At 40.2% G+C, this 72,089-nt stretch overlaps 2 protein-coding genes across 4 annotated transcripts; both read left to right on the top strand.

Annotated features, from left to right (window-relative positions):
- Positions 1 to 12,963: 12,963 nt before the first annotated feature.
- zgc:110045 (uncharacterized protein LOC664755 homolog) lies at positions 12,964 to 25,750 on the top strand. The gene is made up of 13 exons (XM_034682061.1): positions 12,964 to 13,132; positions 17,692 to 17,799; positions 17,936 to 17,959; positions 18,065 to 18,097; positions 18,208 to 18,324; positions 18,528 to 18,659; positions 19,067 to 19,195; positions 20,771 to 20,860; positions 21,496 to 21,537; positions 21,949 to 22,024; positions 22,921 to 22,973; positions 24,030 to 24,199; positions 24,540 to 25,750. The coding sequence occupies exons 2-13, from the start codon at positions 17,722 to 17,724 to the stop codon at positions 24,895 to 24,897; spliced, it is 1,302 nt and encodes a 433-aa protein (XP_034537952.1). The 5' UTR covers positions 12,964 to 13,132; positions 17,692 to 17,721; the 3' UTR covers positions 24,898 to 25,750.
- A 3,242-nt stretch (positions 25,751 to 28,992) lies between these two features.
- Positions 28,993 to 56,161, top strand: vwc2 (von Willebrand factor C domain containing 2). 3 transcript variants are annotated; one of them, XM_034682158.1, is made up of 6 exons: positions 28,993 to 29,355; positions 35,193 to 35,387; positions 35,463 to 35,479; positions 36,727 to 37,459; positions 38,829 to 38,958; positions 55,369 to 56,161. In XM_034682158.1, exons 4-6 carry the CDS (start codon positions 36,806 to 36,808, stop codon positions 55,518 to 55,520), a joined length of 936 nt encoding a protein of 311 aa, XP_034538049.1. In that variant the 5' UTR covers positions 28,993 to 29,355; positions 35,193 to 35,387; positions 35,463 to 35,479; positions 36,727 to 36,805; the 3' UTR covers positions 55,521 to 56,161. The 3 variants fall into 3 exon arrangements, with proteins under 3 accessions (XP_034538049.1, XP_034538050.1, XP_034538048.1); XM_034682159.1 differs by lacking the exon at positions 35,463 to 35,479; XM_034682157.1 differs by lacking the exons at positions 35,193 to 35,387; positions 35,463 to 35,479.
- The last annotated feature ends 15,928 nt before the right edge of the window (positions 56,162 to 72,089 follow it).

The following is a 72,089-nucleotide window of genomic DNA, read 5'->3' as shown; positions in this document are numbered from 1 at the left end:
ATGTGGGCTCTGGAGCGGGAGTGGGTGAGTAACTGGGCAGCTGAGATCTGGGCATGTTGTAGTTCTCTTTCAAATCCTGCCATGCTTTGCTTATCAAAGCACTTTGCTATACAAATAAAGTTATTATAATTATTATTATCATTTAAGCAACAAAGATGCTATTGCATCAATTTACATATGCTACCGTTTCCTATTTGTTAACATCATGCATTGGGAAAATGAAAAATCCTATGCAACGTCAGTTCGTTTTGCATTAGGTTCATCTATTTGGAATAATTTTTTTAAGTACAGGCTATTTTTCACAGAGCCCACACCAAGAAATGCCCCAGTACAAACACTCATAACTAAGCTAGTAGTGGCTTATTGGATGAAATAAGCCACATTCACCAACCAGACCAGATTACATCTTGTTTTAAAATATCATGCCTATCACAAGACCTGAATTGCTTGTTGTGAGTAAAATCAACCTGCTAATAGGATAACAAAAATACTCATTCAGTTTCTTGAAACAAGAATATTGTCTCAATTCAAGAGGACTTAAATTTGTCTTATCCCATCGGTATTTTTTACTCGTTTCAAGCGTACCTGGTCTAATTTCAGGTTATGAAACAAGATATTTATCTGGACTTGTCAGGTGAATGTGGCTTATATCACTTCTATTAAGAAATAAGAAAAAAGGTACTAGCTTAATTTTAAGCCCAGTTTGAGTCTCTTATCCCGGGGACAGAGAGGAGGTCTATGGGCAAACAGCATTCTTCCCCCTCAGGAACATTTAACCCTTAATAGTGCGAAAACAACCGCTGACAACCTGAATCCTGACGCCTGATATGAATGTAACGCATCTGAATGAATGGCTTTTCCCACTGGACAATAGAGATTTTATTTGAGCAATGTGGGCTAAATGTAGAAATGTGTGCAATGTGTTATAGGCTAGCTAAAGGCTATCTAATATGTGAATGTTCTGTGCAGTACGTTAAACATAAGAATATGAATGAGACTTATTTTTGATTTTCTTCTTATTCTTAAAACCTTTATATTGACCTTTGATGCTTTTATTTACTTACCTTTCTTATTTTCTTATTGTCTTAATTTTTTTATTTGTAATGTATTTTTTTAAATTTTAATTATTCATTTATTTATTTTTACTTTTGTAATGTATTTTTTTATTTTATGTATTCTTTTTTTGCAATTGCTTTTTTTAATTTTATTTATTTATTTTTGTAATGATTTTTTTATTATTATTATTTTTAATGAATTTAAAAAACCCTTTTACAATGATTTATTAGTCTACTGTCTCACCACTTTATTCAGTTTAATTTACATTGATTCTTTTTGCATTGTTAGAATTACACTCCTCTCTGTCTGTCAAAGTTTTATTCTGGCTGTTTTCGAAACCTCCTACTATACTAGCAGTACGTACTGATTTTGCCAAAATTCAGTATGTAGTAAGTAGTACATCAACAAGAGCAAAATCTGCAGTATTCCAAAACTACCCGGATGACCCTGATTTTACTGATTCAGGAAAATTCCACAGTATGCATCGGACCAGCCTTGCGTACTGTTTCCCACAATGCACAGCGCTTGTCCCACCTTTTCTTTTCTCTTATTTTTTGACGAGGGGAACTCAGTTTTTAGGTGCTGTGAAAATTTTACTTTTCTACTACCTACATTACTGGGTAGTATGCAGCCTGCTACATACTACCTATAATGTATTGTAGTAGGCAGTAGGTACTGCCTACTACATGCTGCGTTTGAGTTTAGTATATAGTATGACTGTTCTGTTCGATCTGTGTTGTAGTATGCTGGGCCAGACGTCACTGGATTTCCGGTTTCGGAAAGCGAAAGTAAACAATGGACAAGCTGATAGATAAACTGCTTCTTTAGCATCACTTATGATTTAAAAGGTTAAGAAGTGGTTTATATGGAATTTCATAATTTTCACAGCACCTAAAAACTGAGTGCCCCCATCAAAAAATGAGAACAAAGAAACAGCGGAACGAGCGCTGTGCATTGTGGGAAACATTACGCAAGGCAGACTGGTCTGATGCATACTGTGGAATTTACCCGAATCAGTAGACATCCGGGGAGTTTTGGCATACTGCAGATTTTGCTCTTGTTCACATACTACTTACTGAATTTCGTCCAAATCAGTACATACTGCTAGTATGGTAGGCGATTTCGAAAACAGCCTTTGTCTCCACCATAGACTGTATAAAATATGGACGTAGTATCCGTGACGTTTGTCACCGACACTGTTTTGAAGCAAATCGTCGGTGGCAGCCATATTGGAAATGTGGAACTCAACCAGGCATAGTGTGACGTGAAGAGGCGGAGTTCGAGCCTCCTAGCCAAGAGCTATGTGTTCCCGACCGGGAGTCAAGTCAGTCATGTCCTTATTTGGGAAAAAACTCGTAATTTTAATATCTTCTGAACCATCGCGTTAAAAAAACAATCACCCCCCGTACAGTGTGTGCTGATAGAGGAATTAGCTTCGTAGAGCCAAGCCGTTTTTTGAACCAGGCTGTAAACATGTTTATTAATGCTGCAAAGATCATCTTTTTCTGAATGGGTGTCTATGTGGTTTACGGTGTTTCTGCAGCCAGCCTCAAGCAGATTCTCTATGAATTGCAGTTTATAACACTTCCACATGGGCTTCATAATTTGAGACCGGAGGTTGCCGCTTAGTCTCCACTCCCAGGGTGCACACGCAAAAGAGTCCCTGTGGAAACAGCAGTCTCTTTATCATGCAGGGAGGGTTCCACCGGGAGATAGGTATAGGGGGTGGTTAGTGCCCGAGGGTTGGCTGGTTTTATGCCCTTTTTAGATTGTTTAGATTGTGTAAGGGAATGAGGGCATAAATAAACTGGGGGATAAATAATCTTAACGTGTTTTGGTGTTTAGGGTGAGTTTTAGAGGATTTGTATGTGTAGCACCCCTCTACTTGGTAGCACCCAATTGGGGAAGGAATTTAAGTGGGTTCTTTGTCTCTTGGGACGTTGTTCTGTCTGTACATGTGGCTGTGTACCTGGTGTATTAATGTTGGTGTAAATTGTGCACTGAAAATAAATGCCCACCGAGTGGGTTTTTGCAATCTACTGCCTCTGCCTCCTTGTTTGGTCGTGACCAATCACAAGGTCTTTCTCACACAACCATGCCTTTGTATTCATTTGTGGACTTACTTGTGTTTTCTTAAAGGGGAAACCCTTTATTAAAGGATCGGTAACTAAAAATAAGGATATTGTTAACATTCTTTGGGTGAAAGTCCCAAGGTGGCATTGTTGGTATTTTACTTTTCTAACCCCAGAAGTCCCTCACTAGACCTAACTTGGTTACACATAAATGCTGTGCGGAGGTTCATATGTAGAAGAGGCCCTGTTTCAAGCCTAAGGTCAGACAATGGTGAAAACTTCGTTGGGTCAAACAAAGAACTAAAGCAAAGTCTTGCAACTTTGAATAATGCAAAAATCCAGGGTGTCTTGGTTCAAGATGGAATTAATTGGAGCTTCAACACGCCAGCAGCCTCACATCAAGGTGGCGTATGGTAGTATCTGATTCGCTCAGTCAAAAGCATATCAACTCTGTTCTTGGACAACAAGTGTTGGATGATGAACGCCTGCAGACACTGTTTTTGTGAAATAGAAGTAATAATGAATGACTGACCCATCACAAACATCTCTGATGACCCTAATGACCTCGAGGCACTTACACCAAACCACATCCCTCTGCTTAAAGGTGACATATCATGCAAAATTGACTTTTTAATGGTTCTCTACCTGAAATATGTGTCCCTGGCATGTCTACAAACCCCCCGAGAATGAAAAAAATCCATTCTGCCCCTGTTTTGATTTCTCCACCTTTCTGTAAATGTGTGTGAAACGAGCCGTTTCAGACTTCCGTGTTTTTGTTACGTAACAACAATATCCGGTCTGTCACGGAGTCAGAGCTCGGAGCTTGTTCAGCACATAGACTGTATAAAATAATACTGAATCCCTCCTCCGTTTTTCATTACCTGCACAAATGTGTGCTAACAAGGAGCTTAGGAGGGAGGCATGCTAGTTGTAGGCTGTCTTAATAAACACAAAGGTCGGTTTTACTCCCCACGTCTGCAGATTTGAAGATCTAGTGGATGATTTTTATTCATCATGGATAAGTGCCAGCGCTAGTTAGCATAGCCACATAGCTACATGTTCGTAGCTGTGTACCAAGACACACGTCTACATACTGATAAATAAAACAACAAGAAACACTAAATCTGTGACCAATCCTTCAGAAAGGTCCTGCTACAGGCGCCTCTCCGTCAGGATCAGATTCATAGGGTTGAAGTAACGCGATCTCTGAGCAGCCGTGTATATTCAGCCAACATGTAAACATTAGATCAACGTGCTGGAGAGCCGAGGCGCATCCACTTCCGGAGGGGGCGTGGTCAGAGGGAAAACAGAGTGTTCTGAGGACTGCTGAAGAAAAGGACTTTTCAGGCATGCCAAAATCTGATTTCAAAGTGTTTTTTTGAGCATAAACTTTAAAGACATGTTTTGGGGACCTCTTAGACCAATATATTTTGATGAAAAAAGCGTGATATGTCACCTTTAAAGGGACACAGTTTTCCCACCAGGACTCTTTGAGCAGAGTGACCTGTATATCAGAAGTAGATGGAAGCAAGTACAGTATATGGCAGAACTCTTTCGGAAAAGGTGGACCTCTGAATACTTACATGTGATGCAGGAAAGACAACACTGGAAGAGGCCTAGGAGAAACTTCTCACCAGGAGACATTGTTATAATTGCTGATGCAGCTTTAAAGGGATCCTAGATGATGGGCCGTATTCTCAGCACCAAGTCAGATGCCAAAGGATTTGTCCGTTCTGTGAGCTTGAAAACGAAGACGAGTGTCTTGGAGAGACCTGTAACAAAGATTTGCCTGCTCCTGGAGGCTGCGGAGTAGGATCATGGACATTATTCTTTCTTTGTCTCTCTTTATCCTGTCTCCTTCTGTCTGTTTTTCTTTCAGGCAGCAGCTCTGAAGAAGACAGAAGACATTCAAATAATCATTGTATTAATAATCGGACGCCGTGAGGCACGTTCATATTACGGGTAGGCCAGCTCACATGACGCAATGATTTGAATTATCCCTATAATCATGAGTTTTAATTTATTATAGCTTTTATGCAATTGCTTAAAGCTGCCATGTGTAAACTGACGATGTGATGGTAATTGTGTTTTTTATAGTGGTATTCAGCAAACTAAGAATGTTTAGATCAGGCTGCAGTGTGTCTAATTTATTTTCTTTTTTTTAGTATTGCTGAGAACAATGAAACGCACATCACCAGTTGGGGTACCAATTCAATGATTTGAAGGAACAATAATATGGGTACATTTTATAAAACAAGTTACACAGTTTTAAATATGTTTAACAGTGTATTGTATATTAACACAACATGTACAAACAATCATCAGAACTCACACAGATGAACACACACACACTCAAACACACATCATGTAATATATATTCTTTGGTGCAGATCAATGAGAGCTTTCTGCAGGTGACCTCCCAAACAGACACACTGTCTCAGAGCATACAGTGAGAGTGAGAACGGACGCAGCGGGCCAGCTGGTTAGTTTATGTTGGGGGTTCATTGTAGTTTTTAATAATAATAATTGTAACTTTTGTAGAAGAACTATTTTAAACATTGTAAAATAAAATACTCTTTAACCTTCATTATTTCTTTATTATTTAACTGTTTAATTTCTCTCCCTTTCTTTCTCCTCCTCAGGTAAATGAATGAAGTCTTGCCTTTCTTTCCTTTAATTTAATCAACTTTTGAACTTATTTTGACCCCCTGTCTCTGCCTTCATCAGTTCTTACCTGTGTGACCTGATTTATTTATAACATAGTGTTGCTGTGTAGTTCCTGGGGTGCAGGTCCCCAGGCGGTGTTACCGGTTACAATTTCTGTTTAAACTTTAGCTATTAGCCCGCCCTGCCACACTACGATTCACCTGCTGTGGAAAAGTTAAAATCCACAGGAGATCACAGTGAGTCTTTCTCCCTCAATTATGTATCTTTGATGTAGTGGATTGTTGACAATGTATCAGGACGTGTATTGTATCGGCCTCAAACCAGAGATGTCCAGCCCTGTTTTTAAGACATGAGGGCTTCATGCCAACACCAGGATCTGGTCTTCTGTGGACCAGCCAGAGGAATCTTCAACATTTCGTTGGTGAGTTTAATGTGTGTTTTATTTCACAAAGGAGGAGTCAGTCTAGGGTTTGTTACATGCTGATTCTGGGGGGGCATTTTGTTTTTATTCAATGAGCAGGTCATGGCTGGAATGCTTCTATTAGGTCACAATAGGACTTAAAAAATGGAAAGTGTCACAAAGCAATCTAGAATGTAGAGTCTGAGTTTTTACATATATATAGCACCAAGCTGACAGACCACACACACTTCACAGATATTCATCTGGAGAACACAGTCAGAGAGACAGCAACAATACGAAAACAACAGAGAGATGGCAAACTCAAAATCAACAAGCTGGTACCAACCAATGGATATAGACGAGTCAAATGAGACTCTGGAGGAGATTATCAGCAGGTATTGTCGCTGGCCAAGCCAAGACAAACCTCATCCTCAATCTCATCAGAGGTGCCCACCCCAATTGCAGGAGAGGTATCCTGCTGCCAAGAGCCAGGTCCAGGAGCTGCAGGAGAGGCTGGAGGAGGAGCGACAACAGAGACTCCAGTGTGAAAAGGAGAACAGGTGTTTAAAAGAACAACTTAAACACCTGAAGCCCTCCTTTCAGCCTCAGAACCTCACCTATTATGTGCAGCACACCACAGGGAAGTTCACTGGCATAATAAAAGACCTGAACCAGAAGCTCACAGCCAAGGAGGAGGCCAATGAGACCCTCAAAAAGGAGGTGGAGGACCTGAAGAAATGGCTGGCAGAAGCCAGGTCCAGCCACACTGAGCTGTCCTCCAAATTGATATCCCAGAATGAGGACAGTGACAGGCTCAAGAAGGAGGTGGACCAGCTCACTAAGGACAAGGAACACCAAACCTGGTGGATTGACCGCCTAATGAATGAGCTGGATGAGGTCAGGGGGCAGCTTTGGGAGCTGGAGGCCTTAGACCTCAAGGAGCAGGTGGACCAGCTCACCAAGGACAAGGAACAACAAACCTGGTGGATTGACCGCCTCATGAATGAGCTGGATGAGGTCAGGGGGCAGCTTTGGGAGCTGGAGGCCTTAGACCTCAAGGAGCAGGTGGACAAGCTCACCAAGGAGAAGGCAAGCCTAACCCGATGGAGTGACCGCCTCATGAAAGAGCTGGACGAGGTCAGCGACCCGCTTTGGACGCTGTGGGCTTCAGACACCAAGGAGGAGGTGGAGGACCTGAAGAAAAGGCTGGCAGAAGCCAAGACCAGCCACACTGAGCTGTCCTCCAAATTAAGATCACAAAAGGACGACAGTGACAGGCTCAGGGAGGAGGTGGACCAGCTCACCAAGGAGAAGGAAACCCAAACCTTGTGGAGTGACCTCCTTCTGAAAGAGCTGGAAGAGGTCCGGGAGCAGCTTTGGGTGATGAAGCTACCCAACCATCAAGCTGTCAAGGAGGAGACTGATCTGGCCCAACTAATGAAGAACCTGTCCCTCCAAGACAACTCAGGGCCCTCCCTTCCCAGCAATGAAACTTGGGTTAAAGAACTTATCAAGATCTCTCCCTGGAGAACGCCCCCCCTAAACAGCTGCTGCCCCCCCTCCGTGGGTTTTTCTCCGGGTAGCTCCGGTTTTATCCCACACAAAAAATTAGAATAAATTTGTGAAAACTATATGTTGTTTCTTATGTTTGTATTTCTGTATTTGTCACACTGTTGTCTGTATAGAGAGTCTGATGTGTAATAGAATCAAATGTGTTTGCAGAGTGTGTTTGAACAGGTCTAATAGATCCAGGGTCTCTGAGGCCTCAACATCTCTCTCTGAGGTTTTTCTTATTAACTGACCTAAATGCATGAAACCTTATCATGAGTCTGCAAGCTATTCCTTTGATGGTAGAATTTATTAAATTCACATTTAACCTCATACACATGACACCAAAACAAATAAACAATAAAACAAAGGGGACAATGAAACTAACAGTAACACAAAACAACAAACAAACAAAAACAAGATCCACAAACAGAACAGAAAAAACAACTCCTCACACCGACAAGCTCCATCTCTAAAATGTCATGATTTTTTTCTTCTTTCAATAAATGTTAGCTGTTTAAAAATAGATCCAAATAACAGAAAATCTTTGATCACAAATCAAATTTATAGTACTCTCACTAAAACATATGAACTGAGTGTGTGTAATACTTTACCCCATATGTTTCCAAAATCAAATATTTTGTTCTTTTCAAGGGCTGATGATTTTTTCAATTTTAAATAATATCTCAGTTCATCACTCCAGTGTTTAAGTGAGTGAGGACATGTAGCTTTCCAGTGTTTTAAAAGAACTTTCTTAAATACAATACAGGACAAAAGAATAACCCAGCTTTGTGGATATCTGACTCTGACATGTGAGACATCTTGAAAAATGCAAATATAAATATTTAAATTAATTTCCACTCCCAAAACCTCAGACAACCAGTGCTCTATTTCAACCAAACCCTCTGAACTTTACTACAGCTCCAAAATGCATGAATCAGTGAATCTGTGAGTCAACATTTCAGACAGTTCCCTGAAGCATTTTTGTCATACTGTTTGATTTTATCCCTTGTACAGTAAATTCTGTACATTATTTTATATTGGATTAAATGAAATGTCCATTGACTGTAATATCTCTTGTTAAACTCCAACAGTCCTTCCATCTCAGTTTGATATCCTTCCTCTCTAAATCTTGGTTCCATGAATTTATTCTAGTTTACAATGTAGTTTCAACAGAATATGATTTCTGTGAAACCTTATAAACTTTAATTAAATGATTACATGTTTCTGATATAAATAGATTCCTCTAAATCACTCTGCTCTGTGTAAGAATGTAGGTCAAACATTTTAAATACACTTCTAAGCTGCATATACCTGAACAATTCTTCATTAGATAAACACTTTTTTAAAGAAAATCTTTGGTGGAGCTGTTGGTACTGTTGAGAATAAAAACAAAAACTTTGGAAGCCATGTCATTTTAACCAGATTTAACCTGCCTAACATTCACCCATTCACCCATTCACCCATTCACACACTGATGGAAGAGGCTGCTGTGTAAAACAAACATCAGTATTAACCAACACACCGCTGACACAGGCACAGGGGCAGTTTGGGGTTAAGTGCCTTGCTCAAGGACACTTCAGTATGTGAAGAGTGAGGCCTGGCATTGATCCCCAAATCTACAGATGTTGTGATTTGGCGTATACAAATAAAGATTGATTGATGGTCAAGTCCAGTCAAACTTTATTGTCATTCTTCTGGATAGCTTGTATACAGGACAACAAAGACAGAATATAAAAAGAAGACAAAACAACAACATGAGGACAGACTAGAAAAGAAGGGCTGACTATGTCAGTGAAACTAAACTACATATGGACAATGGAGTAAATAGATAAAGCAATAAAGCAAATAAATCAAACAGAACAAAGACAGAGGTGGGGCGGAAGTAGAGGTCAGGTGTTGTATTGAACAGGAAGGTCTCGAGGTGTTTTTTAAATGATTGAAGTGAGTCAGAGTTGAGGATGTGTGGAGGAAGAGAGTTCCAGAGAGCAGGGGCAGCGATGGCAAAGGCTCTGTCCCCCAAGGTGCGGTGCTTGGTGTTGGTGATGGGTGACAGGAGGTTGTGACAATTGCTTGTTGTGAGTAAAATCAACCTGCTAATAGGATAACAAAAATACTCATTCAGTTTCTTGAAACAAGAATATTGTCTCAATTCAAGAGGACTTAAATTTGTCTTATCCCATCGGTATTTTTTACTTGTTTCAAGCAAACCTGGTTTAATTTCAGGTTATGAAACAAGATATTTATCTGGACTTGTCAGGTGAATGTGGCTTATCTCACTTCTATTAAGAAATTAAAAAAAAGGTACTAGCTTAATTTTAAGTTGTTACGGTGCAGAGAATTTAAAAACAAATGTTTGTATAAAAAGGTTTTCCTACATCAGTCTTCATTCACAATAATATAATACACACACATTGAATAAATATCATATTTAATACATGCATTAAACTGAAGATAGGAGGACTGGAGTTGTAGCTCCTGTGAGGAACTTACAGTAAGTTGTGTTGATTTGGGCAACCCTTGAGGACAAAGCTTGAGATCTCAGTCGTTGGCCGACTTCGTCCTGTGTAAGTATAAGTTGTCATTCCTGATTAAATATCTTATCCTTCTTTGTTTTGAATATTTATAAATGTAGCTCACAATGAATCTTTGGCATTGAAACTAAACATGAACTGAAAGAGAAGATGTTTGTCCATCATCACAATCTGAAGTACTTAAGGAAATGTGCTGCAATGAAATGCAAATAAAGAAACCAACAGTGTGCTGAACCGCCGCCATCACAGTGATTTTAACGTGAGATTGCCTCAGACAAAGCAAGTAAGGCGACCCCCGCCACCGGCCCTTAATTGACACATTTGACACCTACCCTTCTGCCGGGTGATAAAAAAATGAGGTCACGATAATCAATGTTCTCCCTGATGGTTCTGTTTGCTGCAGTGGGGCATACGGAGGCATCAGTTATCATTCAGTCTGTTTCATTACCAGCCAAATCTCCTCACCAGCTCTGGTAAAAATAGATAATAGGATCAAAATTGGATTAATACGCAACATTGAAAAATTTATATTTGCATCAATTAATTTACCGCTTAGATCCAACAGGCAGGGTTTTCTTTTTTAAATGTAATAATCTACTGAATGGGTTGCAGCCCAGCAGACCCTTAAAGCTTTATTGAAGCAAACATTGTAATGAGAGGAACATGAAAGAATAATATTCATAAGATAAGATATACTTAATTGATATCACATTCATTCAAGGTATTACATATTACATTCATTCATTGCACCTTCCCTTATTGTTCCACGTTTTTCCCTGAAAGAATTGTTGCACCATTTTCAACTCAGAAGTCTTTTAAACTGTTTGGGGATAAACATGATTTTATCCCCGCTGACAACCAAAACACACGTCCCAAACTTGACAAGTGAGCTCATTTTGAAGACTCAGCTTCATCTTTCAGTTCTCCTGAGAACATCTGATGCTTCGTACTCATAGAACATGAACATTGTTTTAAAATCCAGAGAATTAAATCAGGCTTGTCTTCAAATGACTCATAACATGAAGTTGAGTCAGACTAAATTAAATAAATGTATTTATTTATTTATTGAGATTTGTCTACCAAGAAATCTGAGATCACACTGCGTGTAGCAGATTACATCAGGAAGTCTCCGTAATCACTCTTTAAAGTAATCCAATTTTAAAAATCCCTTACTCTTGTCCTCAGAAGCACTCAGGCTTCATGATGGAATAATGAATCAAGATCTAATTTAAAACACAGCCATGAGTTCAAAATTCAAAAGTGTAATAATCACTCTTTGTCTAGATCACCTGGAGACTGTTATTAAAGCTAAGGACTTATAATAATAATAATAATACAGAACATATAATTATTTTCCTCTGGTCTGTTTTTTCAGTTTGGTTAATGATGGTGAAGTAATTACCTACACCAAAACACCTCCTTTAAAATCCACCCTGCCCCCTTTAACTGTTACTGGTTACCATAACAAGTCGCAATAACCACTTCACAGAAATCCCATTACATATAAACCCGGACTCTTAAATCTCATTGACATACAGGGTACATGAAGGAGAGGAAATTAGTCACAAGTGACTGGCACGAAATGTCTGATCTCATGGGCTCTGAGTGGAGAGAAAGAAATGTCACACACTCTTTCAGGTGGGATACCCTCGACAGCTTCCACTCCTTCTAATTGCAAACAAAAAGTTACACTGTCGAGAAGTTTCATGAAGCTCTCCTGAACTTTTACTGATCTCCATCCCTCAATCCTTAATCTGAATCAAACTTTGTTTAAAGAGGGGAAAAAATACCCTTAAATAATGAAGGATCACAAAAACAACAAAGTTAAAGACCACCTTTATCTTCCTCTGTCCAGAGGACATTCAGTCCTTTTAATCACAGAAATGACACTTGAAAGTTGAATTAAAATCCTGGTTGTGAAGTGAATGTCATGTGGCCTGCTTAGATGTCTGATAGAGGGCCATGAGGCTCACAGCGGCCATCATTGTCCTCGTGCAACGCACTGAATAGTAATTAAATATGCCACTTATGCTTCACTGATTCATTTCCTTCACAATTTTGAAGCTCAGCAGAATGCGTTTTTTTTCGGTGCAGAAGGGCTGCATTGTATCCAGTATGGCCTCATTACAAGGGCAAAAGGGCTTGGTGTTGGGGGGGAGGGGGCAGAGAAGGGGGAGAAGCACCCCATGAAGACATTGTGCTTAACATCACTAAATACCTCAAACACCACATTGTCCTTCCCAGCCCTCAATTAGTGGAGCTCCTTGTACGAAGCTCTGATTTCATACAGGGAGATTTATTTTTAGAGAAAATCCGGCCCTGTGCAGGCAGGAAGCTCTTTGAAAATCTAATGAAGAACACACCAGTCATGCCGAGTTGTTAGTCTCAGAGCAACCCTGCTTAACAAAGCTTCTCTTTTCTGTTTCCCTGCATGTTTTTTTGACTGCAAAAGACTACACACTTCTGATTTTTTGTTGTGGTGGCTGTGACTGTAGCCTGCACTATCAGTGCTGGACAGTGTCCAGCCCGAAGGCTCTTTGCCCTGCCCTCAGGCCTCTTCAGCTTGTGGATCTCCGTGCGGAGGAACGCCTCTTTGGTGGCTGTGACTAGGAGAATTAGGCAAGAGATGCGGGTTCACTTGCCCTGCGTAGGGGCTTATCTTGGGCTAAGCTGAGGGACTAATAGCAAAGCCAGCCTCTGCTCCAGCCGGTCTGAGGGCATAGGGAACCATCTGTCCACTCTGTGGATAACTGACAACAAAGGGGGCAAACATCGAAGAGGGACAACAAACCAAAAGGCTGTTCATTTAGAAGAAAACTGAAATAAAGGAGAGGAACAAGTGTTGTGTTCATAAGGTCAGTACTGTACTAATCATTCTTGTTGCTTCACAGGCCTCTCACTGAGCCATGACTTCAAGACTTTCCGCTCACTAGTTTCTGCTGGTGACATTGTTGCAGGCTTAATTAATGTTGAGGTCTTGCAATACAGAATGCTGCAGTAAAACTTTTAATTCTGTCTCTCTCCTCTCGCTTCTGTTCGTCTGAAGAGGGCCGGAGAATGTTTAATGCACAACTCCTGACTTCCATTAGGGTTGAATTAATTTGAGCTGCTTGTTTTTCTCCACTCTCGTGTGTTGTTTATGCATTTTGTTGCACTCTTAACTTCAGAACTGCGTTTGAGAACGATGATCTGTCACATTGGAGAGGAGTGAGATGCTCTATGGCCTCCTATAGAGTGAAATATGTTGTGTTATAAATAGATGGATAAATAGATTGTTGCTTAAGATCCTTGCAAAGTGAGATGTGTGGGTTTATGAAATCCTTCATTATGTTAATGAGCGAGCGTACAGTGCTTTTAAATTCATGCATCATTGTATGAATAAAAGTCAGGACGTTTGTTTCAAATTAAGAACACATTTGTACGTAACGATTCTGTAAGACAAATAAAATGTTCATGCTTTTCAGAAAAGTGTCCTCTTGTCATCAAAGCCCTCGGGTAATCTGTGTAGACATTGTTCTCCTCAAGGATTAACAAAAAGTTCTTTATAATCTGAAGCCGTTTCTTTCTGTCAATGCGCTGCGAGCGGGGTTTCAGTAGATTATCTGTGTTATCATGTGTACTTGATGGGTGCTGTTGTTCACCACTGTTTTGTTCGAGTGCCTTGAGTGGGTGCTGATGTGCTCGAGGTGACAGAAATGGGTCAAAAGGGTTTTAGCATTAACTAAACAAATCCCAGCCTATAGGATTAGACAGTGATGTTGCTGTTTATTTGATGTACTCACTGTTACTATATAATGATATACAGAGGAGACAATAGTTAGGAGTGTTGTTACTAGAAAGACTTCCTCCTCATATTCCTGATATTTTGGACTAAGTCCTGAAGCTTAGAGTGGAATTATAAACAGAGGAATGTGCCAGAACAATATCTCGTTGTACACTCGTCTCAGCTATTTGAAAAGCATGTTTTGTTTGTTTGTTCTTACGCTGATATCGTCACATTTCTTCTGATAACTACTGACACTTGTGCGATCATCAGTGTGGGCAAACTTTACTCAGATCAGCTCTCGTCTTTGGTTGATTGTGAGGTGTGGGACGGCAGCAGGGATCTCCGTAGTCATTGATTTTTTTTGAGGATCTAAGCTGCATCATGTTAGCATAGCTTAGCTTAGCTTTGAAAAAAAGATCAGAACAAGGGAACAGCTAGCCTGGCTTGTTTGGAAAGGGTTAATAAAAGCTATCCAACCGCCACTCTTAAGTCCACATATTGATATCTTACATCAGCCTGAAATTGGTTTAAGTAGAGTATCTCAGCAGTGAGCAGCCTGGCCGGCTTTTATATAACACACAACATGTTTGTGCACTAAAGCAGGATGATATGAAGGCTGTGTGCACTATATGAGATGATGGCTGTGCACATTACAGGCAAGCTTTTCACACTACTTCAGCTAAGCTAACCAGATTCATGTTAACAGATTTGAGAGTGATATCAATCACCCATGTAGCAGAAAACCATGTTGCACAAAACGTCAAACATGTTGAATATCACTGTACAGACGTTGAAACCCTACAGAATGACTGATTTAAGCTCTGGTTGATGGGGAACTCCTCATGCACACTCACCAAAAGTTGTGGACAAAGTACAATTCTTCATTACTTCGGTCAAAGTATAGATCCTCCTGGTCAAACATTACTCCAATACAAGTGAAAGTTGTTCAGTCAGATTAAGACTTGAGTTAAAGTCCTGGAGTACTTGCTTTTAAAAATACTGAAGTATTCAAAGTACTTTTTAAAATATCTCTAAACGTATTTTCACAAAGCATGAGGTCAGTCAAGAATGCATGGGTGAACATTCTGCTCTGTTCTGTGTATCTAGAAAACATGATTTCATATCTAAAAAGCCTACCATGAAATATAAACTAAGTTACTACAAGCACAGACAAGTTTACAATGTTCCTCTGGAATCAAAGCAGTGTGTTAGCTCCAGACCTCCACATGCTTTCTCAGGTTAGATGCTGATGTTTTGGAGGCTGTGATGAAGTTTGTGTGGTAAACAGATCAGAGATTTACAACAATACAAACAATCATTCTTTATTTCAAAACCTCAAACGTGGGTTTAAAATATGGCCGTGGTGCTCAGGTAGAGAATCATCATCCTTCTCAGTCATAGCCATCATCACCATGACTAAATGAACGACTGATCTGAACAACGTTTGATCTACGCTCATCCCAGGTACACCAACATTTTACGGTCTTTGGGATCTGATTTCAGATAAGAAAATTCATCAGCTGACTTCAAAGATAAAGTAGTGAGTAACTAGAGCACTGATAGAAATGTAGACAAGTCTTTAAATGCAGTAAAAGTAATAAGTTCCCCAAAAAATTATACTCAAGTAAAGTACAGATACTCAAAACATGTACTCAAGTACATTTACTTTGTTACTGTCCACCACTGCTCACCAATAATGTGTCCTCATGTTTCTTTCCTTTATCATGAAAGTGTAGCATCTGTTACAGTTAAAGGTTTGAGATAATCCTCAGTCCGTTTCCTGTGCACAGTCTGAGTCATTTAAATGTGTGGCTTCATCAAGTGTCGTGTTGATATATAAAACTTGGAAGCACCTCTCAGAACTGTGATCATCCAGCAGACAAACTGAGCTCAGGTCTTCATGGACTTGAGTCTCGTCTGTCTGTCAGTGAGCTGCACATCCAACTCTGCATCCAGACATTCTTTATTTGTTCTGCAAATGTGACAGATTGGATACGGAGCCAGCACAGAGCAGACTTTGTGTGGAGTCAGTGTGATATTAAAAGAGTCACACACACATCACTTGATCCACGGGCCTCCATAGCACAAGTGGCTTCCTTTGTATCTTATCTTATCCAAGGCTTACACAAGCTGTAACTCATGACATGGTCTCATGTGGAGATTTCACACACTGATTTCTTACCTCACTCACAACGCCACCATCACAGGACGTCAAGAGTTCACAGCTCTTCAGAGAGCGTCAATCCCCTGAAACAAAGAGGTTTGTCTCAGCGCAGCAGCTGAGAGGTCAAAGCACGATCATTTTCTAGTTGTGACACATTTTACACAGCTACGGTAATGTTTCATAAAACTGTGGAATAAAGGTGGATTGTTGATGCATGCAGCAGTGATGCAGCTTTCGCAATAAAATGCAGAATTTCATGTTTTATTCAGGGCTGCTGTTTGAACAATAGACAAGGAAGGGGACGTTTTCCATGAGCTGGGATAACTACACTGTTAAAACGAAAAGCTGTGAAAACTCAAAATTTCAAGGCAACTGTCTGTGCTAGATTTTTGAGTTTTGAGGCTAACTAGAAATCTTAGATTTGAGCCAACTGATTAGTTTTGTTGAAGTCACTTATCATTCATATGTATTGTAACTTAAAGTTTTGAATTCTACATACTAAGAAGTGAAAGGTTCAAGGATCAAGCTTACTTCATTTGTACCCATAGATAGATTTTGTTTGCAGTGAGTCAGCCTCCTTTTAACATCAACACAACAAACAGAACAGGACAATACATGACAACAAAGTGACAAAGTGCTTAAGAGGTAACCCTTAATAAAAACGATAAATACAGGAAATGAGCAATCAATAAGAGCTAAATCAATAAAACAAGATAGACATAAAATCAACCACTGGTCAATAAAAACAAGATAAAAAGAAAGAAAGTGCCACCAGTAAAAAAACAAGATAATTTATTATTGTTTGTTCAGAAAATGTCCCTTTGTTACTGCACGTTGCTGCACCATTTTCCCACCTGCAAGCTAGCTAGCTAATGTTAAAGGCAGCTAACTATTGGTAATGACCATGCCTTATTAAACTAACTAAACAAATTAAAGTTACATTAACCGGTAATCAACTCACCATCAACTCACCAACTGTAAAGCTAGAGTTTCAATACAATACTCAAACAAAACACTCACCTTTAAGGCGATAACATCCACACAGGACAGGAGAGATGGCGCCACATGTGGGAAACTGAAGGTGTGGAAGACCCCTGTAGATTTGAGTTGGAGACCCCATTCTTTACCTGAAGCAGACTCAAATAATTAAGCCGAGCCTTAAACCCATAATTTCAAGTTTTGCCAACCTAACTTATGAAATGAGAACAACTTTACACAACAAACTTCATAAAGGTAGTTGAGATAACTACTTTGATGTAGTTTGAAACAAAATGGAACATTTTTTGTTTACTTAACAAAAAAATCTATTTTAACTTTTCATTTTCACAGTGTATGATGGATTTACAGACAAGGAAAGGCAGTTAGATTGAAAATAAGAAAGATGGAGTCACAGTTTGGCTTTATTTGAACTGTTCTGTTTTAATGCAACCACCTGAAATACAAGATCTTTTTTCATTCCTAAACTATTCCTGTTTTTCTTGCAGGCTTTAACTTATATACTTCAAAAACACAACATGTCTGACAAAGAAGAAATGGTTTTGGATGGGAACATGAATGTTACTCTGACCCTGAGGCTGCTGATGCATGGAAAGGTAACGCACCTACATGAAAAAGATGAAGATTGTATTTGTATTTGACAAACGGTCTCAACACTGACAGAATATCACTGATGTCTGAAAATGCTGTGTGCTGCAGCTTGCTCAAGCATTGTTATCTTCTCATTCACAGGAAGTTGGCAGCATAATTGGGAAGGTACTTTTAATCATCATATTTACAGATTCATCTTTCTGTCTCTGTGATTCTCCTGTTTCCTCTCTTTATAAAACTAACTTGTTCTATTTCTCCGCATGATTCAAGAAAGGAGAAACAGTCAAGAAGATGAGGGAGGAGGTGAGCATTGACATTGACACCTATAATGTGAAAACATGCATAATTTATGTATTCATGCAGGTCAATTACTGCATAATGTGGCAGGAGTAATTGTGAATTTATATTTGCAGAGCGGTGCGCGAATCAACATATCAGAGGGATCATCTCCTGAAAGAATAGTCACCATCACAGGACCCACGGAGGGAATCTTCAGAGCTTTCTCCATGATCGCACAGAAGTTTGAGGAGGTACAGCAAAACAAACTCCACATCAGCTTTAATACACCTTCAATCAAATGTTTCTGTTTTATAAGAGAGTTTAAGAAAGACCTTTTGAAATTTGTCTGAGGTTTGACAAACACTGAACGCCCCATTCCTCTGTTTTGAGAACTTGTCAAATAAAGCTGACATTCTTACAGTCGTGAAAACCATATTTGTGAATTCTGCCGTAGGATATTGCTGCAGCGATGACAAACAGCAACGTGACAAGCAAGCCACCTGTGACACTTCGCCTGGTTTTCCCAGGAAGCCAGTGTGGTTCACTGATTGGAAAAGGCGGCTCAAAGATCAAAGAGATCAGAGAGGTATGATCCCCTTTCTTTTTGTGTTTCGTTTCAGAGAGTGTTTTTTTTCCTGCATTCAAACAGGGACAGAGCAAATCCTCCCTGGTGCTCTGACACCTCAAGTATCAAACACTACAGTCAAACCTTAAAATGTGTGCATTTCTGTGTCTGCTGCTCGTGAAAGTCTCCCTGATTATGCCCGTAAAGATCGGTGGAGGCTGGCTGCATGTTCTGAATGGACAATATTTGTGTACACCTCTGCAAATATTGGAGCACAATTTACTATTTGGCTTGCAGCTGCTCTCTGCATGTCAAAATGTGTTCAAGGCAATTTGTGTGTGACTGAAACAGCATTTCAATCTGGGTGATGGAGTCCTCTTTTCAGCAATAAATAGCATTTGTTTCCTCTGTTGTCTGGTGATGCTAAGACCACAGGCGCTCAGGTTCAGGTGGCAGGAGACATGCTGCCGGACTCCACAGAGAGGGCTGTCACAATCTCCGGCACTCCACAGGCCATTACTCAGTGTGTAAGACACATCTGCTCTGTCATGCTGGAGGTAAGCACCGTCACACAGCAGATGATCCTCACAATCGAAAGCTCTATTTTGGCATGGAGTCACATTTGTTTAGGATGGGGTTAAAGGTATTCAGGAGCACATCCAGGATATCTTCAGACTGAGCAGCGTTTAACTCCTGAAAGACTAAAGCTCTGTGCTCCCCTTGAGATATGCATCATTAATGTCACTAATGTCAAAATATTGTGACTTTGTCTGATGACTAAACTCCTCAAAACAAGTTTGGAAATGTTATTTTGGTCAGTTATTCCTCCCATTTAATAAAAGCAATTGGTATTGTATTTCAAACTGTTAAAAAGCCTTTTTAGTCACCTTTTCAGGCACATTATTTTGGGGCGCTACCCACACATTTAGCTGTGTGCTCATTCCACGAATACACATTTTTTACAAGTTATAACTCATTGTAAACGTGACTTATCAGTCTTTCCAACAATATAAAATACAACACTAATTGGTATTATTAAAGTGGAGAAATAATTGACTGATATAATGTTTCCAAACTTTTTTGAGTTTATGTACTCTACCAGTCAAAAGTTTGGACACACCTTCTCATTCAAGGTTTTAATTATTATTGTAAACACTGTAGATTAATACTGAAGACATCAAAACTATGAAAGAACATATATGGAATTATTGAATGAAGAAAAAAGTGTTAAACAAAGCAGAATATGTTTTATATTTTAGATTCTGTAAAGTAGCCCTCTTTTTCCTTCATGACAGCTTTGCACACTCTTGGTTTTCTCTCAGTCTGCTTCATGAAGTGGTCTCCTGGAATGGTTTCTAATGAACATGAGCCTTGTCAAGAGTTCATTTGTAGAATGACTTGCCTTCTTAATGTGTTTGAGACCATCAGTTGTGTTGTCCAGAGGTAGGGTTAGTACACAATGGATAGCCCTGTTTGACTACTGTTGTAATCCAGATTATGGCAAAACCAGATTATTTCATAGTTTTGATGTCTTCAGTATTAATCTACAATGTTGAAAATAATTAAAATAAATAAAAAACATTGAATGAGAAGGTGTGTCCAAACTTTCGACTGGTAGTGTACATTATTAGTTTAGGGTATCAGGTGTTTTTGTAATTATTGTGATTGTTTCACCACAAACTCATGAAAGTGTTCTCTTAATTAACTCATAATTAGTTTTCTGTCTTAGTTCAGCTAGGTTCATCTACTTTAGCTCTCCTTGTATCCCCTGTAGCTCAGAAGTAACAATTTTTAATAAAATTACTTTTTAGAATCAGATTATTCTAAAAAACTTCAAGTCATACCAGGTGAAATGTTCAGATAAGAGAGTTTAATAAAGTTGAGCATCCACTCGCCCTTCCACTCTAAAAATCTATTCCCTATTTTGAGGTCTATTCACAATGGATTTCTTTGGTCCAAGGCTTCATGCAACCACCTCAGCCAATGAATGGAAAGTGAAAAGCTTCAGGATTCAGATTCAGGGGATATAAAAAAGGTTGATAGAGTACATCAGAGCCAGAATAGGTTATTTTCTGAGCTGCAGCAGTGTATGAATTTCTGTCCCTTATTGGTTTGCATGACTGTGTCTCCAGTCTCCTCCAAAAGGAGCAACAATTCCTTACCGTCCCAAGGCCATACCTGCTGGAGCCCACGCAGTCCTAGCACCGCAGCACTCTGCACAAGTAAGTGGCCGAGTACGACATACTTAACTTTGACTGCTGCCAGGTTTCACAGAAGCTTATATCTGAAGAGGCTTTGAATTTGATGGGATCTCGGAGTCACACTGATCATTAGGCATATTTTTACCACTAGAGGGACACATCTTTTTAATTACACAGCAATGAGCTCTTCATTCTGTGATGTTGTAAGCTATGAGAGGAGGAGGCAGTGATCATGTTAGAAATTGGCTGAATTGAATCCAGCCAGGCTGTAATGTGACAGATATATGAATAGAAGGCATTGACACTAATAATCCCCCTGGGGTGTGAAACCTGAAAGATGTCGTGACTAAAGCTCATATTTTCCATCAGCTGGCTAATCGCTGTCCTGAATTTGGCACAGTCTGTTCTGACCTATCAGACATCTGTCTATGTTATTGGATTTCTGGCCCTGGTCAAAAGGGAGGAAAACAGCAGATGACATTTAGATGAATTTCCATCAAATCTATAAACATTAGAGTTATGGAAAAGAGGGAGGGATGGATTTTCAGAGATGGACTCACTGCACTGAGTTCCTCTTCATGCTCTCTAACAATTGAAAGTTCCAAGTGACATCTTCGAACACATCTTCATTTTCTCTCTTCCTTTAATTCTCCCAGGCCTTTGCAATTCCAGGGCAGTATGCTTTTGCACATCAAGATGTAAGTATGCTCATTTGAATGACTGACATCCATCCTCATGACCTGCTCCTTCCCATTCCTCCCGAGCCACCACTACACCCTCTATGTACCCCACTCTGAAGAGATGAAACTGAAGTAACCTTGATCTGTTGATATTACTAACACTAACATGAGATAGCAGAATGCGTTGACTGACATGGAAGTAAAGATGTTCAGATTTGTGATCAGTTATAGCTTTGTAGAAAGAGATGTGTCTGTATTTTTAGATGGCTGCCATGAGAAGCGAGCATGCTTTCTGAAAGAAATGAATCTCTCACACTGACACTATCTGTGATGTTTGTGAACTTCACATTGGCTCTGTATTGTAGTTGTCAGCTCCTCTGAAATAATCCAGTTTGATTGGTTAGCTCTAACTTCCTTCCTACCCTGCAGTTGACCAAGCTTCACCAGTTGGCTATGCAGCATATCCCCCTCCCTTCCCTTGGGCAGAGCAACCCTACCTTCCCTGGTACGTACCCACGACTCCCCGGGGAAGTCCATCAATTCCCCTGACTTCACTCCTCTTCGAATCACATCATCAAAACAACACTGTCACTTCAGGCTTCAGAGAAGATCTAGGATGTCTCCATTCTTTCAGAGTTTAAAGACTCACACAGGGTTTTTATTCTGCACGTACACAAACCAGACAGTACCTGTTAGATTTTTTACATTTCTTTGCTTTTATTTGTTCCAGACAATTTAAAAAGACTGGTAAACAGAATGGAGGGATTTTCATGGTTTGACCACCACATCTGTGTCATTTCAAACTCCTAAAGTTACTCACTGAGTATGTGACAGATTGAAGCGAACACAAAATTCAAACAGCAGAGTTCTCTGAGAGGGAAATGTGAAAAATGAGAGAAATATTTACAGTTATGTAAATGTTTTACCATTTCTCACCATTTCTTACATCCCCCCAGAGTTTCAGCTCCATTTGCCCAATTTCTCCTCTCCTAAAACAAAACCTAATCTCTTCACCCCATCCTCCACCTCTGCAACATGTCTCCTTCAATTCTAACATTGTCTTGGCCAGACAATCCCTGACCTCAACTTCCCCAAGTACTCATATACTTTACCACGACTAACTGAGGACAGAATACCAGAACATGTGATCCTGACATGATAGAGTTTATACAACATACTGATTTAAAAAGATATAAAAGTGTGTTTTATAGCAGCAATATCAAATGTATGCATAGAGTGTGTGCTGAATATGTATATATAAAGTATGCATTGGCTATTTTCATGTTCCTAATTTAGCAGTGAGCTACTGATAAAGCAGACAAAGTAGGGCAGCTTGTCATGCCATTAAAGTGAAGCCATTAGTGCCATACTGTTGTTAGCATTCCTTGTCCTACTTTGCAGGATTGGATGCATCTGCCCCCACAAGTTCACAGGAGCTGGCAATACCTAATGATGTGAGTACCACATTGTTTTATGTTTTTACTGAGCTGAAACAAAGTCCTGCACCCAAAATCCTCCTGCTTCTTCTTTAATGCTTTCCAGGATGACGGTTATAATGAGACATTTTTGGACACAACTTCCTCTAGTTCACCCCCGGAGCTGCAGAAAGTGTATGCTGTCAATTTGAATGAATACAGATCAGCATGTACGCAGCTGACTAGCTTGTTGTGTCTTCATTAATATCAAAATAAGAAAGTCTGTATGAGAGGTTCAAGAGTAGACGATGATTTTTGTTGCTTGTGAATTGCTTAATGAATTATCTTGCCGTGAGATATTTTCAGAGGAGAACAGGTGGCTTGAAGAATTTTTTTAATATTATGATCAGCATGAAGACTGGCAAAGGGGACACAGGTAGTCTCAGCTGCCACTGATTGACATGTTACATCTAAACTGTAAGAAAGGTGACTGGAGGCGGTTTTAAGGGGGTTCTGGTTTATTCCTGGACCACAGCAGTGAATTCCCTGAGTCTTGCCGACACAGTGATTGCCCTGTGTCAAGCTGAGACTCAAACATCTTGATTACTTTGTTCAGATTAAAAAAACTATTTATTACACATCCATCTCCAGGCTCTCTGTGCACACTCTGTTTACTGTATTTGCACTGAGCTGAGCAGCTGCTGGTGGCAGCTCCTTTGCAGACAGGACAGTGATGTCTTCTAATTGTTCTCTTGCCAAGACAGAAAATGAGTGTGTTACTCCAAATGTCAAATCAATGGCTTTCAGATAAGAGGGTACCGCCTGTGCTTTATTTAATAGATCAACAATATCAGCATCTAACATTTCATATGATCTTAGAATCACAGTGCCGACTGTTAGCAGAGAGCAACAATGCTCGATGGAGATGCTGTCTGTTGTTATAATAACACAGCTGTCCTCTGTAGAGAACCACTCACAGACTGTGGTGCTGGTATTGGCTGCAGCAGTCAAATGCTGTTTGAAATCTAATTGCCAAAAAGCCCAGAAACACGGGCTGATTTGCTATTTACATGTTTCCACTCTCTCCTCTTCTAGTTTATTGGCTGTATAATTGGAAGACAAGGCAGCAAGATCAATGAGATTCGCCAGGTCTCTGGAGCTCACATCAAAATTGCCAGCGCCACTGATGGCTCAGCCATGCGCCAAGTCACGATCACAGGCTCGCCGGCCAGCATCAGCGTGGCCCAGTACCTCATCAATGCCAGGTAAGACATTACACAGGGCGGTCCAGTCTAGTAGGGTTTCTCATGCCGGTCTGATGATAGGTAGGCCAAACACCATGCTATAATATGAGGCAGACTTATTGTGCTCAGGATGAGGCTGGATTTGTTCCATCTCACTGCTCCGTTCTCTGACTGCATTAAAATCCTTATTGTCTCTGCTTTTTAACACATTCCTTCTTTGATTCTTATGTTTTCTCCTCTCTCTCATTTCCCTCCTCCTTTTTCTCACCCAATCCCCCCCCCCCCCCCCCTTTCATTTTTCACCTCCACCTTTTTAACTTTTCACCATCTAAACTCCCCCTCCAAACATCATGACCTGCAGCTTAGAGTTGGCTAAATACACCATGCAGGCTGCTTCCTCTGCGACCCCCGTTGACCTCAACATGAGCTTCTCTCAGTCTGCTCCCACTGCCTCCGCTGCTGCTACCTCTATGGCTGTCTTGGCGGCCGCATCCCAAGCCCCCACCATTAATGTCCACTCTCCCTCCACCTTATCAGCCATCCAAAACCCACACTACGCCGTCCCTGTTTCCAGCCTGCTTGGCATGAAAACTCTCCCTGTCCTGGCTGTCCACCCAGCAGCTGCTTCCAGCCTAGCACAGGGTTTATCTCCTTACACTGCAAAAATGTCAACCGCTGGCATCAAAAAATCTGAGAGGCAGAAGTTTGCTCCTTATTGATGCCAGTGTAGCTGACAGGTAAACCATTATTAATGGATGAGAAATTATTTAAACCTTGGCTATAAACTGGGCTAAAGTAGCTTATGCTGGTGTGTGTAGGTTTTTCCAGTGTAGCACTTCTTCCCAGGAAACCAGAACGATTTTAGAAACAGACTCAAAGGGTGTTCGAACATGTCCTCAGTTATTAAAACAGGTATTAGTGTGAATTTAACTCAGTGGTATCCTATGTATTGGGAGAACAGTGCATGAGTGTAAGACAGGCTGTGTAAGTATTAATGTTACAGAGCTTTATATGAAGACTTCCTCCTGCAGAGGTTTTTTCTATGATGCAAATACTGACTTAGTTTTCTATCTGTGCACAGAGTATTTTCCAGATAATGCAAAGTAGTGTGATTAGACGTTGTGTTTTGTTGGCAGCAGGCTGTTTGATTGTTTGTTTTGTACAATAGAAGTCAGAGTGTATAGATGTTCTTTTTTTTAACAAGGATTGCCCCACTCTCCTGTCAACTTAACCTTTCCATCACTATAGGCTCTCATCAACGCTAACAGGCTTGGGTGTTCTGTAGTAGCGTTGCACTGTAGCAGTTCTGATGGGATTATCCTAAACCCACATTGGATTCTAGTGGATTTCTCTCTACACAGTAATCCTGTAAGGCAGGAAAGGCCTTACAAACTCATTTATTGTTTCTGTACACCAGCTTCTTTCTTGTTTATTCTTCAACTTAAGCGAGTGGAATGCTTTGACTTTCAGCGGCGGAAATTGTCGCTGAGCAATTATTGTCATAAATGTTTTATTCATGTTCCTTGTGTGGGTCTGCTCCCAATTGATGAAAATTGTTATATTTGTTGATGAAATGACTTTGAAATAAATGGGACTTTTTATGAATACAGACTGCTTGTTTTATTATCATTCTATCAGTGTAAAAAATATTTTACATTAATGGGGATAAAGCTGACCTCTTAATAAAAACATCTACCCTGATGATTTATGCTTTGTTTACTCTCCAGTGGCTCTGAGCTTTAATTGTGTCAAAATCAGGACAACAAACTTCCACTCTGTTGGAATTAGTGTTAATGACTCAGGAGGCATTGAAGCTGTTTTGATCAAAATGTCATGTTAAAAAAGTCTCTGTGGACCCAAAAAAGGTTTGGTAAAAACAATACAAGAGAAGTATAGTTTGTTAAACCCCATGTGCATGCACTTCAGCACCTGTGGCACATATTTCTGTGTATACCTTTGACATATACACTTAAACACAAACTGGTACGCACACGGTTTTACTCCCCTAAATTACATCACCAAGATTAGTGTGACTAAGCTGACAGATATTCCTTTATCGCTGATTTCCTCCATTTTCAGATGTATGCACATGTCAAACATTAAATATCAGTGACTGTGAGAAACAGACAACAACAGAGAGCAGCAACACTTGCCATAGCTGTTTGCAACACAGAGGTTTTGGCAACTATACAAAACAAAACAAACCCCCTCTGCAAAGACTAGTCCGTGGTATTAGGAGGAGGTATTGTGTAGGTGGCAGAAGGCACAAAGCTCCGTCCAAAACAAACTTTCCTACCTGCACTCTCTTGAAAAACAAAGTAAACTTGGTCTAACCTCACAGTAAATATTCAACACATACTGGGGCAAAATTCTCTGGGGTCCCGAAAAAGAACAACTTAACCTTCAGTTGTCCGCTCAAGCATACTGCTAATGGGCAGGTAGGTTACAAGTGTAGTCGGTTCATGCTGCTCCGTGTCCCAGGCTGAACCCCCTCCCCCCTTTTAAGTGTAAAAAACAGGAGGTGGGCACTTCTGTTCTGCCTGTACGTGGAGTATGGGAAACAAGCCATACAGGCCATTTCCACAGCAGGGCTCCAAATGCTGAAGTGGGGATAATCAATAGTTAATGGGGGCAGAAATGTAATGACAGTGAAGGATGACATTTGAACCTCGGGGAGAGTGTAGCAGCAGAGAACAGTGCTGCATGTATGCTGGTGTGTGCCCAGGGCAGTTATGAGTGCACGGCTATATGCTATATTAATGATCGACTCTTTCAGGCTGAGCTCAGGCCTGCTTCCATCCTGTTGTTTGATCTTATACAAAAAGCAATCTAGGAATAGCAAAGTAAATACGTATTTTTGGATGCATCACCACTTGAAAAGTCTGTAGTTCATTTTGAGGCAGTTCTATCAATCACTTTTTGATTCAAAGCCTCAAACTACCACGTACGTGATGCAGAACTCTACTCTGACCCGTGCTCTCTACACACCATGCATTTTGAGCACATTACGTTCCTCTGCTGGTATTTCTTCTGATTTTTTGGTTCATTTCTTTTAACAGTTTAGTGATTTGTTTGTGGTTTATGGTTTTGCATATCTCTGATGGAATTTTGAAGATCCTCTGAAAATCTCTTCTCTGTTCATGGTGCTGTACGTTGATGTGCTGCTTCTTTGATTTGAGGGTTTTTATAGTTTACATTCAATCTAAGGGAGAAATAAATCAAATGAAAGAAGCAATATCAGAAGATGACTAATACAGCACACTACAACACAAGTAAGTCCTACATGAAAGGGATTACTGAGGTACACACATTTACCTCAAACACTCACCTGAGGTGAGATTATTCTAAAAGATGCATAAACATATTATAGTAGCTTAAAAAGACGGCACTCCTTTGACTAACTTCATGTTATTACTGTGTGGTAATTGCATAAGCAATTGCATAATAATGCATCAGAATATATGTCTACATTTCCTTATCCCTTCATCTAAACATCTATGGGACTGATTAGCATATATTTTAAAGTTATGTTTCATCCCTAGACGATGCATTAAAACCTCATTAAACACTGAATCAAAATCACCCTCAGCTGATTGTTTTAGTGCAAATAAGCAAATGTCAGAGCCTAACGTGTGATGGTTTTCTGAAAACAGACACAAGCTGAACATCTCAGAAGAGTGTAGCGTTTGGCCTCGAGCATGCTGCAAGGACATACCAACAGCTGTGCATCTCAGCAAGGGGAAGCAGGCAGGCAGTTTATTAAGGCTTAATTGTTGGTGTGACACTTGACAGACAATCCCATTGTAAACTTGAAATAAAACCAGTTATAGAATCAATAGTCTTCTCCCACCTCGATTAACTCCCAGCAATCTGGTCCAGCACTTCAAAACAAGAGCTAAATAAGATTCAGCTCTGCCAAACTGGAGCTGCCTCTTCACTGCTCAGAGAGAGAGCAGCAGGGCTCTCATGGATAACAGCTGAGGACAGACTTGTAAGCAGCCTGGTCCTGATCAGAAGAAACATTTGTGTCTTGGGAAACCTTCACACTTAGACTGACAGGTGACACGCTGATAATATTGGTTATTATGGCACCAGACAGACTTTAATAGGGCGCTTTGTGTCACCTTCATCCTAATCCAATACTTTTAAGTGGATGCTAATTTTTAAGGCTAGCTCAAACCAGAGAAAAACAAACTCTACATTTAATTCAGACCATTTTTAAGATCAGTTTTTTAAAAAATTATCAAGAGTTGAAACATTTTTTTTAAAGGAAAAACATTTTTCAACATTTGATAATTTGCTTGTTGGTGGACTCAGTGGCTTTGTTGTGTTGTGTTGCTTTTCTTTGTTTGTTTGTATTGCTTTGTTTTTTTTGTGTGGAGTCAGGAACAACGCAGTTATGCAGATCCAAAGGACACTGAATAAAAGCCTTTATGACTTGCACAGCAGGACACGCGCATGTAGGCTTTGCATGTAGTCTTCAATTCTGTAATTTAGCATTACTATTATCAGAGTCAATCAAATCCCAATCCAATTAAAGGGTTAGTTGTTGGAAGTAGGTTAAATGATTCCGGTTTTGCAGACTTGCCCAAATGCTATGTTTCCTCCTTATATAATCCTCTCTAATTTGTCTGCACATTATCCGGTGAGAAGAGCGTGTCAGTGAAACAGTTACCTGATAAGAGATAATTAAGTTGAGCTGTTAATCACAGCAGTGTGTGAACCTTATGAAGGGACCAGTGAACTCAACGAGGCTCACTAATTGACTGCCTGTTGTTTCTCTAGCAATTTAAACTGCTCCACCTAGTGGCCGATCGGCCCAACGAGACGTCTGGACGCAACTGCTTTCATCCTCCATTTATAAATTATTTATTTCTTTGTCACCGTGAGAAATAAAGTGCCAGTGTGGAGCAGGGACAGCAGCAGCTCCGCAGCACTTGCAGCGGTGGATCGCCGGAGACGGAGCGCTCTCACTCACTGAGGGGATAAGTTGAGCGGGAGACGCCGCTGACCTGCGAGCATCCTCCGGGGAAACTGTGCATTTGACTCGCTTAACGAGCGTCAGTTTCCATCTCTTCACCGCTGATCATTTGTTGCTGTCGTGGCTGCGTTGTCCAGCGGTCCGAAGGCTGTGCACGGCAGCGCACTGACGGATACAGAGACCACGAGGATCACAGGTGATTTATTACAATTCAGCTTGTCTTCTGCTGTGGAGGGATACTGCTTTTTATTTATGCATGTCAGTGAAATTTATCTCAGTGTTTAGCTTAGTTTAACTGTGGAAGCTCTGTTGAATTGAGTATGTAAGTAAAGATTTCACTCACACAAGCCTGTCCTAAAATTAAACTGCATCCATCACTTTTCATTTATATGTAAATGAGCTAGTTTTGAGGATTTAATTGCGGCTGTAGGGGCTGTTGCGCCTGTAGAAAGCACATATATGTGTCACTGTAAGTGAACTGTGTGGGTATTTGGATGTAAACAGGGCTAAGGCTGCTCGAAGCAGCATCAGAAGGATTTCAGTGGCTGCACAAAGAGTCAGCCTGCCCACACTCCACAGAATGCTACATCCTGTCAACTCAGGCTCTAACAGCAGAGTAGGCAGCCGAAAAACGTACTACACTGTACTGTTCATTTAACAAACTCAGGGTGTCCAGCGGAGGAGGTGGATGGGTGTTGCAGGGTGTCAAATTGTATTTTATTTTTGAACGGAGCTACAGAGTTTTATTGTCATTTCCAAACATAGTCTTTAAATATATTTCTTCATGTCAACTCTGCAGCTGTGATTGAGTTGCACTCCATCTCAGGGTGTTAAACAAACGACTTAGTTATGCATTTCTATTAATTAATTTTCTTTTCTTAGAAACATGAACACAACCCTGCTGATTTACACTCTCCTCCTCATCCTCCTGTGCATTTCCTGCTGCAGACTTCCGGGCAGGCTTTGAGCAAATTCTCACCTTGCTCCTGCACACACAATCTTAAGATTATATGACAGTTTTGCAAGGCCTGTTGGTTTTGCATTTTATGTGTAGGCCAACTTGTCTTTGATTTGGGTCACTCATAAGATTTACAGTCAGAGGATAAAATTCAATTAGGCAGCCCTGCAGCAATCTTTACTCACTGGCAGATGGCTTAATACTCTTGGATCCTGCCTTAGTGTCCCTTATTGCTCTAATTGGATTTCTTCATTTCACACTGTTTATCCATACAAAAATGAGTTTTTAAACATGGCATCATTAATTCAATACTTCCTCAGCCCTGTCAGATCCAAGCCCACTAGCCACCACTGTCTAAACATTTCACGTCTCATCCCTGATGATCTGCTTTGTCATAAATTGAAGTAGACCTCTTAGTAAATTTCTGCATCCCCAATGTGCTGTTGATGGCATGTTGGGATGTTGAAATGGTGAATTTAGGAGGATCCGCAATGTGAAATAAATGATGTACATACAGCGATGAAGGCATTTTATCTGTCTGAGTTAATTCTTGCCCTGAGGAGATGGTTTTCCTTTGAATGACATCCAGTTGGATTCCACAGAGGGACATGGCAGGAGTTTTATTCTCCGAGACAATGTGAATGTTAAGTGAGTTTTGGAGGCTCGCTGTCAGACCTACATTACTGCCGAGAACAACGGTAGCCTCAAACAGAAATCAAAAACAAGAAGGATGTTGTATCCACCACTGTATCTTCAGCCACCGTGTAGCTTGGAGCAGTCAGATCAAATTTGCAAATATTCCTCAAAACACTGCCCTCCAGAACGAATGCTAATAACACACAAACAAAAACATCTTGTGTGTAAAAATTCCTGGAGATGAAAGCACTGCCTCAGTACATTTGTCCTTATTAACAGCATTATTGTGTGAGTGTGACAGCTATCAAGCTCCCTGGAAGAATCTTTCCTGAGTGACAGAGGATGAGGCGACAGACAGAACAACCTGAACACGACTTAACTGCTGCACTTTGTGTTATTGAATTCTTGCCAGTTCAATCTATGTGAATAACAGTGTCTTATTAGTCCAGCTCGAGCTGAAATTTCACTCAGAGCTCAGGTTGTTGTGTCAAGTCTTATGGGCTGCATTTGCTCTACTGGGTAATGAAAACGACAATAATTCATGAGTCATAAATCAATGTGATGGTGAGCATCATTGAACCGTGAACTAACAGCCAGGTTGGATTCCTGCTTGATTAATCTCTGTGTCTGCACCTCACTGATCAAACCGGGTATGTTCAGTAGCCTGAGATGTAAACAGAACTTTGGCCTTTGACAGAGGGGCTTATATCCTCATTGATGCTAATGACTGATCCCACACCTACTGGCAAATACTGGGGCTAATAACCAGTTAATTCTCTGTAGTGCAGGAAGCCACTGTAACGTTTAAATGTCAATGAAAAGGGGAAATATCATCAGTCCTTCAAAGTGTGAGCAGAGAAAAACACAGTCAGGCTCACTGTGTTAATAATAACAAACTGTTATAGTGAATTCAGTCATGTTTCACCAGTAGCAGAAATTCAGAGTGACGTCTACTCAGCGTGTTCATTGCTGCTTGAAGGGAGGGACTGGATATTGAAGCACCTTCTCATTCAAGGGTTTGTATTTGTTTTAATGATTATAAACACTGTAGATTAATACTGAAGACATCAAAACTATGAAAGAACATTATGGAATTATTAAATTAACAAAACTTGTTAAACAAAGCAGAATATGTTTTATATTTTAGATTCTGTAAAGTAGCCCCCTTTTTCCTTCATGACAGCTTTGTACACTCACGGGCTGTTTCCCGAAACGACCTGCAACATACTACTTACTAATGTAGTAGGCAGTAGGTATTGCCTACTACATACTGCGTTTGAATTTAGTATGTAATATGACTGTTCTGTTCGATCTGTGTTGCAGTACGCTGGGTCAGGCGTCACTGGATTTCCGGTTTCGGAAAGTGGAAGTAAACAACATCCAAGCTGATAGATAAACTGCCTCATTAGCATCACTTATGATTTAAAAAGTTAAGAAGTGGTTTATATGTAATTTGATAACTTCCACAGCACCCAAAAAAAGATTTCCTCCCGTCAAGAAAGAAGGAAAAAGAAAAAGCGGAACGAGCGCTGTGCATTATGGGAAACATTACGCGAGGCAGACTGGTCCGATGCATGCTGTGAAATTTTCCTGAATCAGTAGACAACCGGGGAGTTTTGGCATACTGCAGATTTTGCTCTTGTTCACATACTGCATACTGAATTTTGGCCAAATCAGTACGTACTGCTAGTATAGTAGGCGGTTTTGGAAACAACCTTTGTATTCTCTCAGTCTGCTTCATGAAGTGGTCTCCTGGAATAGTTTTGAATGAACAAGTGCCATGTCAAAAGTTAATTTGTAGAATGACTTGCCTTCTTAAAGCTGGGGTTGGCAGTCAGATTTAGATACACTTTTTGTTATACTGGTTAAAATGATCTTTATGTCCTGATGGCAATCAATACATAATGTGTTCCTAAAAAAGAGGTAATAAAAGCCTCTATCTACAGCCGGAGTAAACCTGGGAAAACACCAACCAATCCCTGCCATCAGGAGCCAAATGATGAAACCAATCAAATCCCGTTCTGCCGTTCTGCCCGCCTCCTGCAGAGCGTACATTTCATGTTTGTTTGTGTTTTTAACTTTCACTATGAAAATGTTTTGGTGTTTTCTTACTGCTGAGTGAGACATGAGTTGACGTAGTGCAAAACACAAACCATGTGCTGAGGACCGGTTTTGAATCAGTCACCATCATATGGTCGCGAATCAGTGGTGCTGGTGTATGTGAGCGGGGGCGTCATTTTGGAGGAGCTCCGAGGGGAGGGGAGGGGAGGGGGGGAGGGGTTAGACGGAGTCCTGAGGAAATGCTACATTCAAATTCATGCTAGTTTTCCGTGACTACCAACCCTAGCATTATTGTGTTTGAGACCAACAGTTGTGTTGTACTGACTACTGTTGTAATCCAGATTATGGCAAAACCAGATTATTTGATAGTTTTGATGTCTTCAGTATTAATCTACAATGTTGAAAATAATTCAAATAAATGAAACCCATTGAATGAGAAGGTGTGTCCAAAGTAGAGTAGTGTATATATTATAATCTGTTGATTATATGCACTTCATGTTACCTGGTTACTGCTTGGCCCACTTCAGTTCTTGCAGCCACACAGGCTCCTTTAAGGAGCAGGATAAATGTAGAAACAAGGAAACCACATGCACACTTAGCTCCGTGCAGTTAAAGAGATAAATGTGGCTTACAAGACAAAACCAGCTGATTTTCTGGTGTTTATAAAGATCTGTTTTACGAGATAATGATTTGGATCTGACTAGAGTAAATTATGGAGTTGATTTTCCACTAACTGGCTGATTTTTTACTCTGAAGTGGGTGTTGAAAGGTACCAGTGGTGAAAATTAACTCAGTGATGTTGACTCATAGAAATCCTTGTATAAGGGTTAATTGTTGTCATTCTTCTCTAATGCTCTGCTGAGGATGAGCTAGCTCAGTTCACATGTGTGAGGAGTTCATGAGTTCACTGAGGCAACATTTGGACTGGAGCAGGGCTGGTTTGAACAGAATTACATCATGAGGTGCTGATCCTGAAACCGACTGAAGAGACCAGCTGATGCAGTTACAGCAAATAAGTCAAAATAATATTTACAAATTGCCGGTATGATAGTGGATAACACAAGTTTCTACCATGTGCTGCAGAGATCTGAAGAGGCTCAATGTACTGTGTGATTTTGTCAGATTGGTCAATGTTTTCTTTTGTTTAGCCAGAACATTTTTGCAAGTAGCCTATTCGAGTTAGAGCAGTGAAGCAAAGCAAACAGGATAAAAAACAGTGTTCTCTGCATTGCTGGGGGGGAACAAATAAATCAATGACCTTTCACTTAATGGCTCATATGCAAACGTATAAATGCAAGAATGCTTTCCATCACTTGCACCAGAGGAGACAAACAAAAAATCTCTAGTGCATCATGGAATTTTAACAGAACTGGTAAAAATGACGCGTTTATGTTCCAATCTGGCTGCACAGTTACACCACACATGAGACAGATTATGTTGTGAAGGTAAGAATTCAGGAAAAAATTGAACTCCTTTTATTTCAAGACGGCATAAAGATATCATGAAAGAGCAAACGATTCGTTTAGGAGTCACAGAGAAGGAATTTATTTGTGGAATAAACAACAGATATTGAAGGGAATGGCTGCTTGAAGTTGTTCTTGTCTCATTGTTAACAAAGACCGTTTAAGAAAGATGAAAACTGTTTCTCAGTGATTTTAATTTCTCAGTGGAATTTCGCCCTGAGCCCATTTATTTCTGCTGAAGATATTTCATTTTGTTTATCACAGATTTAACAGATTCTTTTTAGGCTTTGTAATTCGTTAAAACTATCCGTCAGATGTAAAGAGCTGCATCAGATTCTTTCAGAAATATGAAATTACACAGTTGTTGCTCTCTGCACTTTTACCCGTGTAGAGAAAAAAACAGTGCATGTGTGTAACTTGATGCAACAGAGCTCAGCGACTTGGCGAGCAAGGCCTTTATTCTGAGTTGTGTTTGGAGGAGGAATAAGGAAAAGCTTGAGGCTGTTTTTGTGCTTAAATGTTGTGCAGATAGTTACTGACTATAGGTGCCGGTTAGTATAGCAACACTGTGAGACATTTTACACCATGCTTTAAACACTGCAGACAATGGCTTAACTGAACAACCCACAATGTACACAGCCACCATTGGCCTTAATGTACTAAGAGACTGTGAGCCTGTAGAATACAGCCTGGAGCAAATCAAATAACACACTCACACAGAGCGGGCTCAGAATTAACAGTTCATGTTAAATGTTGTGAAAGACTGAGCAGTGAGAACAACAGTGAGGCTCATTCATGTCTTTTAATAATTTCCTGCACAACAGTAGACCTGAAGAAGCGAGAAGTGCCTTTGGTCACACTTATTAACTCTCTTTCAGTCCGGTTAAGTCATTGCTTGTATTTTATTTTTTTCAGTTGTGAGAGAAATGTGGGTCCAAGACCACCAGCCTCGTCCTCTGAATATTTTGGTACTGTGTAGTTTGTTCCCTGTTGAAACCAGCTTGAGGGCCACCCATTGCTCAGCCCTGATGGAGAGTACAGCAGAGCAGCAGGAGCAGCAGTCGCAGCATTAACTGCATGACAGCTAGTAACAGCTGTTAAGGTGGAGAGGTGAGGCTGAGAAAAACCAAATGAGGTCCTTTTACTAATGAGGCTTGGGCTCATCTTGCTCTCCCTCTCTTTCAGCTGCAGCAGTGTTATCGGTATGCACCTCGTTCTGCTTCCTCTCAGTTCCACAGCAGCTCCAAGGATTCTGCCTCAAACATCGCAATTCAGCTAAAACGTTGCTCAAACACCAGTCGTGCAAGCAGTCAATTTTAGGCTTCTCCCTAAGAATGGATCAGAATACATGAATACCAAAACGCTTAAAACATACGGAGAGACTTTAGCTTCATTGTTGGTGTCAGACAGGATGAATGTGTCTGGCTGTTCCATGTCCTTATCAAACACATACCTGAGCATTAATCAACACTTTGTTTGTTTTCACTTCATGTTAAGACCTCCTAAATGTTGTGTAGCTGGCTGAGTTCACTGAGTTTGACGAATCAGTCAATACGGCGAACTGTCCTCTCACCCTTTTTCAAAATAAGCTCCAAACATGAACATATCTGGAGCCTGTTTAACCAAGCTCAGCCATGATGACACCCAACATTTACTGAGGAAATAAATGGAAGTAGGCCACCGACAGCAGGAAAACATCATAGCATGCATTTAAATTTCAAGATGCGGCAGTAAATCAAGTGAGCACATGACAGAAACTGAAGCCTTCTCTAAAATGTACAGTTTCTGCGACATTGGCGGTTTATCCTGAGAGTTGACATGAGTCGAGCTCTTTAGTTTTTGGCTCTGTGAAAGATTTAAAGCTGCAGGTAGGCGCTGTGCTTTGACTTTTGTGTCTCACACATGAAGATTCTCTTTATTTAGAGAAACTTTGATATGCATTCAGCTCCATACAAAAGCAGAAGCAGGTCTGGCTTTACTTTATAGTATATTCAGCTACTGCGTCAGCCATATTAAGTTCATCTTTCCAGACTGGAATTATGTTCCATTTTCAAATCAATGTTTTCTTTTGAGCAGATGACAGAGATTCATTTAAAAAAGCAGACATTGATCCTGAGTCTTTGTTCCATACGGGGAGCAGGAGCTTAAAAGTGTTAGATTCAGGTCTTTGCCCATTTTCCTCTTACTCTGTCGCTGCTGGGACCGATTGATGCAGGGAGGTGCTACAGTATGAAGCGCTATCGATTTCTTAGCATGGCCCTTTTAAAACTCTCCGTCCTGATGATCCAAAGCACTGATCCTACAGACTTGCGTCACACTCAGCAGGATGGGAAAGGCCTCTGAAGTCGCCACATTTCCTGCTCTGTTGTGAATGAAATAAACCCCACACCTGGGATAGGAAGTGACAAAATACAGAGCACATAACCCCAGTTTAATTTTCTCTTTCCAGATGGACAGGCTCACACCTGAGATGTGAACTGTGTTATGTGAGCCAAGGTGTTTTCCCACCTCGCTGGTGGTGGGGAGAGATGCTGCACTACGTTGCCATGACAGCAGAAGTTTTCTTTGTTCTCGGGTTCCTGATGAGCAGCGCTCAGTGTAACCCTATAGCGACCTTACCAGCAAGCCGAGAGCGTCTAGAAAGGGTGTTGACCCAAGCCAGGGAGGACAAACATCAGGAGCAGCAGGCCCCAGAGGAGCTCCTGGGATACGGCTCTCAGCAGCAGCAGCAGGAGGAAATCAATGCCTTAGGCCCCAACAAGACCACCGTCAGCCGCTCCAGGCCCAACCTCAACGCCCAGACACGAAAACTGAAGGGCGGGAAGCTTCAGGAGCAGTGGAGTGAAGCAGACAGCCTGAACCAAATAGACGAAGGGCCCACCAGTGACGTCACGCTGTCCCTGGACGCCATCGACGAGTATGCTTACCCAGACTACCGGGGGAAGGGATGCATGGATGAGAGCGGCTTTGTGTTTGCCATCGGCGAGCAGTTCACTCCGGGCCCCTCGACATGCCCTTGCCTCTGCACAGACGAAGGCCCGATGTGCTCCAAGCCAGAATGTCCCAAGGTTCACCCTCGCTGCATTAAAGTGGACACTAGCCAATGCTGCCCGCAGTGCAAGGAGAAAAAGAACTACTGTGAGTTTCGGGGGAAGATCTACACCTCTCTGGAAGAGTTTCAGGTGAACCTATTTATTGCATTCACTCACTTTTGACATGCTGGAATACAGAACTGCTAGCTAAACACTCCTTGATGTTAATGGGGTTTAGCACAGGCACTGCACAGATACTAGTTACCTTTCTTCACAGCATGTGAGCGAGCAGGCAGGCAGATTTATAATGGCAAAGGTCAGCACTTGTCTTCTTTCTTACACAATGCTGGAGCATAACTGCAGGCTGAATTTAGCAATGCAGCTTCAGCAGAGTGTTTCCATACTCAGTTTGTTGGTACACACGTTATAGAGTTACAGTTGTAATAATATTATATCCCTGCAGAGCGTGATGCTGCATGCAGGTGTTTATGTGGAGCCACAGAGACACCTTTAATGTTTCATCTTCTGACACTTTGAGAGGTTTGACTCAGGATCACACTACAATCCTGGATTCACTTTCTCTAATAAGACGCTCCATAAATCAGCTCCTAATGCTCCCCTTTATGCTGGTGAGTGTCTCAGTATGAGGTTAAGGCTAATATGGGATTTTCTTCCTTTAACTTAGAGTATTACCGACAGCTCTATGTCGAGCCTTTGCTGAGGGAAATCTACGCTCCACTTACACAAGTAGCATACGTCAGCCTTTGTGCTGTAAGGTGTGGAGTGGGGTGCTTTGAAACCAAGCAACAGGCACATTTTTATGCTTGATTGCTAAGTTCTGGGGCATTGTACTAAGTGCTGCCTCTCTCCATTTTTCACAGTGGAGTGCCATGCGGAGGCGCAAGCCTTTGCAATCTACAGCAATACTGGTAGAATTAACCTTTGGTCTTTTGTTAAGACTAAAGGTTTATGGCTTTATACAAATGGCAGTGAAAAGAAGCCTTTCACAGTGAATGGAGGACCTTAATGTAATTCAATAGTATACTATCAGCACCAGCAATTTGTCTATGTGTTCTATTTCAGGACTTACAGTAACACCCAGTCATTTCTAATGTTCATGTTCTCACACCTCACAAATTGGAGGCATTTTGTTTCCCTCTTTATATAGATTTTTCCATATCCTTATATCCTTTGATTGGATCGTTGAGTTCAATAGTCAGCCCTGCTCTCCCATGAGGTAGTTATTGGCAATGAAGTTTAGATAGATGACTCCCCTGTAGATGTAGTCTGGTGACATTAAAGTCACATGTCTTAAACAAGCCGGAAAGGCAGCAGAGTGTGTGTGCTGTAGATATACACCAGAGTCAAAAGAAAGAGAGGCAGACATTGAGAAAAAGAAAAAGGTGGAGATAAATAAAGCAAGAAAATAACTGGAGGAGACTGTGCTGCCAGAGTGTATGTGACTCTGGGTGGGAATTGTTTATAAGAGTGTTAATAACATATCTTCACTGTTTTCCAGGTATCTCCGTGTGAGAAGTGTCGGTGTGAGCCAAGCGGAGAGGTGTTGTGCTCTGTGTCAGCCTGCCCTCAGACAGAGTGTGTGGATCCAGAGTACGAGCCGGATCAGTGCTGTCCCATCTGCAAGACTGGTGAGTGGAACAACGGCACTTTATTACAATAAAACCGGTCTCCTCATGGGGGCTGCTGGCTAGTGCCACAAAAGCAGACTAGTGTAAAATCTTTTTGCCCAAGGGCACCTCAGCAGGAGTTATGATGGCAACGTAGCACAACATTTTTTTTTGCTGACATAAAGCATGCAGCATGCTGCGCTGCTGAGCCTCAGTCTCTCTGTATATCACATCATATATCAGCTTTGAGATCTATTTCTTTAAGTCCACCTAAAATGTAGCTTATCAGTTATGAGTCATGGGCAGTTTTGTGTAAACACAGGCCTGTGGGTTGTTTTTAGCTCTAAGTTCATATATTACCTCAGTTTATCTAATAGAGACACTTGTGTTATAAATCGCTTGATGCTGTTCACAGCGGGATATTAGATCTGCTTGCATTTCTTCTGATTCTGTGCTCTGAAAGCATGGGGCCATCTGAGAAGAAAGAATTCTGGGGCTCAGAGTCGATTATCTGAAGTTGTTTTGGATGATTCCAGACAGCATGTCCTAGATTATGTCCCCTTGTTTTCTTGGTGTGACTCTAATGCAACATGGCAATGTCAGCAACATTGCTTCCTTCAGCAAAAAGAATGATGACTTGTGATATGTATCTTTGACTTAGAATCTTGAAGTGGTGCAGCCTGTCTACTATAAACAAGAGCAAGCAGCCTGCATGAAGAATCTCTGGGATAGAGCCGACATACTCTGCATTACACCCAGAAACGCTTTCTGCTGAAATAGACACTTATTAGACATTAGTACCATTTTTAGTTAAACTGCAAGCAAACGCTTCCTCCCTCGTGTGGCTTGTAGCATTAAGCATTTACACACAGTGAACACAGGAGAGCTCCATATGATAGACTGTGTAAGTGACATTACTAGAAAGAGTTTGAAGTTATCCTCGAAGGAGAAACACAACGTGTGAGGAGGAATACTTAACCAGACTAAAGAAATGTATTCAGACTAAACCTTCTACTTTATCCATCATGATAACAGCATCATGTGTGATGGATCATTTTGACTCATTGGATCATATAGACATGAGCATTTGCATTTAATGAATGTTCATTACTTGTTATCAATCAGAGGTTGTCTCTCTCAAATTAAAAGCCTGTTTTATAACCTCAGGAGATGAGGAGGTGAAACATTGGTAGTCATGGAGCATTACTAAATCTATTAATATTTGCCTCCTGTAATCTTTGGGAATACATGTTGGGTCCTTTGTTCCCTTTTCTGCTGTTCACCCACTTTTTATATATGCACATATTGATCATGCTGAGATGGCTTTGTGCAGAGTGTGGGCAGTGCTCCATGTTTTCCCCTGTGAAATGCCCAGTTGATTGGCTGGGTCGTGTTCCCAGGCACATCAGTCTAGGAGACAGCTGTAGATACAGTACAGCATGCAGAGATGTCGGAGACTGAAGGGAGCGTGCATCTGTATTCAAAAGTCCCACTTAATCCACGCGCTCATCCAGCCGATAAGGATTTTCAGTTTGGAGATGGCATCTGCCCCGATTAGCATAAGATTATCACATATTACCATTCAATAAACAGAGAATACAATGTCTGGCACAAAGTTACAAAACACAGTTTACCCGATCACAGTCTGAATTAAAAGTGCTTTCTGTGTAGTCCAGTGGGATTATGAGGTTAAAGAGGCACAGAACAGCTGAGTGAGACCTCAGTCTGTGAAACTGTTGTTTATTGTGTTCTGTGGCACTTAGAGAAGCTCTAAACCTGCGCTGTAAACCAGCTGCATGGAGGTAGAAACACGTGGGCTTCCAGGACTGTAGTACTCAGGATTTAATACGTTTGTAGAGTAGGACTAGTCATTGTTTCTTGGAGCGTTGCAACCCAACTGCATATCAATTTACACTCTTTTCTTAGAATGTTATTCTTGATGTACCTGAACAGGAGGGTGTGGAATAATTAAAAAATGCTAGGTTTAAGTCACAGCTGTGGTTTGAGTTATCCTAACTGACGCCTCAGGTCGCCTTTGCTAGTTTTGCTGAGTAGAAAAAGTCAGGGCAGCAAATTTAAAGTGGTGCATCAAAAAACCCTGGACTTATATTCAGACTGAAACCTATACAATGAGTCTATGTCGCATCAACAGATATCTGTTCTCCTCTTTCGTTCAGATGGTATGATCTAGACAGTTTCATGTGCAACCAAACCAGCTTTTAGTAACCTTATAATGCGTCCTGCCACAAAAAAATACCTTGTATACTAACTCCAAATGAATACTGAATACTAAAATTCCTTACTTACTTTTGTGCATTGCCTTTACACTGCCTGGCAGTACCTGCACCCAAATGGACTTGAAGCACTTTGTTACTCTTACTGATCTTGTTTCCTCTTGTCTAGATCTTTGCTTGTGTTGTTCTTGTTCTCATATGTACGTCACTTTGGATAAAAGCGTCTGCTAAATGACATTGTAACATTGTAACATACCTGTACTGAAATAACATGAAACCTTTGTCAACTTTTCAAATATCCTCTATAGTTGTAGTCACATCTTAGTCTTTCAATTTTGCCAAAAAAATGTCTCTCTTTAAAATGATTCATGTAGTCGATCAGATGTTGGTATCAGGGTTGTATGAAGTGTTATATTCATACAACATTTCACTCTTTTAACACTTTTGTGTAATATCTTAAGTTAAATAAGTTTGCTTGTCCCTGCTAAAAGGTCAAAAGAAATAATTCTTGCTCTGACCACTATGCCTTTGTTTTGATTCCCTTGATTTATATAAGAATTTTCCATTAATGCAAAATGAAAGAGCTGCATTTCACTTTTATGACGATCCTTGAATGCACCTGCAGTGACCGGCGCACTTGACAGACTGTCAGTTCACTGCACTCTGAAATGCATCTGCACCTTTCATGACAAGGAGTTGATCCAAACTTACTAAATGTGTCTGATGTATCACCAAACTTTAATAAATCCAGCTGTAGACGGGAGCTTTTTACGGTTATAGCTGCAAAAACGTCAAATAGTAAACAGACGTCCCCCGGTTGGGTCTTGGTCACTTAAGGATGACATATCATGCCCTTTTTCAACCATTTAATACAATCCCTATTTGTCTGAATGAAACATCCTCACCATGTTTCAGTCAAAATATTATATAAATCAAGCTCCAGAGGTGGTTTTAGACCAGCTTTTAACCCCCTGATTTTCTGTGTTAATGTGTGAATGTTTTTTTGTTTTATTGCTGGTAAATGTGAGTTATTAAGCAGTTATTCAGAGCTTATGTACGACAGTTGTTTTATAAGGCCGAAAGAATATCCCTGGCAAAACTGTCCGACAGAACGGACATCAAAAAATCCAAGCATAAACTCAGCATCCAGCTACATATAAACATGAGCTGTTCGTTCTCATTAAAGTAAATCCATGACAGGCTTTAGGGCAGCTCTGAAGGTGTGGCTCGGAAGGTGAGATGTGTGTGATCAGACTCACTAATTAAGGACTGGGTTATCTTATTTCACAATTAGTGAGTGAGTTAATACTCTAGACACCCACGTATATGTGCAAAATACTGAAAAAATTGGTTTTCCATGATAAGTCCCCTTTAACGCACACTGGGGGGTAAAACACATCACTGAAAATGAGACAGATACATAGAGGCGGAGAAAGTTTGTACCCACAGCACACCTGCTGCAGGTAGTCGCCAAGCTAACACTCCCCCCCCCCTTAAATAATAACTCAGTCTGTCACAGAAATGCATCGCTTTTATTTTTAAAGATTAGACGCACAGTGGGGGAAATATGGATTTTGAATGCTCCTCGGTCCGCCACTAACATTTTTGTCTTGTTCATGAAATCAAAACACACGTTCGTCAGAGTTTTGTTATCAGTGATGCACTTCAGCTTGTCAGAGTCAAGTCTTGGTCATGAAAAAATGGGTCGTCGACAAACATTTACCGTAATTTTTGAGATTTCTTTGCTGAAGAAGTTTATGAGAATGACTGTCCTCCTCATTTGTCTCCCTCTGCTGGTGTTTTCCAGATGTCTTGGACATCAAACTGTTAATTAGGCAGAGTGGATGATCTTTGTCTGGGTATGTGTTAATAACCCTTCTTTGACAGGGAATATTTCGGGCTCTGGTTTGATGAAAGGGGCTGCTGCAGTTGTCACCATGTAAACAGGAGCTGTCAACATTCTCCGCCATCAGCTAACACCTTTGATAGATTCAGACGCTGCTGTCTGCTGGTCACCTTCTGTCTACTGGAGAAAAACATGGAGGTCTGTGACGGAGGATAATCCATCAAATACATGCTGCTGAAGATGTACTGTCACATGATTCCATTTGCAGTTTCATTTATTTCATTCTGGACTTCAAATATGAATAATATTTAACATGCAGAAATGATCTACATAGGGGATACCTCGTATAATAATGACGTGACCCAAGGTAAATGAGACATTACTCTAAAGACAGCACTGATCTGCCTTCAGCTCTTATCAATATCAAGAAGAAGACACATCGGATTTCACTTTGTCTTTTATTCATGATGCTTCTTTGCCAGGTATTACAGATGCTGTGATTTAAATGATGAAGATCAATGATTGTCAGCTCCCATCTCGCCGCTGTTGATCATGCTGCGCTCACTGCGAGTAAGAACCGGCGTGGTATCTCCATGATGAAATAGCGATGATGTAAAATAAGGTTATTGGAGGTTGTCAGAGAGTTCCCGTTCAGGTGGTGTTGTTTGTCTTATTTACAGATGTTGTGTGAAGTGCAGACAGATGTGAAGACCTCTCAGGACCCCTTCTGCATCTGCAGCGCCACATCAAAGCTCGGTTAATTAATGGGAATTAAAGGCAGGATATGATGAGTGATGCCACCGAGACGGAAAGAAAAGTGTATCAGAGTTTCAAAGTGTTTTGATCTCAAAAGAGGGGAGAAAAAGGCACAAACATCAGATCTGTAGAGAAAAGTATGATTGACTTTTTCTCAACAAGTAATCTTTGTTGTCTTTCACACTAAAGGCCCTCTCCTCTCTACTATTCCCCCAACTATTGATATAAATCATTATGAAGTATTTCATAAGTTCATCAAATATGCACAGGCATTATCTTGGCCTTTCAGGCATGCAAAATCAATGCTTATGGCAGAGCACCCTGTCTCAGATGTGTTATTCAGCCTGTATGAGAGGAGACACTTGGGGAAGAGCCAAGGGAGAGAGATGAAAGTGAGAGGTATCGCTAACATCCACCCCAGACAGTTGTTCATGAATATCAAAGAACAGCTGTGAATGGAGGCAGGTTCTCATCATTTTTTACTCATTATCTCAAAGCACTGGAACACATTGCAATTAAATGGTGTCATACCCTGGAAAAGTTTGTCACCATCAATCACTCGCCAACAGAAAGTTTAATTAAACTAAATTGATTATTTCAAAGAACACCTTCTCAAAACAAGTCAAAGAGGGAAAACATGTTATCTTTATTTTCCTCCGTTCTTCGTCTTGACATGTTTGACAGCATTTGGTTTAAAAGGCAGGGGAGAGCTGGTTGTAATTTTTCTCCAGTTATTTTCTCTCCAGCAGCATATTCTTCTGAAGAAAACGATTTATGCAGAAGAGGCCGTCTTGTTAGCACCTCTGCCCGTGTCCCCCCTCCCTCTTGTCCTGTGCTCTTACCGGGTATCGCCTTGGTAACGCATGAGGAAACAAGTGGTGCTCTTCAAGACTCAGACATTAGGGTCAACACTAATCTGGGTGGTGGGGAGGGGTGATAAACAGTCTGAACCCCAGCCAGAATCACTCCTGAAAGGGCAACACAAGACATGGTAGCCTGTTTGCCAAGAGGGATAGAGACTCATTCAAATGAAGACAGGCGTGATTCATGAAGGGCCTTTTAACACGCGGCAGGTTTTTTATTTTCCTGTTCTAAACAAAGCATGAAAAAGAGGAAGGGACATGTTTTGGTCTGTCTATTTGAAGCTGCCTCCATCATCCTGATATCACAGACAAGCAATAACGTAGCAAACAGAGCATGTGTGCTGGGACCTGCATGGCTCTGTATCTACACCTGTCTGCTAACACGTATGGAGGATTACTGGAAGATGCATAACACTGTAAATTTCTGCATCCTTGCAAGAAGGTGCTTCAATGTTTTCAGGATTTTCAAATAGTACGCGCGACCTTTACAAGATGAATGATTGACGGCTTGGTACACAGTTGAAGGAAAATCAGCCTCACTTCTCAAAACAAGATAATGACCAGGACTCACGTTGTTATTTTTAACTCTGACTCAGTTGCAGCTGTGTTTCCTACGATATAAAGGTTTCACTCCTCCACAGATTGTTATTCTAAAGGCATTTTTCGACAGCAGGAACTTTACCCAGGAACTAGGAACTTTACCCCTGAACTACGTGCGTTTCAACCAGACAAACCAGGGTCTAAATTTAGTTCTGGGGTAGTTAATCTTCCCCCTGAGAAGCCCCTGCTAGGGGGGTTGGTACTTTTCAAAGGTCCCGGGGCTTTTGGGGGGCAGGGCCTGCAATGCTGAACTTGTCTGATTGGTAGATTAACCGCAGTGGTTTTATTCCGCCTGCCGTCCACAATAACATCACACACATCTGTGATTCTCTTGATTTCTCTTTCTTTCATTAGTTTTCATTTGTTCTATCTTTTTTGTATGTGTGTGTACTTTTCAAAAGAAGAAGCTGTGATTCTCTTGATTTAGCAGCTTTTAAGAGTAGTCTTCTCTCAGCCCACCATGGATGTGTTTCTCCCGGTGTTATGGTTTTAAAAGTGACCCTGTAAACTGGAGACCTTCAGCTGAACGTGTCAAAAAAGCATTTAATGATCATCTAAAGATGTTTATGAGGGATGCATCCGGCTGAGAGTCTCCACTTAACAGGGTCGCTGTTTAAACCAAAACACCGGCCGATCTCTGCAACAGCTTTTTGAGTTCAAAAGGATTTTAAAGCCGTGTTGAAACGTCTTTGCTACTCGCGCTTTTCTCCTCTCACGTGTTGATTCAGTGAATCCATCTGTGATGAAATATAGCACCATCTAAAACAGTGCCAGCTGAGTCTCTTCATGCTAACAGGCTAACTGTTGTGTTGCTCATAATGATACCTGCCTGATAAGTGACCAGTAACCACACATGCTGTAAAGATGATGACCAGTCCTTTGCACTTGGTCAATTATTACATCTTCATTCTTGTGTTTTTGATTTTGGAGCCCATACAAGCTGTTGAAAGTTCTCCATCTCTTACAAACACAGTATCTGCAGAACCCAAGCATACTAGTCGAACATGATTTTGAGATATCTAAAGCTGGACTGCCTCATTTTTCTTACAGTGATGGATGCTGATCTAAACAGCACCATGGCTGTGCCTTCTAAATAAATCAACGTTTGCAACAAACACAATAAAGATGATCAGAATGAAACCATCAATCATCAGGTATCTGTTTCTAGATGTTACATGATGACTCTTGGTCATGATATAATCCCAAGCGGCAACCTCCGGCAGCGAGAATTGAAGCCAATGCAGAGGTGTAAAAAGACTGCATTTCATCGAGGACCCGCTTGAGGCTGGCTCTGAAATACCGGAAACCAGATACACACAAATCAAAAAAAGCCGATCTTTACAGCAGAAATAAACATGTTTACAGCCTGTAGTCTAGATAGCTCATTTCTCGATCAGCACACACTGTACAGGGGGGAATTTTTTTCATAACGCGGTAATTTTGAAGATATTAAGAATTAAGATTACGAGTTTTCCATTATGAGAGGCACAGCTGACTTGATTGTCAGACGGGAACTCTGTCGCTGTTGGGGAGGAGGCTGAAAGCCCGCCTCTTTACGTCACACTTGCTCGACAGAAGTTAGGTTGAGTTCAGCATTTCCAATATGGCTGCTGCCGCTGATTGGCCTCAAAACAGCTCTTCAGAAACAGATGGGTGATGTCACGGACACTACGTCCATTATTTATACAGTCTATGTGTAATCCTCAATAATATGTCTGTACTGGTTTTATATTTAGATAATTGGAGAGTGGACAGAGGAACATTTTCTGTAATATAATACATTTACTAAAGGCCTAAGTTATTTCCTTCCTCTTTGATTTAATTTGTTCCTCCTCCTTTGCTTCCCAAAGGCCATTTCCATCCCTGGACTCTGAGTTATGATGAAAAAGGGAAGTTAAATGAATGTTAATGATTTGTCACTTTCTGTCTTGACAATAACAGCACTGCTGGATCACTGAGTGGTCAGATTGTTACATGTTTTCTTTCGAATAATGATGTGTTAGCATAACTCTTGATATATTTTCATTTTACTAAAGTAGAGCTTCACAGTACTTGATAATAAATCCCTCACAGATTGACTTCAGAACTTTAATCTATACTCTCTCTGCAGATGAGATAAATGAAGTCTTCCTGTTCAGCCTTTCACCTGGACACCGCTGTGATTTCTGGCCGGGGCCTGTGGCGCCATGCCTGTGAGGAGCATTGGTAGTGACAGTCGTGCTTCTTGTGTGCAGCTGGGCTGTTTAGCCAAAGATTATCTGGGGGAGCAGTTGAGGGAGAACAACGTACGCAAAATGAAAATTCATCTGAGGGTGCGCTATAGAAATGTAAATAACTTCAAAACACACAGGCTGCAGCTTTAATGTGAGGCACTTCATATTTCAAAGTGTTTCACACTGCACATCTTTAAGAAATTATTCATGTTGTTCCTCGATTATAGTCTTTCTTCAAAGTTCCTCCACTTCCAGTCTTTACAAAGCAAGGTCATTTTTATTCTGCATTTATAATGCAAATGTACTTGAGAAATGCATTAGGATGAGTGATTCCTGCTATTCCTCCTTTTCCCACTAACCTATAATGGAGCTAAGCAGGTTTCAGTATTAAGGGGTGTGATGATCTGGATGCATCACATTTCCCTGTCCATTTCCAGGCTCTGCTACAGAGCCAAAAGCCACAGGTGCTAATGGCTATCTTTTTCACATGCTGTCCATGCCAACTTCAAGCGCGCCGTAGTGACAGTTTTAGTCCAACTGTTCATGCACATGCACATGCACAGTCCATTTGTCTGAGCCTCGATAGGTGTCGGTGAAAAGCTCTTGGAAAGCCTGATGTGCCTATAAAAATCTCCTCCAGCCACAGACAGTGAGAGGCAGACAAAAACATAGAGTGATGGAGAGATGGGGATATGTTATGTTAATAAAGCCGTGACAAAAAGGTGGGTGTTATATGAATGGCAGAATAATAAGGTGACATCAATGAGTAAGCACGCTGGTGCCAGGTCCATGCATTAATTAACACAAATGAGTGTCATGCTACTGAGAGCGACTGGCTGACAGGTTGTGGTTTAATCCCGATTCCTTGGGGAAGTACTTTCCATTTATTTTGTAAAGTGCAGGATTATTATTTGAATTTTTCTCTCCAAGGATATCTTTGACATATACGTCTTTTGTGTGAGATGCTAGTGTTCTAAATGCTGCTAATGATGATGAATCAGTAGCGACAGCAGCCTGGGCCACAGGATGAGTTGTTATTCAGATAGGGTGTGTGCGTGTTCATCTGAAGACTTATAAATGTGTTAGGGTTGACATTTTGACAGGCCTCGGCAAACTGTTCACATTGATTGATGTGCCAACGCGCTTCTCCTGGATACTGACATCCAATGAAATGTGGTGGCTGCAGCTGGAAGACTCCCCATTTATCAGCATCTTAATTATACAAGAGAGTGGCTCAAGACCTTGTTAGTTTAAGGGAAATAGCCATTGTTATGCTATACCTGATGTTGAGGAAGCAATTCCAGCAGTGTTTATATTTTGCCATGCAGCTTGGGAGATAATGGATGATTTATGAGCAGTTTTTTCAAGCCACTGGTTGAGGACAGAAGCTCTTTCATTTGACAAAGCCTTCATATTATCATACCAGCGTTGTAAGGTATTTCATAGTAAAAAAACCTATACACTACTGCAGCGTTTAACAGTTGTTTTACAGCACATTTACCTTTATTCATTTTAACAGTAGAATACTGTGTATTAAATTATACTAAATCCCTTAAAATTCACAGTCATTTAACAGTATGTGATCCGTTATTTAACAATTTCATAAATTCAGCTTCTTTTGCATCAATCCTGAAACCGAAAACACCAGAGAATAAATATTTGATCAGATATTTAGTTTATTATAAATCATATTTGTTCATCCTTTTTAAACACAAACATACACATTACAATATCTCTGTCCAAACTCACCTCATGCCTCTTTAACCCATATTAAAATGTAAACATTTTGCTTCTTGACAGGGAGTCCTGCATCCTTTCAAAATAACAGGAATCTTTTAAAAAAATGGAAAACTGCATGTAGGCTTAAAGCAGCAAAAAAAATCACAATTTTAACATTTCACCTCACTTGCGTTCTTTTATTGGTTGACAGGAAGCCTTGCATTCTTTCAAAATAAAAGCATGCTTTATCAAAAATGTGGGCTTAAAGCAGTAAGAAAAAGGGCAAAATAACAGCATCACAAGAACAATGTAATCCCATTTTAAAGCTGAATCTTAATTTGGTTTCATATAACAACTTTCACTGCATTTATTAACATATTTCCAGAAGCTAAATTAAAAGGTATCTAGAAAAGTGTTTTCAAACTACTTCACACAAAGTTTACTAATTGGCTTACTCTCCAGGTTCTCAGAGTTCATTCTGAACTTGCAAGATCTGCACATGGCTTTTTTGCACCATCTGCTTGGAACTTACTTCAAAGCACTTTAAAAATGAATGCACTGGTTTCTTTGAGTCATTTTAAAAACCTTAGTTGTATACTTTTTAACCTCTGATCGCTCCTGTTTTAACTGACTTTGTTTTGACATTACTTTTTAATTGTTGTTTTTCAATTAATCATCATTGTTTTCAGGGGATTTTTTTGTTTGCTTATCTAGCATTTTAATGTTTCTTTTAAATGCTTGGTGTCATTGTAAATGAGGGCTTTCCTCACAATGATTTTTGAGTCTAAATCAAGACAATTAAACTGCATCACAGTTTCCCTGGGAAATGTCTTTTGTACACGTTAATGTTAATACTGCACAACATTAAGAGTGAAGAAGAGAGAAGAGGAGCAAACTGTTGGAAAACAGCTAACCTGACCGAGGCTTGTTGAGCTCTGATTGGTTAGCTAGACATCATGCACAGCTACTTTCAGCAGCCGACTTTGTGAGAAATTATCTGAAATATAAAAAGTTGAATATGTTGTTGAGAACAAAAACAATGCTGAACACTCGTCTGTTAAGGGAGATTAAGATCAATTACTTGGTTGATCTCTGCACAACCTGTTCCCATGAGGTTGACCACAGACTCTGTTCTTTCTGAAGTCTTCCTCGTGAGAACCAGTCTGTCTTTTTACTTGTCAAAAATGAAAATTGTTGGTAAACCTAAAACAATCAGGAGGATGTGGATGGATTGGGACTAGGGTTGCAAAGGGGTGGAAAATTTCCGGTAAATTTCCATGGGAAGTTAAGCTGGGGAATTTTGGAAATATTCCAAATTGGAAATTATGGGAATTTATGGGAATTTAATGGAAAAGTATCATATCCACGCATAAATATTAGTTTTGTTATAAGCAGACATCCATCCAAAATAATACAATTAAAACAGATTTATTTGTAAGTAGAACTTTATCAAGTGTTCAATATTTTATTGAACAATCAATTTTTTCATTGAAGAACAAAAACATGAATTTTGGGTTAAATATTACTCATCCCCCAGACTCGACCCATTCAAAAATTAACAAAAATGCCATCCCAAAAAAGTCCCATTCAAAATGTTAAATTAAAAGAGCCACTCTCCCTCCAAACAAGTACCATTCAAAATGTTAAATTAAAAGTGCCCGTCTCCCTCCAAAAAAGTCCCATTCAAAATGTTAAATAAAAAGTGCATGTAGGGGGCGTGGTCTCAATAGCCCTGCAGTAAGCAGTGTGCTATGTGCATGTGATTGAGGAATAACATATACATTCAACAGCACTTGAATGAAATCTGGTTGTTTTAGTCAGGATTATGCTCAAATATACTTTCCCCAACTATATTTAAGTTCCCTATTAAGAGCCAACCTTCAATTTAGTAAATTCCTGTTTATTCCCATAAATTCCAGTTAATTCCCGTTAATTCCCATGGAAAGTTTCCAACTTTGAAAATTCCTGGAATTTTGCAACCCTAATTGGGACTGAACTTGAAAAGGAAGATGGCTTCTGTTTTCACCCCTTTACTTAAATACAGTTTCATGCTGTTAAATAATCCACTGTTTTTTTGATTCAACAGCATATACAGATATTTTGCATGTGAATGCTAGATATTTTTTCTGTATTTTACAATTTTATTTGTGTTGTGAATGTACAGACGTGTAACAGTGCGAATGAGTGTGCAGTTGATACAAGGACAACATCTTTGTGGTATTTAACGTTTGTCAAAAGGACTTTTTGTACACAACATGCTGGTTCAGAGGTTGTAGCTCCGCAATAAGCCGGAGTTTAGTGGTAGTCTCCAGCTACTCACAGGGCTCCGTTCTTAACAAATACCTTGAACATTAAAAATTTCCATTAGTGAGCTTCAGTTTCCCCCAGAATAATAAGAAAAAATTAACAGTCCCTTGGGGTGCGCCAGGGAACTCTATTAAAGCACTGCGTAACTGTGCTTAATCTGGTTCTTATACACAAATCCCAGTGTGTGCATTACAACCTTGAAGTTGCATTTGGAGGAAGACAGCACTCTGCAACACCAATCCAGAGCGCATGGAACAAAACAGAATTAAAACCTTTATCATTCACATAAAAGGAAATAATTAAGAGTAAGACTCAGAAAAGTGGAAGAGATTATGACGTTAACCAGCTCCTTAAGAATACAGTGTAATCACTGACATCCCAGAATGCATCTCTTTGCTGATGGAGAAGGACTGAAGACTCTTCCTTACATCAACCATGATGGTCACTCAGTCTGAATAGCATGGTAATGATGGCCAACGGGGAAAAGAAGTCTTGAGACGCAGATACAGAGCTGATTGATTCATAGTAGGTGGGAGGAAATGTCAGAAACCAGTAACTGTAAAGTGCCTCCAGTGTTCATATTAATATGGTTCAATGGTATCAGCATGTCTTTCTGTCAGTGATGGTCACTAACACCAGCAAAAACTCACCGTTGTGTGTCTGTTATTTTTTGCACACTGTTTTATGAATCATCAAGGAAACATCCAGATGTTACATTTTTTATTGAGTTTTCCATAAACTTCACCATAATACATTTTGTTTGCAGCACACATTGCAGGGAAACAAATACAAAAACATAGAACAGCTGATAGCAGTATTTAAGTTTGCCATACCCCTCCCATGCCCCACCCTATCCCTCCCCAGCCCTCTCTTCAACCCCACGGCCCAGATCTTACATATGTGATGATCTCATGTGGGGTCAATCTAAGATTGCAAAAATGCCATACATATGGAGCGCCGCCTGCAAGCTAGTTCAGGCAGACAACTGGAGCTGCGCTCATTCATACTGACGCATCATCATCCTCCCTATCAGCTGATCTCAACATCCTCTCATTGGCGGTCTATTTAAGCTGCAAGTCTCCCTGTCTCTGCCTTTGCTTTGACAGTGCTCCTGCTGTCCTGCTCAGTGCTGTGTGAAAACTTGGTACCCAGCTCCTTCCCCGGCATCCACCTGTGGGCTCCAAGGGGGGTTAGTCCTATCTTATTACTCCTAAATGTCTGCATTTAAATAATGTACGAGGAGTAATGAGGTCCGGAGCCCATACGCCAAACACAATACTGTATGCTGCAATAAACTTTATCTTAAGTAAACGTGAGTTGTCTGACTAAAATATGTTGTGATGAGATAATCATTTGTATTAACATTGGAAATATACTTGAAGCAGTATGCAAGGAAGCAAGACAAAACAGTAGGAAACAATAAATAACAATAATAAATCAACAAAAAATTGAAATTGAAATTGAGATTGAAATTGAAAAAAATAAAAATAAAAATTGTGTCATCCGTCCTTCTACTCTGCTATGCTATTGTTCATCTCTATTCAGAGGGACTTGTATGCTGTCATAATATTCTAAAAAGCGGGTCCAAGTCTTACTAAAATTTAGCCTTTCAAGGTGTATTTTACTTTTTCAAGTTTAAGAAAATGCATGGTGTCCCTAATCCATCCAGTAGCTTCACTGGATGGATTAGAGACACCAGAGAGGTAATTTGGCTTTCCAGGAAAGAAGTACGAGATGCCTTGCTATTAAGGAGGTGAATGCATGAGTGTTTTCTTTAAGTAAAAGGATCTCATGGCTTTATCTAAATAGGGTACACATGGGATTGGGAGTGATGTCTGTTTGAAACATCTTAGTATATGCACCAAAAATGCTTGACCAAAATGTATTAAGTCTCGGACAGGACCAGAGCATGTGCATATGGTCTGCAGGTTGGCCTCGACGACCAGGACCTGAGGGGTCTGTATTAGGGAACATATTTGCCAGCCTTGCCCTGGTCCAGTGTACCCTCAACACAACATTAAGCTGTATCAGGCGGTGTCTAGCACAGGGGGAGGAGGTATTTATTAGTTTAAGCACAGCCTCCCATTGTTTAGCTGTAATTTCTTTACCAAAATCAGTTTCCAAAGTCTCTTGATATCCTGAAGTGAGTGAGGAACACAGTTATCTATACTGATATACAAGACAGAAATAAGATGTTTGCGATGTGGGGATAGTGACAGAATATGATCAATTGTGTTATTTGCTGGGAAATTAGGGAAGGAGGAACTACTCTTCTGGACAAAGTGTCTAATTTGTAGATACCTTAAGAAGTGGGGATTGGGTAGATTAAATAACTGAGCCCCTTTTTCCACCCAGAGAAATTCATGAAGGGCAGCACGGAGTCTCTGGTGATCAGTCTCGTCTCAGACTGACGGCGTGAGAGTTTGCTTGGATGTCAGGGAGCTCTCTTAAAGAAACAACAAAAGATGACTAACTGCAGTGAACTCCATGTGGAAATCTGGTTACTGCTACAGATATGGTGTCTAAAAGTAGAAAAGAAAACAATAACTGAAGTCCTGCCCTACTTTCAAACTCGTGTCCCATTGGCCTTCATCCCACGTTGTGTTTGCACATGGAGGATTTTCTTTCATTAGTCTTTGAGACATGCTGTAATACGTTGCAGGGTAATTCTGCTCCTTTTTGCTATCATGTACTCTTAATGCTCTTTATCTATATTAATATCTGTGTGATGTAAGAAGCACTCTGTCAGAGCACTGACCTCCTCCAGCTTCATCCTGATAATAGGCTCAAATAATCACAAAAAGAAGTAAAATGCTCTGTACATTTTATTTAATGAGGTCCTTATATCACCAAGAGCAGGAGTACATACTCAACAGAGAGTCTTCCAGCTTTTTATGGAAACAGGAAGAGAAATAGAGTGAAGGTTTAAAGGCTTTGTGCTCCCTTTAATTACAATAAACAATCCTAAAAAAGACTTCCACGTTCAGGTTTTTCAAATATTAAAATGCATAAATGGAACTCTTCCTGGTGATGGATGGAGCTGAGTAGCTTGTTTCTCTTCTGGTGTCAAGCTGGCTGAAATACGTCTGATCTATGAGGTAACTCTGGTACGGGCGCTGTTTCTGACATTTGAAGAATCAGCACGTTGTTTGTGACAAAGGTCGTGGTGTAAAAGTCCTCAAAGGTCCTCAAGCTGTTAATGAGTGTAAAATAAAATGTCAGTGATAAAACTCTGATGCAGGGTTAATGCAGAGGTTCATATGCAACATAAAGTGACTGTAAATATCAGGAGCAGTAATCGTTGCTGGAGGCAGAACAGGATACATTTTCTATTTTCAGAACGACTGAATGTCCAGGTACCTCGTATATCACCTGCATCAAGGGTGTCTCTGATTGTAGGAGATTTCAAACTGGATTGGACCCTATGACACAAAAGACTGTGACTTTGAGTTGCGTGTTCAGTCCTTTCACTGTGTTTTGCACATTGAATGATGTCCTTGGTGGGCCTCGCAGCAGAAAAATAACACAGACGAGTTTGACCACAATGACACAGTTATTCTTTTCTGTTTGACTCCAGCTCCAACATAAGGACCACTTTTTCCTTTCTTTGTATCCGTACGTCAACTCTAATTTTGAACAATGAAAATAATAATTCAACTTCCTGGAGGATTCTTTTCATTTAGCTCCATTTGCATGTTAAATCCCAGCAGCAGAGCATGTCATGTATTTTAAGGGGTTGGTCCTTGATTATGCAACACTGTGCTGACAACAAAAAGAAGCACTGTAAAAAAAATAGAGAGCAAATCTGGGAAGCCATCTGAACTTATAGAATGAATCAAAGTGTCTATTTTCTGTTTGCTCTACTTCTGCTGTTTGTGTCATACCCCCTGCAGGGCCCAATTGCTACGCAGACACAGCAGTGATACCGGCCGGCCGAGAGGTGAAGATTGATGAGTGTACAATCTGCTACTGCACATATGAGGAGGGCACATGGCAAATTGAGCGTCAGGCCACCTGCAGTAAGAACGAGTGCCAGCAGAGCTAGAGACTGGCAGGGTGAGAGGGGACATTGGCACACAGCACCAGCGCCAATCTGCATGAAAACTCCCCGGCCTTTCAACCATTCTACCGGACATCAGGGTTGACAGCAGCCCCTGAGCATTTTAGCGTTTATAGTCACTCCTGTATAACGGAAAAAAAAAAAATCAACTTTTTTGAGAGTTTATAATCTACACACAGAATATCTATTTATCTATGTATTGATTTATTTATGAGCATATATATAAAGGTCATTAATGCTGAACTAGTGAGAGAGTATTTTTTATAACCTCTGTATTTTAATAACTAATGTATTGGACCAGAGGTCATTTAAACAACAGAATGTATAGAACACACACAGCTGTCTTTGGAGGTGAACACCTCAATGTCTCATACGTGGTGTCATCTGCCAAATCATGACACCTGTCCCTCTTACACCAAAGTGCAGACTGGACCATGTGCGATCCGTTCAGGAGTGATGGGTAAGAATCGGCTGTGTAGGACAAAAAGAAGGACATTCAGCAGGACTCGACTGTTTCCTGATTTCTTTATCTTTGGGTTGTTGAAACGTGTTTTCATTTGGGAGTGCTTTTTTGTATTTCTCTCGTCTCTCTGTATGTTTATGTTTCAAATCAATAAACAAATGAATAAATGCCAACCACCTTAAGGTCTAGTCTTTGCTCAGTGCACATTTACTGACTACCAAATGAATATCATGAAGTCAAAGTATAGATCCTCCTGGTCAAACATTCCTCCAATACAAGTGGAAGTTGTTCAGTCAGACTATGACTTGAGTTAAAGTCCTGGAGTACTTGCTTTTAAAAATACTGAAGTATTCAAAGTACTTTTTAAAATATCTCTAAATGTATTTTCACAAAGCATGAGGTCAGTCAAGAATGCATGGGTGAACATTCTGCTCCGTTCTGTTTATCTAGAAAACATGATTTCATATGTAAAAAGTCTACCATGAAATATAAACTAAGTTACTACAAGCACAGACAAGTTTACAATGTTCCTCTGGAATCAAAGCAGTGTGTTAGCTCCAGACCTCCACATGCTTTCTCAGGTTAGATGCTGATGTTTTGTAGGCTGTGATGAAGTTTGTGTGGTAAACAGATCAGAGATTTACAACAATACAAACAATCATTCTTTATTTCAAAACCTCAAACGTGGGTTTAAAATATGGCCGTGGTGCTCAGGTAGAGAATCATCATCCTTCTCAGTCATAGCCATCATCACCACGACTAAATGAGCGACTGATCTGAACAACGTTTGATCTATGCTCAACCGAGGTACGGCTACACCACTGAGACAAACCAAACTCAAGGACACCAACAGTTTACGGTCTTTGGGATCTGATTTCAGAAAAGAAAACTCATCAGCTGACTTCAAAGATAAAGTAGAGAGTAACTAGAGCACTGATAGAAATGTAGAGGAATCAAAAGGATGATATTTGTCTTTAAATGAAGTAAAAGTAATAAGTTCACCAAAAAATAATACTCAAGTAAAGTACAGATACTCAAAACATGGATTTAGATAAATTGACTTTCTTACTGTCCACCACTGGTTATAAACATGAACAAATTCACCCTTTGGATGTGAGCTTTCCTCCGTTTGTAAGTTGCAGGATCTGGGTTGTCTGTGAAAGCAGGGGTTAAATATTTAATGAGTTGTCAGGATAATATTAAGATGTTTAGTGATGCACGGGTTTCATTTTCAGCGGCTGTAAGCAACACAATATCAGCCGAGGAGACTGAAAGTAGAAGCTGCATAGTTTCCTCTGGGGTTTTAACTCTATAAAAAAAGGGGCACTCTGGACACTCTAATGCTAACGGTCCTAAGATACCTCCTGAATTTAGAAAGTAAGGTTATATGACTCGCAGGATATATTGAGTTATCTCTGAGGGGTAATGAGTGAATGTATCCGTCTCATGCAGTGGGTCAAAATACCTGTTAACAACTGAAGTCCTGTTATGAACACTGATAGGCATGCTGTGATAAACTGATGCAGACGTTGTTGTTGTTTTTCTGTCGTTGTTGTCGTTTAATTTGCAGCACAGCACTCTGTTTGTCACTCTTTGCAATGTGCCATCCACTCTGCAACACTCTCTGAACAAGGGTCTGCCAGACAACATTGTTGCATCTCCAGCAGAGAGACGTGCCTGTCAGCCAGCCAGCAGGATCGAGGTAAATAAGCCTAAATGCATGTACATGCTACGTGACAGGCTTCTGTCGGAGCAGCGGGGTGCAGTGGCACAGATCTATTAAGGCTTTCTGGGCAGCCTTACTTCCTCTGTCTCCATGACTGGAAGGGTCCTCTCAGACAAGACTCCTCCATTCAAGGAAAGCAGGGCGTGTGCTTCTGCACACGAGTAGTTAATGATAGTTAAGCATGTGGGATGTTTCCCCCCTCACTCTTAATACAGTGTCTTCTTTTTAACGCGTCTTCTCCTCCCTCTCAGTTTTCTTCTATACAGAGGAATTGCTGCTGCGCCCCTCTATTCTTTCACTTTACGAGATAATAATCCCTCATGTGTAATTACCCAAGCAGATTCCCTGCTGTGTATCAGCCAGTAAAGTAATGACTCTGACCACGGATGTTATTTGTCACCACTATCTGCTCCGTCCAGGTCATTAACATTAACAATTGGCTTTGGATCAGTTCATATTTTAGTGGCCATTTAAGATCAGAAAGGAAGGGAAACAAAGAACAAAGTTGTGATTAAAACTGACTTCAGCATCTACTCATCAGAAATAAGGCTGCTCTTTTACTTTGAAACCAAATTCCCAGAGTAGTGGGCATCCTAACTTTTTCAAAGACAGGCCATTAATTGGACACATCTGTTGGAGGGAGCCATAAGAGATTAGCCTGCTCTCCCAAATGCTGTTACTTAGTAATTAGGCTTCTGTCCTGTTCTGGACAAAGCACAGCACCGCCCTGAGACACCACACTCTCATATTTCAGGAGGTGATGAAATTCATAATTCATTTAAAGCAATCGGCCAGCTCTGCCATTTGAAATGAAAGCCACATAAATTCAGAGAAACAAAGTGCGCAGGTCAACAAGAAAAAAAAGTGAAATCTTCAGCAGGAAGTGTCAGACCGAGCCTTTGAGTAACTCTCATTTAAATACATTATTTATCTGATTTATGTTGATGTAAACTGGCAGCTCCCGGTGATGGGCTGTGAGGTTGTGATCAAAAAGATGGATAACAAATTAAATCAATAAATTCTTCTGCAAACATACCGGGTCATACTTTTAAGGGTGTGTGGAGAAAAAAATCCCCTGTTGTAGTAAATTAAGCTGCGTAAGATAGTTTCAAGAAGATGAATCGTTTCAATTTACCCTTAAACAGAAACATCCCGTTATTGTTTGTTTGTTTGTTTGTTTGTGTGCTTCATCAGGGGAAACTAATAATAATATAGCCATGTCAGGGGAAGCTCCATGGCTGTCACTGTCAGCCTGTTGGTCGCTCCGTCAGTCCTGCAGACTTGAAAGGACGTTCACTGATGTGAGAGGATGAGATCTCCTGACCTCTCCTCTCACAACATGCAGAGGTCAACATCTTCCCCTAGCTTGTGAAATACTCCAAGAGATAAACCTGCAAAGAATACAAACATTCCCATCACCCTCAGTTACACTTTGTGGGCAAATACAGAAAAGAAAATGTTAGCATGATGACAGGCTTAACTGAGAACATGAATATTATATGTGAGTCTATAAGTATTTTTTATTTGGTCATGAAACACTCTCAGTGTGATAAACTGAAGCCTTCATACGATACGTTAGAGTTAACAGGACCATCAGTCAGGAGAGAGAGATCACAAACACAGGGAGCTTTAATTCTTGGTTTAACTTTCAGCTAAATGAAACAAGCAAGCGACTTCAAGCTGATCATAGGAGTCAAACGCCACATTTCACAGCGGGTAGTTCATCAGAATGCTAGAAGAAAGCAAGTGACATTTATGTGGAAGACCACCACTCTGCCTTTTTGTGTTTTCAGAGTTTTTAATTTTTGAATACTGATGCTGTCTTAAAATGGAACTCGTAAAGTCGTGAAGTCGTGAAGTCTTGAAGTCGTGAAGTCTTGAAGTCGTGAAGTTGTGAAATTGTAAAGTCGTGAAGTCGTGAAGTTGTGAAATTGTAAAGTCGTGAAGTCGTGAAGTCTTGAAGTCATGAAGTTGTGAACTTGTAAAGTTGTGAAGTTGTGAAGTCGTAAAGTTGTGAAATTGTAAAGTCGTAAAGTCGTAAAGTTGTGAACTTGTGAACTTGTAAAGTCGTGAAGTCGCAAAGTGTGAAGTTGTGAAATTGTAAAGTCGTAAAGTCGTGAAGTCGTGAAGTCATGAAGTCTTGAAGTCATGAAGTTGTGAATCTGTAAAGTCGTGAAGTCTTGAAGTCATGAAGTTGTGAACTTGTAAAGTCGTAAAGTCGTAAAGTCGTGAAATTGTGAAGACATGAAGTTGTGAACTTGTAAAGTCGTGAAGTCGTGAAGTTATGAAATTGTAAAGTCGTGAAGTCATGAAGTCGTGAAGTCGTGAGGTCAGAAAGTTGGGAAGTCGTAAAGTTGGAAAGTCCGAAAATCGCAAAGTCACGTGTTGTGAAATCGTGAAGTCTTTAAATCGTAAAGTCGTGAAATCTTAAAGTCTTAAAGGTGTGACGCCATAAGTCGAGAAGTCGCAATGTCGTTAAGTCACTAAGTCGTGAAGTCATAAAGTCATAAAGTCATGAAGCCGTGAAGTCATGAAATCACGACATCGCAAAGCTGCATGAATGAGTGGCCTGGCGTTCAAGTGGTAGCACCATAGCTAGGCCACGGCTACAACCACCAACCGTTTAATGGTTGTCTCATTGCTTTATAAGCGGAAATGCTCATATTACTTTTTTATATATGTTGTCCAGTACATGGCTAACTTTAATCATGTTGTTCAAGCTGCGCTCTTGCTAACATTAGCTATTTTCACCCCTCTAGCTACAGACCCATCAGTTGCAAAATAAAGATACATTCATTTGAGTGAAACTGGAGTCCACGGGCTCCACCATTTCTGAGAACGCCATCAGACACGTCACAACCAAGCTCCAACCTCCGGCTGCGAGAATTGAAGCCAATGCGGAAATGTTAAAAACTGCAGTTCATGGAGTGTCCACTTGAGGCTGACTCCGGAAGTACCGGAAACCAAATACACACTAATTCAAAGAAGCCGATCTTAACAGCAGAAATAAACATGTTTACAGCCTGGTACAAAAGACAAGTGTAGTCTGGATAGCTCATTTCTCAATCACCACTCACTGTACGGGGGTGAATTTTTTCGTAATGCGGCAATTTCAAAGATATTGAGATTACGAGTTTTCCATTACGAGAGGCACAACTGACTTGATTGACAGGTGGGAACACTGTAGCTGTTGGCGAGGAGGCTCAAAGCCCGCCTCTTTACATCACACTAGCTCTGCAGAAGTTAGGTATTTATACAGTCTATGGTCACAACTCGTAAACTCAATGCTTCAGAAACTTTGAACTTCTGATGTTGTGAATTCAATAAGAGGGGGGCGTTTACATGGTAATTTCTCGTAAACACGGTAAACACGACCCCATTTGAAGGCACCATTATTTATTCAATCTACATTTTCAAGGAACACCCTGCATTCTCACTTATTCTGTTTTACTTTTATACTCGATGTGCAATTTTCAGTGCAATTTACATAGCCACATGCACCAACCCCTGCAGTCCTGCTCTCCTCTGTCTTCATGTTGTTTTGTCTGTTTTGCTTGTTGTTTATTTGCACTGCTTTGCACCTGATATGCAATAAATGCCATTTCGTGCAGCTGTATTAAAGATTTTCAGATGAATGAGAATAAAGTTGAGCTAAAGGAGAAGCAGGACGCAAAGAGAAACACTAAGCCAACCTCAGTCCATCGCTCGATAGATGTAGAGAGTCAAAAGCATTCAAAAACAACCCCTTCCTACAAGACAGGTATGTGTGTGTCTTTTTGAAGTGTGAAATACTTTTCCAGAGGTGGTTTTAAAGGTGACATGCAAAATTGACTTTTTAATGGTTCTTTACCTGAAATATGTGTCCCTGGCATGTCTACAAACCCCCCGAGAATGAAAAAAATCCATTCTGCCCCTGTTTTGATTTCTCCACCTTTCTGTAAATGTGTGTGAAACGAGCCGTTTCAGACTTCTGTGTTTTTGTTACGTAACAACAATATCCGGTCTGTCACGGAGTCAGAGCTCGGAGCTTGTTCAGCCCATAGACTGTATAAAATAATACTGAATCCCTCCTCCGTTTTTCATTACCTGCACAAATGTGTGCTAACAAGGAGCTTAGGAGGGAGGCATGCTAGTTGTAGGCTGTCTTAATAAACACAAAGGTCGGTTTTACCCACGTCTGCAGATTTGAAGATCTAGTGGATGATTTTTATTTGTCATGGATAAGTGCTAGCGCTAATTAGCATAGCCACATAGCTATATGTTCATAGCTGTAGCTGTAGCTGTAGCTGTAGCTGTAGCTGTAGCTGTAGCTGTAGCTGTAGCTGTAGCTGTAGCTGTAGCTGTAGCTGTGTACCAAGACACACGTCGACATACTGACAAATAAAACAACAAGAAACACTAAATCTGTGACCAATCCTTCATAAAAGGTCCTGCTGCCTTTCTGGCAGAGGTCGGTTTTACTCCCCACGTCTGCAGATTTGAAGATCTAGTGGATGATTTTTATTTATCATGGATAAGTGCTAGCGCTAGTTAGCATAGCCACATAGCTACATGTTCGTAGCTGTGTACCAAGACACACGTCTACATACTGATAAATAAAACAACAAGAAACACTAAATCTATGACCAATCCTTCAGAAAGGTCCTGCTACAGGCGCCTCTCCGTCAGGATCAGATTCAGAGGGTTGAAGTAACGCGATCTCTGAGCAGCCGTGTATATTCAGCCAACATGTAAACATTAGATCAACGTGCTGGAGAGCCGAGGCACACCCACTTCCGGAGGGGGCATGGTCAGAGGGAAAACAGAGTGTTCTGATGAGGAATGAAGAAGTGGACTTTTCAGGCATGCCAAAAATCTGATTTCAAAGTGTTTTTTTGAGCATAAACTTTAAAGACATGTTTTGGGACCTCTTAGACCAATATATATTGATGAAAAAAGCGTGATATGTCACCTTTAAAGTTATGTGAACATGGAGGGGGTTTATCTGGAGTCAGGTTTAGAGTTCTATCTAACAAACAAGGTTGATGTTCATCCATGAGACAGCATTGTTCTTAATTCGGTAATTCTTCAGCACAGATCCCTGAAACATTTCACTGATGTTCTAGTTCTACTTCTTCTGTGTTGCTTAAGAGATCTAAAATGTCTGGCAACACATCTTTGCATTTCATGGTTCACTTGATTAAAATACTAACAGAAGCCTACGTACAGACTCTGCCTCTCACTGTGATGAGGCTTCAGGCTTTGAGATCATCGTGTGTTAGAAAGGCCGAGCGTTCAAGGACAGAATAAACATGAATAACTTTCCTCCGTGCCTGATGTATCTTTTTTTAATCGATATGTAACATTAAAATTCTAAAACGCTCCTCCCTTTTGACTTTGTTGATATGTTTCTCAATCAATCACTTGTTGAGAGCTGCATAATTAGTTTACTTCACACACTTGGAGGAGAGGCAGAGATGAATATTTCCAAATCCTCCAAAAGCTGGTTGATAAATTCTGCTGTGCACTGAACGAAACTTACTCTTATTATTGAGTCTGATGGAGCGCTGGTACAATGTATGTCTCATGTTTTATGAAAATAATATCAGAGTAATGCAGAAGTGTTGTCATGAAGATGTCAACACTTATTCTTTGTTGTCTCTTAAGAATAAACACTTCTCCTGATAGAGGTTTTATGTCACCTGCTGCAGAAAACACTGTAATCCAAAGTTTTGAAGGCAGATTTATTTTGATGATTTCCATTCCACACTAGCTCTATCCCTGTTAATGGAGCTATCTGTCTGCAATAAGAGATGTCTTAAAAGACTATACTTAAACAGAGGAGAAAATATTCCATGAATTTGTAGCAAGAGACTGTAATTAAAGGTCAGAGTGCGGCGTACCTACCTGCATCTTACAAGCTGTAATAAGGAACACTGATTAATAAAAGCTCCTGGTAGCAGCTCACGCGTTTCTTGATCGCTCACATGCTTCATGAAAATAATCCGCCTCCATGGACTTCTCTCTATCAGAATAAGAATGTAGGGTTTGATTTTTCAGATGCTCGTTTATCTACTAAAGGATGTGCTACATGAGGGATGAATGAGATGGATATTTAATGTCACATTTGCAGTGTTTATATCTGTGTCTTATAGGGAGTGAGAATATAAAAGGCTTGTTATCTGTAAGTGCATTTAGGCTTTTTGCTTAATTTGGGACTCTTATCAACAGCACGGCTCATTAGCAGATTTCCAAGTCTTCTTTCAGAGAGCCTTTGAATTTCTGCTGTGTGAGAATACGTCGTCAATTTCAGCCGTTTCTCTGACGGAGACTTTTACTCCTCTGAATTCTACTGTTCTGAACATTAATTTCTCTGGACAGCTGCTAAATGCTGCTAAAATGCTTTGAGGATTCTATTTGCACCTTCTGAAATGATTCCCAAGCACATCACCTCAAATCCATTAAATCCAGCTTTGAATCTCTTGACAGTTCTGTGAGTCCTCCTTGGAGCCACATGTAACATTCCCATGTGATTACGACGCTCCTTGATCAATCTGAGTGAATCACTTCATGATTGAGCGCCTGAGTCTCCCGAGTCCTGGGTCTGAAATTGTCCTTTATAGATTTGGTATTATATCTCCAGCACTCCTCCTGTGCCATTAGCCAGACATTCACATTTTCAATTTCACCTCTCTGCCTCGTCTTGCCTCCAGATGAGGGTGACACTCGCCATTGCAGTGTTGAATTGTCTTCTTTTCATACATCCGTATGTGACAGCGACAGATATGTTCCGATTTAACCAGGACCGGTGTTACAAGGGCAGCACACGGGAATCAAACTCCTAACGTAGCTTTGTATTAGTATTAAGAAGTAATCTAAGCCTGGAAGACAGCAAGAGTCCTATATTCTCTAGATGACAGAGGTTGGATAGGTGAGTACAGGTTCAATCAGGCCCTATCCATCACATGCTGTTATAGGCCATGCAGGTGAGTGATAATGCTGAGAGCCTCTCAGAGGAAAGCATTTCAGCATTTCATCCACAACAGACAGCCTATGCCAATGTGACCTGCTTGTTGAACATTTTTCAGAGGAGGGGGAGGGGGGTCTGCTGAGCTGTGCACATCTGCATAAGTTGCTGTCAGACTGGAGATAGTATTGTGGATGGTTGTGTTATCATAAAAGGAACAGCTTTTGTGCCAGCCTCGTGGAATACTAAGTGTTTGTATTTGCAACACTACATCCATCCCTGGATATTCATTTCTTATTTCTATGGCCCTTGTATGGTAATTCATCATCCAGGACTTGATGCATGCTGTGAGATTGCCCAGTGAATTTATTAACCACTGGTGTTCATGCTGCCGTAGATTCCCATTGGATATAAAAGCCATAGAGACATCAGACCTCAATGCAAACTTCCCTTCAGTATTTTTACTTTTCGTTTTTACCCTCCCAAAGAACATAAAAAGCCAAATCCAGCAGAGAGGAGATGGAGACTGCTGGCTACCACTCTGTGGCTTCTTTACTATGCTCCAGCTTCAAAAGCAGGTAATTTAGCTTTGGTCTGAGGGAACGGAAACAGCCTTGCTGGGCAATGTGGTGCAGGTTTAATAATGGAAACCAAGGGCTCCAGGGACAAGTCCGTTTTTCTGAGCAACAGACAAAGTCCATTACTTTCGGCGTTTTGTTGCCTAATGCAACCTTTTACCTGAAAAGTTAAATCAGAGGTGTGCTGTTGCCACAGATCAAAAGCACAAATGTGAGTGGTGTCACCTTTAAGGCACCTTGACACAGAGCAAAAATATCCCTCAATAATAAAGTAATAATGTAAGAAAGCAGCTCCCTGCTCTGTCTGAGGTGCTTTCTTAACTCAGTCACACCACCCACAGCTTCCCTCCGGGTTTCAGATTTTAAGAGAGGCCAAATTCAAGTGAAAAAAAACACAATTGATTTCAGTTTATCAGATATGTAGGGCTGTGTATTATTATTTTTGTTTATTATTAGGGTTGTTGTTGTTGTTGTTGTTGTTGTTGTTGTTGTTCTTCTTCTTCTTCTTATTATTATTATTATTGTTATTTTTATTATCACCACCATTATTATTATTCATTTTCATTATTATTGTTATTGATAATAATGAAAATAACAACAATAATAGTAATAATAATAATTATAGTGATGATAATGTTAATAATAATCAAAGAACCAATAAATAAAAATAATAAATAATACAACTAAAATTTAATACAATATAATAATAATAATAATAATAATAATAATAATGATAATGATAATGATAATAATAATAATAATAATAATAATAATAATAATAATAATAATGTTATTATGCTCAGTATTATTATCCCTTTATATTTATCCATTGATTGTGATGTTGGCAGTCCTCTGCTGAAGGCTGGGTGTGCTCCCTTATTAACAGATGAATGACCATAATGATATAAAACCTGAACAGGTAACTGACCTTACTCTATTCCCTCACTCTTTATTGTTGTTGTTTTCTTTACTTGCGAGGAGGACAAGTGCTGTTAACCCAGCTAACTCTTGATTTACAGCTGCTTGTGTATCTGCTGTAGTCAACATATTCATCACTAAAAGTGACATTGCATTATGCTGACTCTCCCCTGGGGAATGTTAACATTAAACATCATGCTCATGCAGCATCATGAAAGCCCCGAGGGTGCTTTGCGGGGGTAGAGAGAGAGAGAGAGAGAGAGTGTGTGTGTGTGTGTGTGTGTGTGTGTGTGTGTGTGTGTGTGTGTGTGTGTGTGTGTGTGAAAACTTCCATATTAAAAGCATTATAAAGAGCAGATTTTCTCCTCCCACCTCCCTCATGAAAAATGTACAGCGGCATATTCATTACTTCATTGAGCTAACTGAGTGTGACAAGCGGAGAGCTGCAGCAGCCGGGGGCAGGGAAGCAGCACTACAATAAAGCCTTTGGCCACTCTCAGAGGACATGGCTACCCCTGCTGCTCATAGGAGCTTTATCTTTGCACTCTGTTTGGATTTTTCCAAATAGCTGAGGGTGCCGCACACAGCATGAGACTGTGTTCACTTCAGCCAAATTGCCCACTAATCTAATGCATGCATGGTCATTGGGGGGTAATCAATTCATTTTCTTTACAGTGTGATGAATTTGACCCAAGAGCTATGACTCAGGGACCTTGTGCTATAAATACAGTCATGCATTCTCATCAGTTTACAAGACATACAGCAGGCATAATCCCAGAAGTGTAACCATAAAGCATCATGGGCTGGGCTTTTTGTCAGACTTTCTGCACTTAATACCTACAATGAAATGTCTTTTATGAGTATGACTTTCAAAAGAAGCAGCCCTACAGGTACCCGCAGGCACCGTGTGCATCAAAGCTTCACATCAGGATAACATGAGAAATTAATGCATGTCATCTTGTCCCGTTTATCTGTGTACATTTCTTGAAAGGCACTAGAATAGTTTGTGATGAAGGATGCCTTTGTCTATATTCTCTTCACCCTTGGATTATCCGTCCACTGTGCCCAGCAGCCATACATCCTTCTGGCCGTGCACTGTCTGATCCTGAGGTGTCGTCTTGGCTCACCCTCAGCCCTTGTTGTCTGATGAACAAAAATAAAGCCCTGCCCAGAGCAGCATCAGCCTATACTGTCTTCAGTCATAACACTACAACTGTGACTTTGCTTTGTTTACCCTCTGCAGCAGCATAAGCAGCAGCAGCACAACCAACAATGCCTCTTAATCCAGAGCAACAGTTTCCCTCAGATGAACGCAGCCGGCACAAATTAACGGCAGCTGCACAGTAGAATGGAGGCTTGCACCACTGGCGAAATATGAGATTTAAATAATATCTTAGAATGTGTCTGGAGAATGGCAGACAAGCTGACTAATAACGCAGAATTCAGTAACAAGGGCTGCTCCAGTGGTAATGACTTCTCACTCCAGAAATATCTGATCCTGCAAAAACACACACACTCCTACTCTGAAGTAATTGGGAAACAAAACACCGGGAAAATGTTATGTGTTGTGCAATGGAATTACGATATGGGAATAATTAATGGACCCCAAATGCAATAAATCTAGTCGACCCTGAATCGAAAGGCCTCATTCATTAGAGATGAAACAATCAGCCGAGCTCACATAAAACACAAGACTGATGCAAAAACTGCTCGGTGTTTTTATTCTTAGAGCAAATTCAAAAGGAGCTCACCAAATCTCACAAGTGTCATCCCATGCTCTCCCTTTGTGGAGGAACATTGTGTGGGAGTCGGGCATATTCACCACTCAGCTATCAGAAAAACTCTAATTAGGCTATTTTTAACACATCCTTTTCAACAGCTCTTGGGTGTTTACATTTGCTAATGACAGTCTGGGTGAAATCATCTATCAGCAAGCATCACCATCATCACAACTGACACATTAACATGGATCCTCTCCACAGAGAAACGCCACCTCGCCAGGCGGCTTCTTCTAAAATAAAGCATGTCAGTGCACTGAATGTCAGTGTGCCTACGTATATGTTTATATGGCACATTTACATTTGCAATTTTCAGCACAGACAACTCAAGCAAACTAATTAATAGGCAGAGAGGTGCATACTATCTGGTGTTTTTGTGCTCCAGCGAACACAAGACAGCTCTTTTAAGCTTGTGCATTCTTCAGATTACACACCGTATCAACACACTTTTTGCATCCATGTTATTTGCATAATTTTCATTTTGTTTATATTCAACTTTAAAAGCAAAGCTTCATTTGGGATTTCTCTGTTGACTTACACCAGCTCTGCTTGAGGAAACGCCTCGTTCAGGCTGCATGCTCAAAGAAATATTATTTTAATATTTGTCAGACACATCCAGGGTTGTGTTTACGGTCACCTTGCTGTGCAGTAATGGTTTTTTTAATGTCATAATGTATCATCATAATATTCCAGCTGGGACTAATATTTTGGTCACCATATTTGTGGACTGTCTTTTAATTCATGGGGGCAGGAGAGAATGCTCTGACCTGTTTTCTACTTACGTCTGAAATATAAAACGTAGGCTCCATCACTCCATCTAGTGCTCTTTTAGAGGAAGGGCACACAGTGTTGCCTTCTTTCTAAAGAGGAGATTTGAAAAAGAAGGCAAATAAAATATCCCTCTCACATAGTAACAAGTAATCAATGCATGCAGTGAGCTTTCTCCATGTAACCCTGAGGCAGGGACAAATCTGCTCAAAAACACATCTGAGTGAAGTAATTATGTAGTCATAGCTGCCACAGACAAAACATTTATATTTGAAACTTTGTCAGAGTGATAAATTGGTTGATGTATTTGTTTTTGACACGATAAAGCAGCTTGGAGGGAACATTTCTCCTCTTGAATGCCACCCCGAGGTAGATTATTGGCGTGTGACCAATTATCTGACTGGCTGAGCTTGATCCGTACGCGGCTTGAGTGAGAGATGGCGTGAACCCAGACCAGAAAACTCTACTTATGCTTTACTTCAACCCTCTGCTGGACACTCAGGATCACGTCCTGGCTCCTACGGAAGACTTTGTCTCCCTGCTGGATCCTGTCAGCTGAATGCAGGGGTGGAGATGGACTGGGAGGTTGCAGGTAAACTGAAATTCTTAGACTGACATCATTTAGCCTCGATTATACAAATTCCTTCAGCTCTCAGTGAGAGTTCACAAACAACCCCTTACCCTCCGGTGACCCTGTAGACCTGAGCAACGAACAGGCCTGAAGGAGAAGCAGGAGAATCACAGGTGTAGTCATCCTGATGATTACAAGTAAAATAACAGCAGAGTATATATTCGCATTTACAATAAAAAAACAGCTTCAATGTTATGTTGATTATTTTTTGGGGGGAAATTTTTGCTAGATGTAGTTTAAAATTTTACATTGTAAATGTTACTGTATGAGCACTGATGTCTCGTTTACACTCAGAACTCAACACAGCTGAAGTTATTTAACTTCCTGTGATAGATTACAAATAAGCACAAAATCATCCATTCCCTTTCTGACTTCACTATTCTTTCTTTTTCAATATATCCTCATCCTCAAATCTGACGACTTCCTGCTTTCCTTTCTCTTGATTTATACAAGATTAAATTGGACACAGTTTAAAATTATTGTTAGGGAAACATCAGTTTAAATATTAAACCTTTGGTCCCTTGAGGACATTTTTCTCTGAATATTTAAGACTAATTTTAGAAAGTAAGTGACAGACATACAGATCTATACAGCTTCAGGCAATGACTTCATCCTCACAAGGCGTACAGAGATAAAACTAAGGACAAAGAATATAAATGTCCCATGTAAAAGCTAATAGGCAGTCAAAAGACTCATTTCAGAGTCAAAAGCAGGTTTGACCGTCTGAAGTGTGCGTTACTTCTATCAGGACAGAAGACTCTGCACTGATTAATGACACAATCTATTTATCTATTCATTTAAAGGGACAGTGCATATTAATGAACATTTCTACATAGCATCCATGTAAATTTGCCAGAGTTAGCTTATAATAATAATAATAATAATTATAATAATAATAATAATAATAATAATAATAATAATAATAATAATAATAATAATAATAATAATAATGATAATAATAATAAGGACAATTTTCATCTGTAGTCCCCGGCAGGTCAAAACAGAGTTAATAACAAAAGATAAAGATAAATAACAAGAGATGAGAACAATTCATCATGATAGCATGACAATGAAAACATAATAAACAACATAGTGCAAATAGTGCAGTTCAGCATAATAGAGCCATTGCTGTCAGCATGTTTAAAGATTATTTTAACTGCATTTATTATAAAATGGTATATAAGCTTTACTTACTCCAGCCTTGTTTTACCTTTATTTGTCTGTGAGTGCTTCTCTCTAACACTGAGACGGACTTTCAGTGCTGCAGTGCCCCCTCCTGGTCATTCAATAGCACAAATGTTGAATTCTTCTCACGCTGACACACGCTCTACTGTTTTATTGTTGCTGTGGATTGGAGAAGAGTTTTATAGTAGCTGCTGTATTTTGTTGAGCAGCCAACAAATGTAGGATTGGGATGGGGGGTGGGGGGGTCTTTTTACTTTTATTTTAATATATATATATATTTTTTAAATTTATTCTTATGAAAAGCGCTTTATAAATAAAGTCTGATTGATTGATCGATTGATTATCAGGGTGGAGCACACAATCACTAAGGGGTGCAAACTCAGGAAATAAAACTAGACTTGACATATGGGAGGAACTAATACAAGATAAGATATACTTTATTTGTCCCCTGTTGGGGGAAATTCTTTTGTTACAGCAGCTTATAACATGGGACAGGGGAATACAGCAATCTACTAACATAGTTAAAAATATAATAACAATAATAATAATAATAATAATAATAATAATAATAATAATAATAATAATAATAATAATAATAATAATAATAGCAATGACAAGGGTAAAATATAATATAATAAAATAAAATAAAATAAAGTAAAAGTAAAATAAAATATGGCAACTATTACAGATATATACACACTAATTACACTTCTATCTGATAAATAGATAAGGTAAGTTATTGCAAGATAACATTTTTACCAGGTTATTTAAAAACAAACATACACAGTATGAAGAACAGTGCAATTCAGATGGATACAGTAGTCATTTATGAATGTGCCAAGTCACATAGTAACTTCCAATGAGTGCAACGAAAGATGAGAACAGATGATTAACGGGACACAGCAGTGCTGGTGTTAAACAGTCTGATTGCAGATGGGATGAAGGACCTGCGGTAGCGCTCCATCCTGCAGGGTGGGAGTCTCAGTCTGCTGCTTAAGGAGCTGCTCAGGGACCCCACAGTCTCATGCATTTTTATACAAATTTTATTTTATTTTATTTTATACAAAATAAAATAGAAAACAATATAGAATCAACTAAGATACATAGAAGAAAATAAAATAGAGAAATATAAGGACACAAGACATGGCACAGGAGGCAAAAGACTAGAACATAACACAGTAAATGACAATCAAGATCCAGAACATGTAAGAAACAAAACTTCATGACAAATCAAGAACCTTGGTGGAGAGAGAAATAAGGCACCCACTGTGGCTGATTTTTGCCACTTTGAGGGTCACATGGTATTGAAAACACTGTTTCCCTGATAAACACTGTGGACCTCTGGGAGGTGACAGACTGATTGGTGTTCACACTGAAGCTCTGATGAAAAAACAGCATTTAAACAACTGAAGAGAGAAATGAGTGTTTGGTGTTGGGTCACTAGGTGCTACAAGAACATCCCTCATGGGCCATGGCAAAGATTCAAGAAGTGTTTGACGCTCTACTGATGGGATACAACGTCATTATTTAAATTATGTTCTTGCTGCAGAGTACTGTCTAA

The sequence above is a fragment of the Notolabrus celidotus genome, chromosome 4 (assembly GCF_009762535.1).
Source record: "Notolabrus celidotus isolate fNotCel1 chromosome 4, fNotCel1.pri, whole genome shotgun sequence".
NCBI lineage: Eukaryota > Metazoa > Chordata > Actinopteri > Labriformes > Labridae > Notolabrus > Notolabrus celidotus.
Note: the sequence above shows the minus strand (reverse complement) of the source record. Positions and strands in the feature narration are given on the sequence as shown.

Coding starts and splice junctions, on each gene's coding strand:
- zgc:110045 (XM_034682061.1), top strand. CDS start 17,722: ATGTCTGACAAAGAAGAAATGGTTTTGGATGGGAACATGAATGTTACT. Junction 17,800..17,935: donor GGCTGCTGATGCATGGAAAG/GTAACGCACCTA, acceptor TCTCATTCACAG/GAAGTTGGCAGCATAATTGG. Junction 18,098..18,207: donor TCAAGAAGATGAGGGAGGAG/GTGAGCATTGAC, acceptor TTATATTTGCAG/AGCGGTGCGCGAATCAACAT.
- vwc2 (XM_034682157.1), top strand. CDS start 36,806: ATGCTGCACTACGTTGCCATGACAGCAGAAGTTTTCTTTGTTCTCGGG. Junction 37,460..38,828: donor CCTCTCTGGAAGAGTTTCAG/GTGAACCTATTT, acceptor ACTGTTTTCCAG/GTATCTCCGTGTGAGAAGTG. Junction 38,959..55,368: donor CTGTCCCATCTGCAAGACTG/GTGAGTGGAACA, acceptor TACCCCCTGCAG/GGCCCAATTGCTACGCAGAC.